The sequence below is a fragment of the Lygodium microphyllum genome, unplaced genomic scaffold, assembly GCF_053477565.2.
Source record: "Lygodium microphyllum isolate KBCC unplaced genomic scaffold, Lygodium_microphyllum_v1.1.10 scaffold_57, whole genome shotgun sequence".
NCBI lineage: Eukaryota > Viridiplantae > Streptophyta > Polypodiopsida > Schizaeales > Lygodiaceae > Lygodium > Lygodium microphyllum.
In genome coordinates this window covers 146,137-207,948 of record NW_028229540.1, presented here as the reverse complement: position 1 = coordinate 207,948, position 61,812 = coordinate 146,137, and the positions used below count along the sequence as shown (strand labels likewise).

The 61,812-nt window shown below is 41.0% G+C and overlaps 1 protein-coding gene across 1 annotated transcript; it reads left to right on the top strand.

Moving 5' to 3' along the window:
• Positions 1 to 14,801: 14,801 nt before the first annotated feature.
• LOC148008860 (ABC transporter I family member 11, chloroplastic-like) lies at positions 14,802 to 38,059 on the top strand. Its single transcript, XM_087673977.1, has 9 exons — positions 14,802 to 15,332; positions 15,412 to 15,491; positions 15,686 to 15,737; positions 15,874 to 15,995; positions 34,670 to 34,784; positions 35,504 to 35,590; positions 36,454 to 36,502; positions 36,608 to 36,692; positions 37,467 to 38,059. The coding sequence occupies exons 1-9, from the start codon at positions 15,189 to 15,191 to the stop codon at positions 37,546 to 37,548; spliced, it is 816 nt and encodes a 271-aa protein (XP_087530103.1). The 5' UTR covers positions 14,802 to 15,188; the 3' UTR covers positions 37,549 to 38,059.
• Positions 38,060 to 61,812: the final 23,753 nt, after the last annotated feature.

Sequence of the window (61,812 nt, the reverse complement as noted above, 5' to 3'; positions counted from 1 at the left end):
TCTCGATGAAATTTTCTTTCACAAGTCCTCTCTAAAAAAAAAACACTAAACATGGAGCTATCAACAACCTTCCTAGCCAAAAAAAAAAATCATAAGTCCTAGTCTTAGAGAGATGGAGGCAACTTCTGAATTTTTTTCATCAAGAAGGGATTGCCGGCAACCGTTGACTAGTGATAAAAAATTTCATGTCCCCTTAGAGAGATGTGTAGGGGAGTTGTGATTCAAAGCTCTCTCTCTCTCTCTCTCTCTCTCTCTCTCTCTCTCTCTCTCTCTCTCTAAGAAAGGATTACTAGCAACCCCTGTTCGGCAAAAAAAATTCACATTCCCTTAGAGAGATGATGATAAAGTCACATAATCTCTCTCTCTTTCTCAATGAGAAAACTACTACAACATTCAAGTGGACAAAGATTTGTTCTTCTAGTTCACATAGGAGATAAAGAGAATTTCAAACCAAATGATGATATTGAGTCTCAAAGTCATGCAAGTTAGTAGCATGGAGACTTCTCTACAAGCATAACTCTGTATCCTTCTATAGAAGTATATTTACAATGGTATCTTGTCAGTGTATTCTATATATGTAATACAATTATGAATGGTAGGTTCATGTATAAGCAATTGGAGAAGGGGATGTTGCAAACTTTGCCAAGGAAATTGGTTGTGTCTCCAACATATGAGGAGAGAGAGAGAGGACAATTGGTTGTGGCTCTAATGAGGAGGGGGAGAGTAAGATGTGGTGGTGGTTGCTAGCAACCCTTTCTCACACACACACACACAGAGACAGAGAGAGAGAGAGAGAGAGAGAGAGATAGCTTTGAATCACAACTTCCCTACATCATCTCTCTAAGGGGACATGAAATTTTTTGTCACCAGACAAAGGTTGCCGGCAACCCCTTCTCGGTGAAAAAATTCAAAAGTTGCCTCCATCTCTCTCAGGGAACTTATAAAAAAAATTGGCTAGGAAGGTTGTTGATAACTCCATGTTTAGTGAAAAAAAAATTTAGAGAGGACTTCTGAAAAAAAATTTCGCAAAGAAAGGGTTGTTGACAACCCCCTGTTCGGTGGAAAAAAATTTCACAAGTCCCCTCAAAGAAATGATGGAGGAGACTTGTGAAAAAAAAAATCATCTCAAAAAGGGGTTGCAAGCAATCCTCTTCTAAAACATGCTAGCAACCCCCTTCTTGACCCAAAAAAAGTCAAAGCAAGACTCTCTCTCTCTCTCTCTCTGATTGTCTTTATGAGCAGGTTTCCTTTGTTGGGACAGCCCTCGACTCCTTGAGCTCCATGGATGCTATGGATAGCCCTATTCATGATGACTTGGATTCCTTGTCATCTTGTACAGGTTCTTCAATTAGATGTTGTATGCTTCCATTGTGGAAAGCTTGGGCATGTTAAAAGAAAATGTTTTAGATGAATTAGAGAGCAACAGAAATAGAGACGGACTTGACATAAGCAGAGAGTCAATGATGCAATAGGTGTTACCACTCTTTCTAGTGGTGAGGTACATGTGATTACCCATGATGATGCATTAGAGCATGTACTCTTGTCATCTTGTTTCCCTACAACTTACTTGCTCTCAATGATCAAACCTATGCCTTTGATTGGCTTTTGGACTCTATGGCATCTTATCATGTTACCCCTCATAGAGCATGGTTCTCTTCTTACAGGGAGGTTGTGGATGTATTGATTTGGGCCTTGAGCAGACTTATGCTATTGTTGGTACAAGGGACATACACCTAGCTTTGCCTAATGGGACTTCCCTTATGCTCAGGGATGTTCGGTATGTTCCTAGGCTCAAGAAGAGCATGATTTCTATCAATCAGTTGCATGATGTAGGTTACTCTGTTTCTCTTTAGGATAGTTCATGGAAGATATGTCGTGGTTGCTTGGTTTTGGCCAAAGGTTCTAGAGTTGATTCTCATTACCCAGTGCATGTCTCCCATGTGGGAGATTCTATGGTTGCAATTATTTGGATACCACATGCATTGTTATGGCATTATTGCCTAGGCCATATGCACCACAGAGAGATGGAGATCTTGTCTCGTTTAGACTCCATACTGCCTCCTTTGTCACATGCAGATCTTGATGCTTGCCCTGATTGTACTTATGGTCCTTGCAGAGCCCCTTTGGCTCATGGAGATTGTGAGAGGCATGATCCTCTAGATCTTGTCCATTGTGTAGTATATGGACCTATGCCTTCCCAATCACTTGGTGGAGCATCATACTTTATGACCTTTATGGATCATGCTACCCATTGTGTTTGGGATTTTCCTTTGGTGTACAGATTGAAGCGCATCACAAAATCTTTATCCAAATCCCACAAAATCCTCTAAAAGAACCCTAGTGAAAAGCTCAGTTGATTAGAGGGAAAGCATGAGAAGAAGCAGAATCCGGCTCGCACTTTGAAACATTTGATGAGGAGGAGACAAGTGGGTAGAGATCTGTGATTAGGTTATAGGCTAGGAAGGATATGAAGAAGCTCGAGGAGAGAATAGTGCAATCCATCAAAGAGCTCCTAATTAGAAAATAACAAGAGAGAGCAAGGATAGAAAAGGACAAAGAAAAGATTGGTGAAGGCACACAAAATGTCAAAGTAACCACACTGCAGAACCTCATAACAACCATAGAAGGATTGCAATTTGAGGTTGTGGACTTGACCAAAAGCAAAGACCATGGAAGAAACTCCTAAAAATACCAAATACGGGCAAGCTCCCAAAGATGAGCTCACCAAACCTCAAGGTCAAATACAAAAATAGTGTGATTACGTATCAAGATAGCTAAAAGGATAGTAGAAAAATGGGCAGGGCAACTTAATATAGAAGCCTTTAAGAAATCTTGTCAAGCCATAGGAGGCAAAAGTAGATATCTTACCATGAAACCATGGGAAGCCTGGCTAGGAAAATTGGAATGAAGATACCCCATCCTAGAAAATGGCAATATGGCTTGGTAGGCCTTTGTCTACTAAAGTGACATCGCAAATGTAAACCCGCTCCAGCTTATAATAAGGTCTTGGAGACCCATCGCGGCACCATTCGTTGATGTCGGTAGTTTCATCTCGGCCTTCTAGGTTTCAACTGGGGTTCCTAGCCTTGTAGGGTCATATGAGTCTGCTCCTAGGGTGGTGGGCCTTGATGTTTAGGTATCCATGGAAGCTTTGGTTTATAGGCCTCATCTTTGGCTTTTTCTTGTCTTGAGGTTTGGTAGGTTGTGATGGGTCATGGCTCCCCTCCTTAGACTTGACAGTGGGTTTCTCTACCAGTGGCTTTGCGGACTTTGAAGGAGTCGTGCAGCCCTTGCTGAAAGCGGTGACTATATGTATGTTGCCTATGGCGTGGTGAATACGCTGAGTCTTGTAGTCAACATTGCAATGAGCTTGCTTTTTGAATGTGCATCCTAACAACGATTCCATACCTATATCTTTAGTGTTTGGAAACATATAGAATATCATTGGTATGCTCTCAGACTCGATAGAGATTGCTACTTTGTACTTTCCCAAAAGTGCATATGATTGACCCCCAAATGGGCTAAGTTTGGCATTAGTGGACTATAACTGCGGTTTGCCAATTTGGGTCCAATGATCATGAGTGAGGATGCTAAAGTCAGCTCTCTCATCGATCAGTGCATTGAGAGTGGACGCGTAATTGTTGGCAGTGACTGTTATGCTTAGGTAAGCTGGGTCTATTGCTTCCTTATCCTCATCTTCAATCTCCATAATTGTGGCCACTCCTACGTTGACATGGGACTCTAGCATTGGAGGCTTATGTAATGGGTGTAGGGGAGGGTAGTACTTCTTAATGCGAGTGCCATTGAGGAAGCATATGCCCTCTCCCTCTTGGGTTTCGAGTTCCACATTACCAGTTCTGTTGATGGTGTGGACTCTGAAAGGCCCTAGCCCTCTAAACTTCATATTCTATTTATGACCCTTGACTAAGTACAAGAGTACTAAGTCTCCCTATTCAAAATCTCCCTGCTTGACATGCTTGTCAAACCAGCTTTTGTGTCTTGCCTTCTCACATATCAATGTGTGGGTGGCTAGAAGTCGAGTTTCTCATAGGCATTCAAGCTCAATTAGGTTCTCTGTTCATGCTTCCTTTCCATTTCATCTCTCTTGAAGAACTTGGCAGTGGTCTTAGTGTCATGCTTCCAAGTTGCTCATGCTTCAACCCACTTCGTGAGATAATCCATGGTGACGATGATGTAACTGGCTCGTGGATACTATGCTGCACGATTAATTGGCCTAATGAAGTCAATTCCCCACTTCTCGAAAGGCCAACTTGCAATGATAAGGGTTAGCTCCATTTGATTTTTGCAAATCAAGACCTTGGTCCATTGGCACTCGTCGCAGTGTTTTACGAATCATGTTGCATCTTGGAAGAGAGTAGGCCACCACAGTTGAGACTATAGCACCTTGCGGGTTTGAGGTGTGTTGATCGTCTCATCATCTCTTGTAGTTTGGCTAGCTCCATCTTCATCTCCGCTAGCTCCTGACTTGGGTCAGCACCCTTTCCTTTGTCTTGAGTACTTGGGCCTGATCTTTTGCTTGACCTTGAAGCTCTCTCGGAGTTTTTAGGGTTAGGCTCTTCTCGGCTTGAGCTTCTGGAGCTTCTCTCCTTGAGATGGTCATCCACTCTGATAGCCTCTTCAAAGACCCTAGTTAGTGCATCTCGCTGCAAGCTTGAGTTTCCTGCCAAGGCCTTGTAGAGTTTTTCACTCCGTATCCCATTGATGAAGACTGTGGGGACACTACTCTCTCCGTGGGTCATTCGTTCATTGGGATTCTCTTAAAGAGACTCCTCACATGGGTCACATAATCCACGATGTCTTCCTTATCTCTCCATTTCACGTTCATGAGTCGTACGATCAGGTTGTCTGGGTACCCACCAGCCTCCGAGAATCTCTTAATGAAGAGATTCTTGAGGTTATTGAAGTCATTGCGCTCTGCGGCATCTAGGCTGGTGTACCAAGTCCTTCCCTTATCGCCTATTTTTAGGTTGAAAGCTTGTGATCGCTGAGCGAGATTGGTGAGGCCATTGGCTTCATAGACCTACTCGAATTGCTCTATGAAGTTGTAGGGATAATTGTCTAGCTGGTATTTATCTAGTTACTTCTCTACTACTCTGGGACTTTAGATTAGCTCTTGGAGCCTTGGGTAATTTTTTATCATGCAAAAGCAACGAGGTTGCCATTACAGCGGCACTTTGCTCAACAAAAGTGTTGTCTAGAAGTTGCTTCATGAGAAGCTCACTCAGCATAAGATCTCCTTTCAATGCTCTTTCCCTCTCTACATCAAGGCTTGTCCTATTTCTGTTTGCTAGGGCTAGCACTCCCTGAATCTCGCGCATTTCTATGCTCTGTTGCAAGCTCCTGACTTGCTGTTCCTAATTGTAGGTCACTAGGCCATGCAAAGCTTCCCGTACTAGTCTCCTTTCCTCTTCGAGGTCTACTATGATATCCTCGGATGTCCTACAGTGGTGGTCTATCTTGGTCTATAGATCATAATTGGCGACTAGCCTCTAGATTTCTGTCGAGAAACCCCCTAGGTCGAGCTCTTCATCCTATCCATGGTTAGTGCTTGTCTCTGCCATGTAAGCGGTCTCTCTCTCCACTAGGTTGTCGATGAGATTGATTAGATCGGTTAGATCCACTTCTCCAATTGTGTCTGTCCTTGCTGTGTCTAGCTTCTCTGTTGCGTCTTCCACTTGGTCCTACGCTTGGGGTTTCGATCACCCGACTATGTTTCAGGGTCTTCTCCTACTGGTGGGTTCGTTCTAGGGTTATGTTTGAGTGCATTCCTTGTTAATTACAAACAATCCTCAATTTACAATTGTAAGTTTGATTTTTGGCTTCCGTTCTCACCGGTCCTAGGGTCTATGCTGTGTCATTCAGCTGGATCGAGATCTTTTTGGGGATCTATGACTGAGTTTGGTGCTACTAGCGGCTTGGACTGCTAGCTAGTTGGCTAGAGTCGCTTTTAAGTCCGCGTTTCACTGATTTTCCTATTTCTTGCGCTAGAAATGTGTTTTAAGCATCTTATGGCCTTCGGGGGTTCGCACGGTAGTGGTCAGGGTAAGTCTCAGGGTCTATGTGTTAAAAATTTGAAAAAATCCAAATTCGGTCCAACAGCTTCGAACTGTAGGGGCCGAATGTCTGATTCGGCATGTCCAAATGGCTAAGGGCCGAGTGAGAAAGGGCTGAATGCAATTGGTTCAAATGTCAAACTCGGCCAATCCAAATGTGGTTGTTCGGGCCGAATGGCCCAATGGCCGAGGGCCAAGTTAGGTGGGCCAAATAGTTGATTTGACCGGGCCGAGTCCTAAGCATTCGAATGGTGGGTGACAAAATGGCTGTTCGATTGAATGGCCGAACACAAGAGAGCCGATGGCCGATTTTGGGGTTTAGCCCAGAATCGTGGTCACTTGAACGGGCCGAATGTGGCGCGATTTTGGTAGGTACGACGACGAATTGATCAAATCGCACGATTTAGGTCACGACATATAGCATGCACCTCCAAATCAAAGCTATGGATAGAGGGGAAGAGTTGTATATACCTACAATACGCAAAAGACTCCTGGGTGAAGCAATTGATCCAACATGGGCAATGGGTCTCTCTCTCTCTCTCTTTCAATGCCACAGCTACAAATGAGCTCTCCCTTGGCCTCTTGGGTTATAAACCCTTCCCTAGCTAAGGCTGTTGAGATATCGAGCTCCACTCGTGATACGCCAGGGTGACCGTTGTGTATTTATGTCACCGACTTGTCAGTTGCAGACGCGGTTGGTACACCGCCCATGAATAATAGCTACATGATAGCTATCCTTATCTACTCTAGTTCGTGGCTCAGTTAGTATGCCACCTTAGTTAGTTGAGTTTGGTTTGAGACCCATATATAGGGTTCTTCTATTTCTTTGTATGAGAGTTCTTTTTGGCTTACACAACTAAGAAGAGGAAAACTGTTTTTTTGGCCTCCACCCTTGTGTGTATTCCCCCATTGTGCAAGCAAGAAAGCTTCAAGTGAGACTCCTTCCTTCTCTCCCACAATCTTGACATGGTATCAGAGCCTTGTTCGTGGTAAGGAGCTCAAGAAAGCAAGCCAAGCTCACGGTGTTCTGGTAAGAGGAGCAGTGTTGCTTTCATTTTCTATTTTGGGAGCAGATCTCTGCAGGTAGCACAGCTGGAAATTGCAAGAGTGCATTGTCTCAGGTTGAGACGCCCTTCGTGGTGAAGCAAGAGGGCAGTATATGCTGCGGGTAAGGGCTTCAACCCTTGGTGACCTTGTTTTTTTTATTTGAGGCCATTTCGGGGCCTGTTTTGCAGACGGAAGTTTTCTGCGCGCACTCAGGAAAAGGCTCAGTTTTATGCTGTGCAGCCACTATTCTACAGGTCGGTGAAAAGTTATTGTAGAAATTGCATCGTATGCTTGTGCGCAGAGACATTGGGAGTTTCAGAATCATCCTTGGTTCCTGTTTATGCAAAATCGTCACTAGGAAGTGACTGTGTGGTCAAATACCACTTTCGCCAGTTTTGCAAATTTGCCCTTGTGAGGGTGAAGCTGAGTTTTTGCAGTGACAGAATTTTTCGCAGTGTTCTGTAATGGCGTCTGATTCTCTTTCACAGATTGTAACTGAAAAGCTTGACAAGAACAACTTCCAGGCATGGAAGTTTAGAATGACGAATTTCCTTATGGGAAAAGGATATTGGGAATTTGTTGCAGGAAATGAAGAAGAACCAGTTCTTCCTGATGTTCCCAATCAACAGCAAATGCAGGCATTCAAAGCATGGCATGAGAGAGCCAGGAAAGTTATGTACTGGCTGTCTATCAGCATTTCAGACTCTATGATTGTGCATATTCAGGATGCAAGTACGCCAAAGGAGGTATGGGATACTCTGTCAAAGATGTATAGCACAAATACGCAAGCCAGGAAAATGCAGCTCAAGCAAGAGTTGCACAATGTGCAAAGAGAAAATATGAGCATCAATGACTACCACATGAAGGTAAAGAAGATTGTAGATGCACTTGCTTCCATTGGGTCGCCAGTGGAAGATGATGATTTAGTTTCTGTGACCTTGAATGGTCTAGGAAAGGATTATGCACAGTTTCGGACATCCATTTCAGTTCGTGAAAGATTTCCTGATTTTGAGGAGTTGATTGCTCTTCTAATTTCTGAGGAGCAGAGAAATGGTGGTGCATCTTCTTCAGGAGGAACTTCAAAAGAAACTGTCTTCTACTCAAATGCTGGAAGAGGTAGAGGCAGAGGTAGAGGAGGCCGATTTGGAGGCCGTGGAAGAAATCAGAATATACAGCAAACTCAAGAAAACCAGTCCTATGGAGGAGGACGTGGTAATTCTAGAGGCAGGGGGAGCCAAAGAGGTCGTGGTGGATGGCAAAGAGGCCAAAATGCAAACAGTAATGTTGAATGCTACTATTGTGGTAAAATGGGTCATATGGCTAAAGACTGCTATAAAAAGCAGAATGACATCATGAATGGAAAACTGCAACAAGGAAATTATGCATCTTCTAGTAGACAGGGTGATGACAGAAATGAGCATTTGTTTATGGTGCAGCACATGAACAATTCTGTGACAAGTGCAGAAGAAAGCAACGATGTGTGGTATGTTGACTCAGGTGCATCAAACCACATGATAGGTCATGCAGAATGGAAGGAGGATGCAAAGAAAATGGAAAAACCAGGATTTGTGGAGACTGGTGATGATACTGCACATCCGATTGTGCAGATTGGAAAAATTCCTTTGTCTATGCAGGATGGGAAAAAGAAATACCTGTCCGATGTATTTCATGTCCCGAATATCACCAAGAATCTGGTTTCTGTTGGTCAAATGGTTGAACAGGGCTTGCAGGTCAGATTTAATCCTCATGGATGCTTTGTTGAGGATATGAAAAATAAAGGTCGCTTGATAGCAAAAGGAAAGAAGAAGGGCATAATGTTTACGTTGGATGCAGACATGTCTGAATTGATTGGAGCAATGTTTGCACATGGGACCAGTGTAGTTGCAGATATTGATATCTGGCATAAACGCATTGGTCATGTTAATGTACAGCGACTTAAATCAATGTAGGCCCAAAATATTGTTGCAGGATTGCCTAGATTCAAGGTTGCAGAAATGCATAAGGTATGTGAAGCCTGTCAGTTTGGAAAACAGGCAAGGAAACCATTTCCTAGACATGTTCAAGAGAGTAAGAAGCCATTGGAATTAATCCACTCTGATGTGTGGACTACTAAAGCTGCATCTCTTGGAGGCTGTCATTATTTTGTTACTTTTATTGATGACTATAGCAGAAAAGTTTGGGTGTATTTTATGAAAAAGAAAAGTGAAGTTTTTGGGCATTTTAAAACTCTTAAAGCTATGGTTGAAAAAGAAACAGGCCTGCAAATAAAATGCCTAAGGTCAGATGGAGGGGGAGAGTACCTCTCAAATGAGTTTGCAAGGTTCATGCAGGAGCATGGTATAAAGCAGCAATATTCATGCAGTCATACCCCACAACAAAATGGAATTGCAGAAAGGAAAAACAGGCATATTGGAGAGGTATCTCGTGCCATGCTCAATGAAAAAGACTTGCCAGATTTTTATTGGGCTGAAGCAGTTGCTACAGCAGTCTACATAATGAACATGACTCCCACTGCAGTAATACATGGAATGACTCCAGAGGAGAGGTATACTGGTAGGAAACCAGATATTTCTCATTTGAAAATTTTTGGTTGCATTGCCTATGTACATGTGCCAGATGAGTTGAGATCCAAGTTGGATCCAAAAGCTGAGAAGTGCATCTTTATTGGTTACTCTTTGCAGCAAAAAGGGTATAGATGCTATAACCCTTCTACTCGTAAGTTTACAGTGAGTAGAGATGTTGTTTTTGATGAGATGAGTAGCTGGTATAAACCAGTAAATGTGATTGATGATGTAGATGCACAAAATGGTAATGCTGCACAGAATTCACAGCAGCAGTCACAAAATATTAGTGGACCTGGAGCGTCCTCTAGCAGTGGTTCACATTCTTCGCCATGGACAGGCAGATTGAGATCAGGAGAATCTTCTCAAAGCAATGTAGATAGTGGTATGCATGTATCACGAAAAGGAAAAGAGAAGGTTGATCAGCCCATGTTTGATGTGAATGCAGGTCACTCTTATGTGGATGGTGAATCCAGTGGCTCAGAACAGAGCATTGATGATGAGTTAGGTATTCCTTCTATTGTTACACCTGGAGTAAGGAAGACCAGGGATGTTTTGAGAGCACCTGGGAGTGAACCTACTTTGCGCAGGTCTACCAGAGCTAGGTATCATGTGGATAGGCTGAAATATGATGGATTTATAGCCATTCACTATGCATATATGGTCAAAGTGATACAGGAACCAGAACCCACTTCTTTTGAGCAAGCCATGGGAAAAGAAAAATGGGAGAAAGCCATGGATGAAGAAATGGATGCCTTGGAAGCAAATGCTACATGGGAGTTAGTACCTTTGCCTAAAGGTAAGAATGCAATTGGTTGTAAGTGGGTTTATAAGGTGAAGCACAATGCAGATGGTTCTGTGAATAGATACAAGGCAAGATTAGTAGTCAAGGGGTATGCACAAACATATGGCATTGACTATGAAGAAACTTTCAGTCCGGTTGCAAGGATGGCAACCGTAAGAGCAGTCATTGCTATGGCTGCATCAAAGGGATGGTCTTTACATCAGATGGATGTAAAGAATGCCTTCTTGCATGGTGATTTGCAAGAAGAGGTCTATATGGAGCAGCCACCAGGTTATGTGCATACTGTTCATCCTGAGTTTGTTTGCATGTTGAAGAAAGCCTTGTATGGCTTGAAGCAAGCACCTAGAGCATGGTCTTACAAGATAGGATAGTATCTTGTCACTATTGGCTTTCAGATTTCCAAGGCAGATTTCTCACTTTATGTGAGAAAAACAGAGAAATGTATTATGCTACTTGTCATTTATGTTGATGATTTGATTATGACAGGTGACAGTGATGAAGATATCCATCATGTGAAAATGCTACTGAAGCAGAAGTTTGAGATGAAGGATTTGGGAGAGCTGCGTTATTTCTTGGGCATTGAGGTGATTAGATCACCAAGTGGGATACAGCTCTTGCAGAGGCAGTATGGATTGGACATGCTGTCCAAATATGGGATGACAGGCTGTAAGCCTATTTCAGTTCCTTTGGAGCAGAATGTGAAGCTGAGCACAGATGCAGGTGAGCTTCTAAAAGACCCTACTATGTACAGACGCATAGTAGGAAGTTTGATTTATATGACTATTACCAGGCCAGATTTGAGCTATGCTGTTGGATTGGTAAGTCAGTTTATGCAGGCTTCAAGGAAACCACATTTGGATGCGGCTAGACGCATACTCAGGTATGTGAAGTCCACATTGCAGTATGGACTATTTTATGAGACTAGGGTTCAGATACAGTTGCATGGATACACTGATGTTGATTGGGCTGGTAGTATTTCTGATAGACGATCTACCAGTGGATATGTGTTCTCTTTTGGGAGTGCTGCAGTCACTTGGAGCAGCAAGAAACAGCCTACAGTTGCCTTGTCGAGCATAGAGACTGAGTACAGGGGTGCAGCAATGGCTGCATGTGAGGTAGCTTGGTTGCATAAGCTACTTTATGATATGCATCAGTCTACAGATGGGCCAGTTGTCATTTATTGTGACAACATGAGTAGTATACACTTGGCAAATAACCCAGTCTATCATGCTAGAACAAAGCACATTGAGGTGCATTATCACTATGTGCGAGAGAGGGTTTTACTAGGTCTTATTGATCTAGTTTATGTCAGCACAGAGGATCAGGTAGCTGACATATTCACGAAGGCATTGGGCGCAGAGAAGCTGCGCAAGTTCAGAGACCTGCTTGGTGTGCAGGAATTGGGATTGAGCTCGAGGGGGAGTGTTGAGATATCGAGCTCCACTCGTGATACGCCAGGGTGACCGTTGTGTATTTATGTCACCGACCTGTTAGTTGCAGACGCGGTTGGTACACCGCCTATGAATAATAGCTACATGATAGCTATCCTTATCTACTCTAGTTCGTGGCTCAGTTAGTATGCCACCTTAGTTAGTTGAGTTTGGTTTGAGACCCATATATAGGGTTCTTCTATTTCTTTGTATGAGAGTTCTTTTTTACTTACACAACTAAGAAGAGGAAAACTATTTTTTTGGCCTCCACCCTTGTGTGTATTCCCCCATTGTGCAAGCAAGAAAGCTTCAAGTGAGACTCCTTCCTTCTCTCCCACAATCTTGACACTTGACCTCTCCAATCACTCTCTTAGAGACACAAATCCATTCAAGCACTCTTTTTTTCCCTTTTTTCTTGATTTGTGCCCTGTTTGGGCCTATTTTATAGCAGCAATCCTAAAGCTTTCCCACTTTGATTTCTCAATCCTACCTACTCTAAATGCAACAAGAATCAAAAAGTAAAGTATTGTAATGATTTCTCCTACTTCCCTAATCATCAAAACAAAAAATACTTACTTGTTGCAAGGATTAAAAACCCAAAACCTCCTATCTATCTCAAGCTTCGGTACGGGGATGAACCTTTATTTCAATGCTTGAGTTGAGGCACGCAAGCGCTCAAGCTTGAATCCATTGGTCCCAGTAATGGAACCAAAATGTAGAGGGGGCTCACCCCTTAACCGCCAAGACCCACTGGCCGCTTATCCCTTCAAGCGAGTACCTATGGCTATCTCTCGCCAAGCCGACACACCTTCGATCCTACCCGGGTGTAGTGAGCTTATCTCAATGCCTGAATGAGTTACCTCCTCCCTCAAGCACACTGGTAGCTCCATGATTCATGATGCAAGCTCAAGCATCCTCAAGCCTCCACCTCCACCTCCAAGCTCCATCCTCTATAGCCATGCATGAGACAAGACAAGAGAAGAGAAGAGAAAAAGAAGAGAGGAGAAGATGGAGAGCTTCACCTCCAAGATCCCTCGCCCTCACACACTCACTCCCTCACTCCCTCACTCTCTCACTCTCCCTCTCTCAAGCACACACAAGCAAGCAAAGAAAAGAGAGGAAGAGAAGAAGACGAGTCCACTTTTGCCCCACACCAAAGAATGAGCTTCTCCTTCACTTATTAGGTTTATATACAAGCCCTAAAACTTTTGGGCACCCATTCCCTTTTTACATAACCGAGCATCTTGCCAAGGTCCTCTTTTCCTATTCCCTTCTATTCCACCCTATCCCTTCACTTACGCCCGTTTAGATTTTACAATTTGCACAAGAGGGAGCATGGCGCTCTTATACAAAATTTCAGGGACACCTTGCATTTAAACATATGCCTTCCGCCTTTTGCACTTGCCTTGGATTTCTGGGGGTTATCCTTACACTTCTTCACCATTTCTTTTGTTGTGTTCGCATTTTTAGATTTTTCTTGTATTTTATCATGCCTTCTTTTTCTTTGCGTTGCGCTAGGTTTAACATCTAGAATAATTTACCAATTGAAGGTTTAGATAGTTGACTACCTAATTGTAGTACCACACATAGATCCTCACAAAGCTAGGGTAAAACAATAACCTCCAACGGACTCTGCGTCCACCATATGTTTTGAGGGCTATAAACATTTATATTATGACACATTGAGTTGGAGACCTGCATATCAAGAATTGTCCATGAAATCGATGCTTCCAAAAATGCCACTCAACCTATCTAACTATTTCAATGTCAAGTTTTTGGATTTTTGTATGCATTTTTCAGATGTAAGAAAAGCTATTTACTTTTTAGCATTGTTTTTTGGTCTACAACAATATGTCAATTTGGTTTCTAACGCAACACACCATACAACAAGAGCAAAATATTGTAACCATGGCCCTTACAATTTATTGATAATGATCTTATAACCATTAACTCCTACCATGAGGGACTAACTTATATAATATTAACAACTTTACTTATTTGAGGGGTGTAAGGCGACTTAAGTCTCTAAGTTTCAAGAGCACAATCTTAACACCCTAGAAGGAGAGTAGAGGGGTTTAAGTGACATATTGAAGAGTAAACTCAAACCTACACTTTTTTGGCTTATGGGAAGTTAGAATGTATTATCATTGAAGTAGAGATGCTAATCTTGTAATCTAGAGAACTTTGCTCTTGCTCTGAGTGAAAAGTACATTCAATGAATCTAGATCCAACAATTTTGTCATATAATATAATTGAAGGATATCCCAAGTCTAAATCGCATCATACACGACATGCTTAGAGCACTTCCAAAGCTTTACAAAATTGAAAGGTTAATGATAGTCTTTAAATCCAAGAACTTATAAAGTGCACCTCCTAAAAAGGAAGTATCGTGTTTCACCATTAGAGCTCACACTCAAGCTAGTTTTTGGATGGTGGAGGAGGATGCACATGGTGATCACACACACACACACACACACATGTTTTCATTAACCTTTCCTTCCAGATGTTCCTAGTGCTTGCCTTTTCAAATTGAGATATCCAAAGCATAGTTGACATTGCTAGGTAGATCCTTTGCTTCTTTTAGATCATTTGTCCCTTGAAATTTCTAGTTTCTTTTTAAATGTTTCCCTCAAACATTTCAATTTCTTTTCAAATGTTGCGCTCTAAATAAGGATACTTTGAAACCTTGGAGAAGAGAGGTAGGATGGGAGACGATGATTATACTCCGAAGGCATGACACCTATGTGCTTGAAAGCTCAGTTCTTGCAATCTCACATACTGTTAGCTTCACTAAAACGAGCTACCACCAGTCAAAGTGTCTAGCGATAGCTTGTGGGTATACACTTCTCTTATGAGCTAATGTCTACGATGGCCATGGCACTCCTTATGCAAGAACTCGTTGCAATAAAGTGTTTTATTGGGTGAGGGTTGGGGTGATCTTTTCTTAAGTCCCGTGTTCCCTGAGCTCCTAAATGGGGCGCATAGTGCCTATCCCTGCGAGCATAATGCTGGTCTCTTGGAGCCCTCGACGATCGAAGGGAGTGGAAATGGAGCCTAATCTGACGAAACCAGCAGCTTAAGAGCGAGCTTGCACAACCTGGTTGCCCATTCCGAACTCTCAGAGCGGTAGGATCTTCTACACTAACTTTGTAAGCTTGGAGAGGGAAGACGGAAACCAACCAAAGAGTGTAAGCAAGCTTGGACAGAAGAAGAGATAGCGATGTGATATGCTTCCAAGTAATGTTAGTATCTCTGGGCGCGGAGAGGAAAGATGGAAGCTGCATTGTTAACCCCTTCGGTCTCCCATCCCTGTGTTTTCCCTCACCGTGTTCCTGTGCCCCGCCCTTTCTGCCTCAAATTGGCCACCTCAAGAAGCTTGCTTCGCATCGTCAACAATTCCTCGGACTTCCTTCAGGTCTGATTGCCTTGCGACCCTCTGTTTTCTAATAAGCCACAATACGTTGGTTTCGTGCCATCATTCCATTGATTATCAGGTTGAAGGGGTCTGCTACCGTCCCCCAGGCACGACAGTGAATCTGCTTGACCGTGTCTCCTTTAGCCTTCCAGAGAAAAGGTTTGTAAATTTTACTTCTGATTTCACTCCTAGCCAATTGCAGTTTTTGTTTCTACAGAATCTTCCATTAGCACAAGACGTCGAAGGTTTTGGACAGCTTAATCTGGATGAGGTTTTTTACTTGTTAGGACTCGGGATAACAAACTGAATTTCCAAATCTCTGAATTCCATATATGTTTGCGTATGATGTGCAGCTTAGGCTTGATCTTTGGCCGTAGCGGGAGTGGAAAAACGACTCTGCTCCAGGTGTGCCTCTGTCCAGACTTGTTATGTGTTCGCGCACATGTGATTGTCCGCAATATATTTTTCCTAATTGGAATCTTGCACGCTTAAGCGATCATTCTAGTTAAATTCTGAACATGAAAACATTTGAATTGTTTAGGTTCTTGCGGGCTTAGCCAAGCCAAGTGAAGGGTCCATAATCATAAACAAACAAGAAGGATACATAAACAACATTGGATTGGCTCCTGGGAGCACTGGCATAGTGTTTCAATTTCCTGAAAGGTATGCTGCAGTTCTCAAATGTGCAACCTTGGCTCCTTTATCTTAAACGAGGGTACAATTCCCTTTCTTAATGAGTTTCTTTCGAAATTTTTGGTGACCTCTTAGAAGGGATGGTGTTGGGGTACTTGTATTGTGCTCTTGTAAGAGTGTTTGTAAGTTGCTGCTAGGCCTTAATCTTGTCATGAAATTAGTTTTCAATATGCCTCCTCTCTACAGCCAGCATACAACCGAATTCTCAGCCTGATAATGCGGGGGATGCCCATGCCTCTTAGAAGGGATGGTGCTGGGGTATTTGTATTGCACTCTTGTAAGAGTGTTCGTATAGTTGCTGCTAGGCCTTAATCTTGTCATGAAATTAGTTTGCAATATGCCTTCTGTCTACAGCCAGCATACAACCGAATTCTCAGCCTGATAATGCGGGGGATGGCAACATGGGAGCAAGGAAGTAGGATCGTTGGCATGCTTTTAAGCTGCCTCAGAATTAGTCTAAAGTGAATATCAGACTATGGGCTTTTCTTTTGGTGGGGGAGAACGGGGAGTTTCTCTTGTACAGCCAAAAAGAAGTGTAGATAAAACTTATTCCAAATGTGAAACTAGAAAGTTTTCTGACGGGAAAAGTGGCTTAAAAAGTTCTATAGAAAAGCATCTAGTGTGTGACCACTCTTTTCATCCTAAAGCATATCCTGCACCCTTGCATGTGCCATCAGAATCCATCTTGTTGCTAGAATAATGTGGAGCAATGGAATAAAGGAATAAGAACACATGAATTCAGAATTAAGGAACTCGAGAAATGGAATCTATATACCAAAGTACGAGAGTGTCTATAAAGGCACAAGCTGTGGTCAACTAGCAAAGTTCCCAATCTCCCTCTCTCCAGCAGGGTGTAGTGTGCATGTATCGCATGATTGTGAGACGGAGGAAAGGCAGCCTTTATATAGGCTGAAATATTATAGAGAACAATAAATAGATTGGCTAGCATTTAATGAGGCCATTAATGTAGGTTGGCCGTGTCAGAAGTGGAGCAGCGGTGGAAGCATAAACATGTGCTGAAATAAACTGCTGAAACACAAGACAAAAAGAGAAAAGAACACGATACAGATGAGAACTCAGATGTATGCACGGGAAATGGAATCCATATATCTGAACACGAGACAGTCGCATACAACAGTGAGTCACTGGCTGCGTGGGCACTGGCACTGGCACTGGTACTGGCTCCTCTCTCCACAGAGTCTGCAGATGGTGAAGATGATGATGATGATAATGACTGAGGAGGAGCACTGAGTATAAATAGGCTGAAAAAGTGGGGAGCAATAATGCTGGTCGGACAGCATTAATGCTGGCCGACTGGCGCATAAAAATGCTCCACTGGCATAAAATGCCACAACAGAAAATACCTAAAATACCTAATAAAAATGCCCAGCCCAGATCAAGCTCAGACTCACACATGAGCTGACAAATACTTTGCGAACAGGCCGACCATAATTATGGCACTTGCTCAGAAATGAAATGTACTTGAATAGTATGCCCATACAACCACATCGCCAACACCCTCTCTCAAATCATTTGTAATGAGTACAAGAAATCATACAATGACGAAAGACACACCATAGTAGTATAGTATAAACAAGAAGACCATCACTAGGGCCATAGATACCCAATTTGTGGTTGTTAAAGCCACACCAAGTTGCTTTAGAAAGACACTAATGTCGATGTCAATCATACCAATCCTTGATTATAGAGAGTAGGAATGGTTGAATCTTGATGCCTGTCATGAACTAGCTTTGGATTAAGCATATCACAACTAAGGCTTCCTTGCCTTTGGCCAAACTATCGAAGTGTCACCTCATGTGGAAAGTTGAAATAGATTGGGAGAAAAGATTACTCGTCATACCTTCTTTTTGAAGGAGGGGACAACTGCTCCTGTTCCTGGAGAAAGGAGGCTCTTGCCTCGTGCAAAAACAGCATATTCCACACAGCTGTACCTGAATCAGAAGAAAAGCCCTTGATTCTGCAGCATAACCGTACTGTCAGGGAGAGAGAGAGAGAGTAGGAAGCAAACTCAGCCCTCTGTGCATCATAGACAAGGTAGACCAGCTCTCAAGAGCTCTCCATCTGCAGCAATCCATTTCCCTTTTACAAAATGAGCCCCCCATGCATTGAAACTCGTTTTTGTGTTGTCCTCTCTCTCTCTTTTGGGAATTTATGCCCAAATTGTGACACATGGCATACATGTAACAATTTTCTTGTTTAAACATTTCGGTCTAAAATTCTCCATCCTCGGTTCAAAATTTGACCTCGGCACAGACCAGAGGATTAATCCTCGTACAAAAACGAAGTTAATGACGCGAACAGATTCTGAGGTCCAAAAATAGTAACTCCCTAAATTTTAGGAGTTGCTTCCATTGCATCCCCACTAGTCTTCTGACCATCTTTGGAGACTATGGCTACATCCAAATTTACAATGTAGCTCAACTGAAAGTGAATTTCCACTGATGACCCCACATGGACTAATCTCTTGGAGATTTGACCATCTTCACTTTGAACTAGTCTCTTCCAGGCTAGTTCTTCAACACACTTGTCCATATACACTTTCACAAGTCTCTTCCAGGCTTGTCAATCTACAGTGCCATCAGTCTCTTTCAGACTTGTACTGGACCTTAACTGTCCAGTCTTGACTCACTAGACATTCCCGTTTGTTTCACATGCTGGCCATGCAACTCAGGCGTTTAGATTTCAAAAGGGATCCTTCCAAAAAGAAAAACCAAATAAAGTATGTAATAAAGAAATCAACAAAAAGGTAATAGTTGTCACAGTCTTGTGATACTAAGAATGCCATGTTTTATGCATGTATCAAACACATAGATATTCAATACCACTTCATTCGACATGTCTTGGATAATGGTCTTGTCATACTGACTAAGGTCAAAACCCAAGATAACCCTGTAGATGTTTTCACTAAGAGTCTTGCAAAGACTCAGCATGAGCATTGCATCCGATTAGTGGGAGTTGGCTAGCTTAAATGTACCACTTCAGGCTTTAAGTGGGAGGTTGTTGGGTGTAAAGTTGCTTCGGGTGTAAAGTCCCTTAATCTCTGTGTATAAACTTACACAGATGTGAACACACTCTTATTTGTATCCCAACATATAAATACATTCTATTCTTTGTGTACCGAGATGAGTTGGTACACTCATCTTGGGATTCTCTCACTCACACTCAACACTGTTGTTGCTTCACTTCTGTCTTGCATTCTCATTGTGCACACATCCCAACACCTCTAGGTATGCAACGCATGATGCAAGGGGGGGCACATTTGGTTGATATTACAAAAGTAGATGACTGTGATGAGCATGCATTTATGAGTTGACTGTTGGATGATGATGCGCCTTCTTCCTTGGAAGAAGCTCAATAAGATGTACATTGGATGTATGCCATGCAGGATGAGTTAAACTCCATTGCCACTAACTCTACATGGGATCTTTTGGATTTACCACTTGGTAAGAAGGCCATTGGCACAAAATAGGTTTTGAAACTCAAACACAAAGCTGATTGTACTATTGATAGATACAAAGTATGATTTGTAGGAAACGCTATGTGCAAAAGAAGGGCATAGATTATGCGGAAACTTTTGCTCCTACATCTTGTATGAATACAGTGAGGTGTGATTACTATGGCTGCAAATTATGGTTGGAAAGTATATTAGTTGGACATTAAGACAACATTCTTGAATGGGGCTTTACATGAGGATGTTTATGTGTCACAACCTTCAAGGTTTGTGGTTAAAGGGAAAGAGCACATGGTATGCAAGTTGCATAAGGCTCTCTATGATCTCAAATAGGCTCCTCATGCATGGTACTCTAAAATTGATGCTTATTTGGCTAGCAAAGGGTTCAAAAATAATCCAACTGCTCCCACTCTATACATTAAGGATGAAGGGGGGGACTTGTTGATTATCATTCTTTATGTAGATGATATACTGCTATGGTAGCAAATGCTATGTGCAGAAGAAGGGCATAGATTATGAGGAAACTTTTGCTTCTACATCTTGTACGAGTACAGTGAGATGTGTGATTACTATGGCTGCAAATTATGGTTGGAAAGTATATCAGTTGGACATTAAGACATCATTCTTGAATGGGGCTTTACATGAGGATGTTTATGTGTTACAACCTCCAAGGTTTGTCGTTAAATGGAAAGAGCACATGGTATGCAAGCTGCATAAGGCTCTTTATGATCTCAAATAGGCTCCTCATGCATGATACTCTAAAATTGATGCTTATTTGGCTAGGAAAGGGTTTAAAAATAGTCCAATTGCTCCCACTCTATACATTAAGAATGAAGGGGGGGACTTGCTGATTATCATTCTTTATGTAGATATCATACTGCTCACTAGACCTATAGAGGGAGAAATTGTAGATTTTAAGGCTGAATTAAATTATGCATTTGCTGTGTCATGTAGGGGCTGTCTACACTATTATTTGGGGATTCAATTTATCCAAAATCAGCATGGTATCATCATGTCACAGTCACAGTAAGTGGATAAGCTATTACATAGGTTTAATATGCAAGATTGCAAACCTATGTGCACTCCTATGAAGCTAGGCTTAAAGTTGTCTATGCATGACGGTGAAGAGATGTTTGATGTTACAATATATAGCCAAGTTGTCGGTTGACTTATTTATCTTTGTAGCACACACCCTGACATTTAGTATGAAGTATCTTAGGTGATTAGGTATATGCACAGTCCACGGACTATATATTTGTAAGCTGTTAAGTGGATCTTCAAATATTTGAAAGGTACTTAATCACATGCATTATTATTTCTGAGGGGGAGAGGAGACTTGCATCTGCAAGCTTATAGTGATTCAAATTAGGTTGGTGATGCAGACACTAGGCAGTCTACCAGTGGATAGATATCTTTCTAGGCCATTCATGCATTTCATGGTTGAGCAAGAAAGGGCCTACAATGCCTACCTCATGTTGCGAGGTTGAGTACAAGGTAGCCTTTACCGCAATAGTGGAATGTGTATGGATATGTAGATTGTTGGCTAATCTATAGATTTCTTTGGAGAGTCCTACATCCATTCTTTTTGATATTCAGAGTGCTATTGTAGTGGCACGGAACCGTGTGTTTCCTGCTTGCACGAAACACATTGAAGTACATTACCATTATGTTAGAGAGAGAGGCTATGCAAGAGAGATCAATTTGATATATGCCCCTACATAAGAGAATGTTACAAACATTTTCATCAAAGCACTTTCTTGTGAGAAGTTTGAGGCTTTTTAAATGTCTTTGAACTTGCTACTCTTTGGTGATTGATATTCCTATACTTGTATCACATTGGCACTAAAGGGGGGTGTTAGAATTTGCCAATTCTATAGGCAGTGCCCAATGTTTTAGTTAGTTGGTTTGTAGTGTGAACGCAACCACTTCAATAAGTTGTGCCACCACTTCTAGAGTTAAATGAACTCTAGAAAAGTTAGGGATAGATCTAACTTAAGACCTATTGTACTTTCACTCTATCATTTCAGCACTTGCATCTTTTGAGTGTGGGACTGCTGAACACTCTTGCTCATTGTCTTGTGATCTACTCTCTTTCTCTCTTCCTCCATTTCCAATAAAAAGAATAGGTATTGTCAACATTGTTAAAAGGCTGGCCATTCGACGATGAGTGTCAATCAAAGGCAAGAGGCACATAGCCAAAATCAAAGGCTTGTGCCCAATGAACACTCTTGCTCATTGTCTTGTGCTCTACTCTCTTTCTCTCTTCCTCCATTTCCAATAAAAAGAATAGGTATTGTCTGTGAGAGTGCGCAACGGAAGAAGAACACGAACACACAGGAGAGGAGAGAGAAAGCAGAGAATGAAGGAAGAAAGTCTGCACTGACTGAGATGAATGTTGAATACACTGAAATGGACAGAGCAGTCCCTGCACGCAGCCCGGAGCGTCAGTGAGGGGACCAGGACAGACTGGAAGCAATGGCAGCACCAATGCCGGAGACGGAGATGACGGAGGCAGTGCTGAACCTGCAGAGCACAATGCTGGAATGACTGGGGGGGCTGCTATATATAGCCCCCAGGCCAGAAAACTGGCCGACCTGCCAAATCTGGCCGACCTGGCCAGATTTGGCATGGCCAGATTTGGCCGACCAGCCAGATCTGGCCGACTTCTGGCCGACCTGCCCAGAAAATGGGCCGACTGCAGAAAAACAGCCCAGTTTGGGCTGTATGACACCCACAGGCTGCTGGCTAACCAGGACAGCCACTAAAATGATTGATAGAGCTCCTCTGTCTCCTGTCAGACTCTGACAAGAGCTCACAACCAGGAGATGACAGGCTGAGAATGATAAAGAGCAGGCTAACACCCCCTCTCAACTCCTGGGAGAGTCTGAAGACCCAAGAACCGCATGTGATGAAGCAAAGAAGCCTGAGGCAAAGGCTTCGTAAAGAGATCAGCTGCATTGGCTGCCGTAGGACAATAGACCACCACCAGCTCCGAATCCACGATCCGCTCTCGAACATAGTGATACTGAACCTCAATGTGCTTCGTGCGAGCATGAAACACCGGGTTCTTGGCTAGAGCAAGAGCACTCTGGTTATCCACGCGCAGCTCCGTAGGTCCGGTCTGGGAAAAGCCAATCTCCGCGAGTAAGCGACGAAGCCAAACTGCCTCCATAGCGGTCGAACATAGGGCCCGATATTCGGCCTCTGTAGAAGAAAGTGCCACAGTAGGTTGCTTCTTGCTGCTCCAAGAGACAGCACCGGATCCAAGGGTGAAAGCATAACCGGTAGTGGATCGTCTCGAATCCACATCACCTGCCCAATCAGAATCACTCCATCCAGAAAGGGTAATCCCATCTCCATACATGATCCCGAAGGATCGAGTCCCCTGTAAATAGCGAAGAACCCGCAAGGCTGCCTGCCAGTGATTGTGGGTAGGAGTCTGCATAAAAGAAGACAATAAAGCCACCACAAAGGAGATATCCGGCCGAGTGTGAAGCCGCCAGATAAGAGAGCCGATAAGGCACCTGTAATGGGTGGGATCAGTAAGGGGAATTCCAGCTGTCAAAAGCTTGGACTCGGGGTCCATGGGGCATGAGATAGGCCGATACTCAGCCATATCAAACTCCAAAAGAAACTCGGAGATGTACCTGTGCTGCGAGATAAAAATGCCCTGTGCCATCTGATAGATCTCCAGGCCTAGAAAGAAGTGAAGGATCCCTAGATCCGTCATGTCAAACTCCTGCTGAAGAATGGACCGTGTATGCTCCACCTGCTGAGTGTCGCTCCCTGTAATGATAAGATCATCCACATACAAGATAAGGAACACTGAAAGAGAATCCACAACCCGTAAGTAGAGGTTGGGATCATAAGCGGAGCGCGCAAAGCCACTCTGTAGAAAGAAGCAGTCAATCCGCTGGTACCAAGCACGAGGAGCTTGCTTCAAGCCATAAAGAGCCTTCCACAGCCTGTAGACATGATCCTCCTTTCCTTGCACAAGAAAACCAGGAGGCTGTGAAACATAAATCTCCTCCTCAAGAACGCCATTCAGAAAAGCAGACTTGACGTCCATTTGATAGACAGGCCAACGGTGGTGAGCAGCAAGAGCCAAAAGAACTCGTATGGTGGACATCCTGGCTGTAGGAGCAAAAGTCTCGAAGTAGTCCAAGCCTGCACGCTGTGCAAAACCCTTGGGAACAAGCCTAGCCTTATGCTTGTCCAAGGAGTCATCTGTAAGATACTTGGTCTTAAAGACCCATTTCACACCAATCACCTTCCGTTTTGCGGGACGCGGAACAAGCTCCCACGCATGGTTTCGCTCGATGGAATCGAGCTCGGCCTCCACAGCCTGTCTCCAAATATCCTATGCAAGAGCCTCCTCCAGAGTGGAAGGCTCGGAATCCTGAAGAATCTGTGACATAAGAGCATAGTTCACACATAGTGAACTGTCCCGCTGGGTCTGTAAACGTGCTGATCGATGTGGACCTGTGGAAGAAGCAGGAAAGTGAGTAACACCTGAATCCTGCACGAGCCGGCGATACCATAAAGGAATCCTGAGAGACTCATGCTGCTGTGAGGGAGACCGGGGGGTCTCTGGAACCTGCAAAGCACCCAAATCGGAGAGGGACTCCCCCTCACCGAGTGAAGGTGAGATCCTCCGCATGTGAAGAAGGCTGTGTATCCCGTGAAGATCCCGAAGTGGCGGTAGTAGAGCTCGTAGAAGACGGAGTCACATCCACTAAAGGGGAAAGGGAAGCCGAAGGAGGAGGAATGGGGGGGTGCTAAGAGGCATCCTGGAAGGAAGTGAAGGGAGAGAAGGTGGGGGGGAGGGGGGTCAGTCGATGACGAAGAAACATCTGTAATGGAACCATCAATCGGATCCTCAGAGGCCGAAGCCTCATCAAAGATCACATCCCTGCTCACCTCAACCTTCCGCGTCGTCGGGTCGTAGAGCCGATATCCCTTCGTGGTCGTACTATAACCAACAAAGATAAGCTTTCTCGACTTAGAGTCGAACTTCGTCTTCCTCTTCTTCTTGTCCACATGGACAAAAGCATCGCACCCAAAGATGTGAAAATGGGACTCGGAAGGCTTCTTCCCAAAGAAAGCCTCATACGGAGTCATGTCATGTAACGCCGAAGTCGGAGAGCGGTTGCGAATATGCACCGCTGTAGCCACCGCCTCACCCCAAAGGAAATGAGGAAGACTCCTATGCTCCAGCATAGATCGGGCCATCTCAATCATGGTCCAATTCGCATGCTCCACCACACCATTCTCTGATGGTGTGTTCGGATGGGAATACTCCACCCGAATACCATGATCCCTGCAGAACTGAGAGAAAAGGTGAGAAGTGAACTTGCCACCGTGATTAGCTCGAACGCCACGAACCTTGGAAGTTGTTTGGGTCTCCACAAACACCTGCCACTCACAGAAACGGGAGTACGCCTCGCTCTTGTACTCCAAGAAATAAGGCCACACATAACGACTAAAGTCGTCCACAATCAGCATCAAATACTTGGCCTTCCCAAGGGAGGCCGTGCCCATAGGTCCGCAAAGGTCTGTGTGAACCAACTCAAGCGGAGAGGTAGCCCTCCTAGAAGCAACCTGCGGGTGAGGCTGCCGGTGCTGCTTGCCCCTCAAGCAGCTAGGGCACAAAGTGTGAAGAGGAGGGAAATCAGGAAGTCCCTCCGCCATCTTCCTCCTAGAAGCCCGGCGAAGAGAATCGAGGTTCAAATGACCATACCGAGCATGCCAAAGTAGCCCAAGCTCACGGGAAGTCCGCGCAGCCAAGGCTGTGAGCGTATAAAGCCCACCCTTCTGTGTACCTGTCCAAAGAGCATCACCTGTAGAAGCATCCTCCACTGTGACTGCATCTTGTGTAAAAATGACTCGGGTACCTAACTGAGTAAGGCCATGCACAGATAATAGGTTAAAACCCAAATCAGGGACATAGAGAACTTTGGCGGAGGAAGACCGCCTGTTAGAAAACATAGGTAAAGTCCCCACGCCTCGAACAGGAACTGTAGAATTGTCACCAATGGTGACTGTACCCCATCTGGAACGAAGATCCTGAAGCCAATCCTGACGGAAGGTCATATGTGAAGATGCTCCACTGTCGACGAGCCAAGGCTTCTCCTGTGTGGTAGAAGCTAGGGCAGTGTCCTCCTCAACAAAGACATGCACAAACGTAGATTCTGTTGTGGCTGGGGCCGCCTTCGAGTCCATCTCCTTAGGCTTCAAATGGGCTCTGCCAACACTTCTCCTCGGGATGAGTGCCCTTTCCACAATGGGGACACTTGGGCTTCTTCTCCTTCGCATCCTTCTTGTCCTTGGCCTTCTCCTTCTTTTGTTTCTTCTTCTTGCCGCCACCTGTGGCGGCCGTAAATGCCTTGGTGGAGCCACTGGCTCCCACCTCTTTGAGTCGCTCGTCATGCTCCAAGACAAGCGGGGAAAGCTCCTCCCATAGGAGTGTCTCACGGGTCCTCGAAGTGATGAGACTGGTGTAGAAGACATCATAACGGGGTGATGGCAGCTGAGTCAACAGAATCATGGCCATATCCTCAGACGATATCAGACGACCAAGAGAGGCTAGTTCGCCTCGCATATCCTCCATCTTCGTGATGTGCTCCTTCATGGAAGGAGAACCATCAAGACTGAGCATCCGCAACTTCTTCTCCAGGGAAATCTTGTGGGCAAATGTCTTGTGCTGATACAAAGACGCAAGCTTCGTCCACACTTCCGCCGCGGTCTGTAACCTGTGAACATGTACAAGAACAGAATCATGGAGACTCATAAAAAGAAAGGAACGGGCTCGAGAGTTGAGCCTATCCCATAAGGCTGCACGGTCCATAGAGGTGCCATCGGATGAATCCACGGGGGGATGGTCGATGGGTGAAGAAACAAGCTCCCAAAGGTCAAAGGTATCGAGGATGCAGGCCACCTTGTATGACCATAGGGAGTAGTTGGAACCATCCAACTTATCTTCCTTCGGAAAGGAAGGGAGAATTGGCACCTGAATAGAGGGAATCAAAGAAGGCATCCGCACATCTGAAGCAGTCTTCACGGAAGAAACCTTCGCGGTAGATGGAACCCTCTGAGATGCATGGACTGAAGAAGGACGAGTGCGAGGAGGTTCTTCCCAATGTCGAACCTCACGATAATCCCGCCTCCGCTCAGAGGAATGATGAGAAAGAAGTTCATCCTCTGAGTCTTCAAAGCCTGAAAACTGGTAAGACATCTTCCAATTTGCAAAATACCAAAGAAAGTTGTGCCGCTGTCGAAATAGGACCAGCAATGTGGTCACCAACCACCAAGACGCAGGCAGAGAGTGCCTACAAACACCTGGATCTGCAAAACACAAAGATAACTGATGTCGATCACCAGGAAAGAGACCACCAGCACCAGGAAAGAAGTCGCCAGCAGGAATGTGCCGCCTGGAGTGAAAGCGACCAGCAGGACAGCAAAACGCAGCCTGTAGGGAGGTCGCCCAGCAGAAAGAGGGACAGCCTGGTGGTAAACGCAGGATTTCTGCGTTGCTGGTTGACGTGGCAGCCTCTGCAGACAGCTTGGGCAGCAAAACGCAGGCTGAAAGGCCTCCTGTAGAAGTCGCCTGGCAGTTGATGATCAGTTGGCAGCAGCAGTAGGGTATCTCACTCCTGAGGGTATGTCCTCCGTGCTCTCAATCAGGCGATGATACCATGTGAGAGTGCGCAACGGAAGAAGAACACAAACACAGAGGAGAGGAGAGAGAAAGCAGAGAATGAAGGAAGAAAGTCTGCACTGACTGAGATGAATGCTGAATACACTGAAATGGACAGAGCAGTCCCTGCACGCAGCCCGGAGCGTCAGTGAGGGGACCAGGACAGACTGGAAGCAATGGCAGCACCAATGCCGGAGACGGAGATGACGGAGGCAGTGCTGAACCTGCAGAGCACAATGCTGGAATGACTGGGGGGGCTGCTATATATAGCCCCCAGGCCAGAAAACTGGCCGACCTGCCAAATCTGGCCAACCTGGCCAGATTTGGCCGACCAGCCAGATCTGGCCGACTTCTGGCCGACCTGCCCAGAAAATGGGCCAACTGCAGAAAAACAGCCCAGTTTGGGCTGTATGACACCCACAGGCTGCTGGCTAACCAGGACAGCCACTAAAATGACTAACAGAGCTCCTCTGTCTCCTGTCAGACTCTGATAGGAGCTCACAACCAGGAGATGACAGACTGAGAATGATAAAGAGCAGGCTAACATTGTCAACATTGTTAAAAGGCTGGCCATTCGACGATGAATGTCAATCAAAGGCAAGAGGCACATAGCCAAAATCAAAGGCTTAGACCCTCACCCCTTAGTTGGGCAATCCCTAGCAGGGGAGGTAAGGTGGTGGCAACCAAAATCAGGGTAGTGGCGTGGTTAGACCCACATTGCCAGTGGTCAGCCATCACAATTGACTTCATTCTCACCGTGTAAGGGCTTGTTTGATTGGTTTGTTGAGGTTTCCCTTGTCTCTTCATAAACATCCAAGGATTCAAGTCTCATTCACATCTGCGATTTCTCTCTTGATGAGGTGACTATAGAGACCAAGGCCTAGTCTTCATAAGCGAGTAGTTCCTCTCCAAGCTACACATCACATGACCCCCATCTAGGATATTTTTCATCTTTGCTTGGGTGCTGTTGGTACATAAGGACTCTCTTTATTAGTTATCTCACATACGGATGGTTGACATGTCAGAGATCATAGCCTGTCTTGGAGGGCAGTCGGACCAGCAGCAGCAGTCGGACCTGCAGCAGTCGGACTGCCACGTGGCAATCCGACTGCCTGCAGCGGATTTATTCCAGGCTGCGCCCTATTTCTGGCGCCCCATTCCAGGCAGTTTTTCGGCTATATATTGCCGACGTTTCCAGCAGCCTGGCGATTTTTCTCTGTCGCAGATTACAGACCGGTGCCGTGCAGATTTCTGTCTCTGTTCGCAGATTTTAGACAGCAGACAATGCAGACTGCAGCAGACTTCGAGGTGGACAGCAGGTCGCATCGTCGAGGTGGAGACACGCAGTCCAGCGCACTGCGCCCGTGTATATCTTTGTATTCAGCATTCTTTATACAGCAGATCTTCATTGTACACTGTCTCTTTCTCTCCCTTCTCTCTCTGCGTTCTCTCTCTCTCAGTCCTACGCTTCTGCACCGCTGCACTCTGACATGGTATCAGAGCAGTGTTTGAGGGCTGACTGAGCGCAGAATCAACCTGAAGAGGAGTTTCCATCGCGACACAAATTTGCGTTTTTTGCGTTTAAGGGCAGACAGGAGGGCTGCGCCTTGGAACAAGGCTGAAACGAGTGTGGGCGCACAGGAAAGGAGTACAGGTGGTGGATTTGCTGCTGTTTACTGCTGTTTGACGTGGAGAAAGTTTGAGTTTTCAACCTAAAAGTGCAGGTTTTGCTTTTTCATCGCCTCCGGCGGGTGAAGAAGCTTCGGAACGCGGAAGAGCCTTAGCAGGCTGAGTTTACTCAGTCAGAGGGGGCTGCTTTTGCGTTTGAGAAGGCATTATAGGTGAAGATGTCTACAGAGATGGACTTGGAGTTCCAGGCGATTATGGACCGGAAGGTGCCTGTCTTACCGGCTCCTCCTACAGATCAGAAGCTCGACGGCGACAACTACCGCATTTGGCGCGTTATGATGTTGGCCATTCTTGAGTCCTATGATTTGGCGGAGTTGGTACAAGAAGATATTGATCGGCCTTCGGTAAGAGATGAGTCCAAACTCTCTTCCGATGCTCGTGCGGAGTTGGCCAGGGCCCAGTCTCATTGGGACAAACTGAATGCCAGGATTCGATCCTTTCTCTTTCTATCATGCACTACAGCCGTGATCGCTCACATCGAGCACTTGACGGTGGCTCGTGAGATATGGCTGGAGCTTGATCAAATGTACAATCGGATGACCCTGATGAAGAGGGTTTCTTTGGAGGTACAGATGCGGATCTTGTCCATCAATAAGTCTTCTTCGCTAAGGGAACACATTAACAAGCTAAGGCAGCTACAGATGCAGGTTCAGAATGCGGGGAAGCCGATTCCTCCGAAGACATGGCGATTACACTATTGTCCCAGTTGCCGCCACGATTCGGTACATTTTACTCTGCCCTTATTGCTTCGGGGCGAGAGTCTACTCTTCGGTGGGAAGAGTTGGTTCCTATGGTCTTGGACCAAGAGGAACAGTTAAAGGGACAGAATGCTTCCAAGACGGAGGCGTTGACGGGTCAAGCCTCTCAGAAGAAGGGGAAGGACCAAAAGAAGAAGAAGGGGGATAACAAGTCCAAGAAGGACAAGGAGAAGGACAAGGACAAAGACTCCACATGTCATATTTGTGGAAAGACTGGCCATTGGAAGAAGGATTGCCCTGACAAAGACTCGAAGGACACCAAGAAGAAGGAAACCAAGGATTCTGGAGCGGTGGCCGCACCCTCATTAGCTGCATTTCTACATCTAGTTGTCATTGAGGACGCTTCACCGAATGCTTCTGATGCTGCGATGACGGCTCCCCAAGCTCGAGAGTGGATTGTTGATAGTGGTGCCTCACGGCACATGACTCCTTCATCAGATGGTGTTGCCCAGCTACGCCCTTCACGTGGGCAGGTTCTCATTGGAGATAGCTCTTCAGTTTCTATTGTAGGTCGGGGTAAGATGCAGCTTATTCCGGATGGACGAGGTGGCACCCATACCTCAGAGGTTTTGCATGTACCAGGATTAGGGTACCATCTCCTTTCAGTTCATAAGATTTGCTCCCTTGGTCTTTTGGTGGAGTTTGACAGTTTTACTGTGCGAGTCCTTGATCGTGAATCGAGGAAGGTTCTATCATCTGGATATGAGGAGAACGGCATTTACAAACTGAAGTCTTCCACTGCCCTCTCTACTCTTCTTCTTGCCTCACAGTCACAGTCTGAATTATGGCATGCTAGGTTTGGTCACCTGAACTATGACTATCTTTGGAAGGCGTCACGGGGACAGCTTGTTCGAGGGTTGCCGGATATAGTGGTGAGCCAGCAGCCTTGTGTCTCCTGCATACGGGGGAAGCAGCATAGAGATGCCATTCCCCACACAGCTTCGCGGCGGTCTACTTCACCGATGGAGTTAGTGTCTACGGATCTATGCGGCCCTATGAGGAATGAGTCCTTGCGTGGGAGCTCGTACTTCATGTTGATCGTGGATGACTATAGCAGGATGACATGGGCCTATTTTTTGGCACTAAAGTCAGAAGCTTTCTCGCACTTCAAGGATTGGCTTCTCTTTGAGGAGAACCGATCAGGCCGGAAGTTGAAGACCTTGCGATCCGACAAGGGAGGTGAATTTGTGTCTAATGAATTTGCTCGGTTTTGTGCAGATAGAGGAATTCACCAGGAGTTTGCCAATACCAATACTCCTCAAGAAAATGGTATTCTAGAACGGAAAAACCGCAGTGTGATCGAGATGGCGCGCACCATGATGGAGCACCAACAGACCCCTCAGGTTCTGTGGGCCGAGGCTGTGGCTACTGCAGTCCACATCCTTAATCGATCCCCTACTTCTGCCGTGGAAGGGATGACTCCATTTGAGGCTTATTTTGGGACGAAGCCAGATGTTTCTTACTTTCGGGTCTTTGGGTGTGATGCCTATGTTCACATTCCCAAGGCTCACCGTGACAAATTTGAAGCGGCTTCCCGCAAACAGGTATTTGTTGGCTACAGCTCCCAGTCCCAAGGCTACCGACTGTATGATCCCGTCAAGCGGGATGTATATACTAGCCGTGATGTGCGGTTTGTGGAGGTTCCGGTTACTTCAATGGGTAAGGAGCATCTCGTTCTTGGAGATCCAGGGGAGAGTTTGGCTCCTTCTACAGTTCCACTGGAGCCTGTGCCTTTTGATTATGATTCTGTTTCTGACACAGAGTCTACTGTTCCACCGGACCCTTCTGAGGAGTTATCCCCGGTGGACATTCCAGAGTCTTCTACTGATGGAGAACGACGAGGGGAGGTTCGGCCTCCTCCTCGCTGGGCCCGTGACACACTCCGTGATTCAGGGATCGAGGGGGTTCCTGAGGAGTGGGGACCGCAGGATGGTCCGCGGCGGTCCCGGCGGCACCAGGCGCATTCTTCCGAGCTTGTTTGCTCCAATTATTGTTTGATGTCCCGTGTTATGCAGGATCGAGAGCCCACCTCCGTGAAGGAGGCTTTACAGTCCGCCCCATGGAAGAAAGCTATGGAAGCTGAGTTGGAGGCTATTGAGAGGAATGACACTTGGTCGCTTGTGCCACGCCCCCCGAAGAAGAAGGTGATTGGAGTCAAGTGGGTCTTCAAGACCAAATATCTCAGTGATGGTACTTTGGATAAGCACAAGGCTCGCCTTGTTGCTAAGGGTTTTGCCCAGCGCCCAGGTATTGACTGTCATGACACCTTTGCCCCTACAGCTCGTATGGCAACCATTAGAGCTGTTCTTGCTCTGGCTGGCCATAGGAGATGGCCTGTTTATCAGCTGGATGTGAAGTCGGCCTTCCTGAATGGTGATTTGAAGGAGGAGATCTACGTTGAGCAGCCTCCTGGCTTTGGTTCTTCAGATGGGACAGTCTACAGGTTGAAGAAGGCCCTGTATGGCCTCAAGCAAGCCCCGCGAGCTTGGAATGAGAAGATTGATTCGTTCCTCCAGTCTCAGTTGGGATATCGGCGGTCCAAGGCCGATCCGCAGTTGTATGTTCACACTTCCGAGGATGGTTGTGTGCTGTTTGTATTATATGTTGATGATTTGATTGTCACAGGTGATGATGCACAGCAGGTCCAGGAGACAAAGTCAGCTTTACATCAGACGTTCGAGATGACGGATTTGGGGCTACTCCATTTCTTTTTAGGACATGAGATTTATCAGTCTCAGAGGGGGATTTTTCTCTCCCAACAGAGATATGTACAGGAGCTCTTGGTGTCTTTTGAGATGGAAGATTGCCGGGCCCTCTCTATTCCTATGGATCCGAACTGGAAGGCCACTTCCCATTCAGCTTCTCCTTTGGCGGATGCGTCCCGCTATCGACAGTTGATAGGGTCTTTGATTTGGCTTCTCAACACCAGGGTTGATCTATGTTTTGCTGTTGGGCTCTTGGCAGGGTTCATGAGTGAACCTAAGACGGTGCATTGGCAGGCTGCTCAGAGGATACTTCGGTATCTGAGGGGGACGTCTGATTTGGGGATTCATTACCCCGCAGGGACAGATGGGTCAGATCTTGTACTTGCAGGTTGGAGCGACTCGGATTGGGCCGGTGACGTGGACCACAGGCGGTCTACAACAGGTTACTGCTTTACTTTGGGTGCAGGTGTTATTTCATGGAGTAGCAAGAAGCAGCCCACGGTAGCCCTTTCGTCTACTGAGGCGGAGTATCGGGCCGCGTCTTCCACCACATGCGAGGTTGTGTGGCTTCGGAGATTGTTGGAGGAGCTTGGGTGCCCCCAGACTCGTCCTACATTGCTGCGATGTGACAATGAGAGTTGCATTGCCTTGGCGAGGAACCTTGTTTTTCATGCCCGGACGAAGCACATTGAGATTCAGTACCATTTCATCCGAGAAAAGCTTCTGGATGAGACCATCACTGTGGAGTATTGCAAGACGGAGGACAATCTTGCAGATTTGTTTACGAAGGCGCTTCCTCAGGCTCTACTTCGGCAACATTCCAGATCCCTCAGGCTTCTGCCCTGTCCAGGCTCTGAGAGGGGGTGTCAGAGATCATAGCCTGTCTTGGAGGGCAGTCGGACCAGCAGCAGCAGTCGGACCAGCAGCAGTCGGACTGTGCAGTCGGACTGCCACGTGGCGATCCGACTGCCTGCAGCGGATTTATTCCAGGCTGCGCCCTATTTCTGGCGCCCCATTCCAGGCAGTTTTTCGGCTATATATTGCCGACGTTTCCAGCAGTCTGGCGATTCTTCTCTGTCGCAGATTACAGACCGGTGCCGTGCAGATTTCTGTCTCTGTTCGCAGATTTCAGACAGCAGACAGTGCAGACTGCAGCAGACTTCGAGGTGGACAGCAGGTCGCATCGTCGAGGTGGAGACACGCAGTCCAGCGCACTGCGCCCGTGTATATCTTTGTATTCAGCATTCTTTATACAGCAGATCTTCATTGTACACTGTCTCTTTCTCTCCCTTCTCTCTCTGCGTTCTCTCTCTCTCAGTCCTACGCTTCCGCACCGCTGCACTCTGACATGACAGCCTTCCATGCCTGAAACTATCTAGGGATGTTCGTAAAGCTTGTTGACTAGAAAAATAGCACCGTACTCCATTCCCTCAGTAGTCTAGGATCCAATATGGACACAAGATACGGCACAAACTATATCCATGAACATATAGGGAATGGACATCAAACTCACCTCCCAACTAGAGGCAACAAGCTCACCCCAGAGCCTAGGAGCTAGTAGGTTGTAGCATATTGGGTCACGACCATGTTCCAAGAGCTGGTGTCCCATACTAGCAGCCCACACTATTCCAGTGTACAAATGTGTCGGCCTTTGGGCCAAGAGACCAAGAGTGGTGATCACACAATAATGTGCGCAATAGTGCCTTTGAGTCCTATAAATAGGACTCAGCTTCCCTAACTTTGAAAGTTAAAGTGCTTTCAATGCATTCACACTAAGTCACTTCATGACCATTGTGCCCAATGCTACTAGTGCTTTGATGAGAGAGAGAGAGAGAGAGAGAGAGGTTCAAGGCTAGTCTTTGGTCACACCATGGCAGCGAGCTCTCACGTTGTCAAACACATGTATGATCACCCTCTAGTCTTACTATAACATTCCTCTAGCTCATGTCCAGCAGAACCCAAACAGCCAGTAAGAGTTCTCACTGGTCAATACATCAGACCCACTACGTGTATGTCTTCTGTAATTACAGTAAGTTGTCTCGGTTCGCATGATCCTTGGATAGCAAAACTTGCAATGCTTTTAATGCAATAAATGATGAAGAGCAAACAGCTATACAATCTAAATACTGTTCCACTTTGTGAGTTAAGCTCGTTGAGGTGCAAGGTGAAGATAGCCAGCAATTCTTGTTACACACGATTTTTATCTTTTTTTTAGTGTGCAACCTTGTGATTGCACTTAATGGTACTTAAGATAAGGCATTTAGTTTGTGCTTTTAACTGAGTAAAGTTCTCTCTCTCACATTGTGCTTTGTGTGTGCATTTAGATATTTTTTAGGTGATTCCATCTTAGAGGAGTTAACATTTGGATGGCCTACACGATCTCAAGATCCTAGCATCTCACAACAGCTATTTCTGCAGCTGCACCAAGTCGTATTTGCGGTATGGTTGTGTTTCTTAAATATTTTCTCTCACATTACAATTAATTTGACTACCTGAGATATATATACATATATGTATATATAAATAGAAGTTTTGCTTTATGTTGTGCTCTAGGAGACTGTATAATGTTGTGTGGTTAATAGTTATTCACGACATGCCCAAGTGAAAGGAGCTGCATGGGCTGCTGCCACCATGATGTGCAGTAATTGGGAGCTAAGAAGGGGAGGGTGAGGGGAAAGAAGATGGGGACTCAGATCGGTTTCTCTCTATGTACATTCTGTTATGGCTTAGGATCCAAGATTCTGGCACTTTCAATTTGAGTCAGATGGTATGGCATGATAGACCTCCTGATTGGTTATTTGCTTAGGCCTTGTAATAGAATTTATTTTTGTGCTATATTTGCTATATCTTAGAAATCCTTTATAGGGCTAATCTTGTACTTTGCCTTCGGATAATTCATTCTGAGGGAGCTTTATATGTATAATTACTCTATTCTCTGAAGAAACAAAATCTCATCAGTAGGAGGGCGAATTGTCTTTTATGCCTTTTGATCCCTTGTGACACAAATTTGTCTTGAAAACCACTAAAGGCGTTATTCTCTATTTTTATGTGAGGTTGATACTGTGATTGCTTGCAAGTCTTTCATGTTACGAATTGTTGCTCTTGCTGGAACTTTTATTGCAGTTCTTTATTGAGTCTTTAATCTGTGGTGATTGCAGGTGGGTTTAACTGGAATACCATGGGATGCCAACCCTCGCTCTCTAAGTGATGGTTACAAGCGGCGCCTTGCTTTGGCAGTTCAGCTGGTAAGACTTCATGACAAGATGTTCTCAAACATCACCATAAGACTGCATGTTCTCATGTTTGCACTTTTTGGTCAGTTCTTAACTGTAAGGAAAGTGTGTGGGGTCAATAGCTTATAAACCAATTGGTAAAGGTCTTTCAGGTTGAAGGAAACATCCTGAGCTTGAAGTTTGCCTGTGTCATGATCAAGCTAATAGCTCAATTGCTTAAGATGTTTGATGCTTGAAGGAAAGGTCTTGAATGCAATTGCTGCTGATAAATGTCAAAATGTTAAAAACAATCGTATATTCAAGCCTTTGTGGAGCCCCTGAATCTCAATGAGGAACTAACCCAAGTGTCATTGATCTGGCGACTCCATGACTAGTCTAAGGGAGATGTCTTCTCTAAATAGTGTAAGGGTATTTTGACCAGACACTGCCATAGGCTCTGCATCTGCATATGTAGTGCTCCTCACTCTCCACCTCCTAGTACAGTCTACAAATCCTCTCTGCTCTAGGGATGTGGGCTGCTTGCCCTGTCTTGATCTCCAGCTGGTGAGAAGAGACCCTGAGCTGGCCAATGCCTCCTTGCTTCTCTCGTGGCAGAGAGAGAGAGAGAGAGAGAGAGAGAGAGAGAGTCTCTTAGCAGTCCATATGGCCCCTTGTATATCTGAACACTTTTTTAATCCAACACCCTGTGGGGAGGGAGGGAAGGGGGCCGTGGGGGGTGGGGGGGGGGGGGGGGAGACAGAGAGTGTGTGTGTGTACATCTGGATATTTTTTCATTCAACAACCTTCACAAGGAAAAGCAAGGAAGAGAGAGAGAGTTCCTGTTGATCTTGTGTATGTTCCAGGAGCAATAATTTGTGTTGGTTTTCTTTGAGTAGGTGCGAAAGCCAAACTTGCTGCTATTAGATGAGCCTCTTGCTGGATTAGGTGAATTGTTTCTTCAATGAGCCTACCTTTTGGGTACTTTGGTTCTGTTTGAAGAGATCTTTTATTTTATGTAAGATTCTTAACATAATCAAATTTTTGTTGCAGACTGGAAAGCCAGAATTGACGTTGTGAGGATACTTGCAACCTTAAAGAAGGAAATAACACTGCTGGTTGTTAGCCACGATTTGAAGTAAGTTGTTGTTGTGTGTGTGTGTGGTGTTTTTATATATATATATATATATATATATATATATATATATATATATATATATATATATATATATATATATATATATATATATATATATATTTGTATGTATGTATGTATGTATAGTGTTACGGATCCCCCTCCGTCCCGGTTACGCGTGTCACGCTGTGGACCATCTCAATACATCATGCCAACTCAATACGGCACTACAACACGACTCGGCATAGCACATCATGGCTCCCCCTTCAGGCCAGGAACCCAACTTGACACGGCATGATATCGCATCATGGCATAGCGCCGATGCGTCACGACAGTCCGCCTTTAGCGAAACCAACCCCCCCCCACAAAAAAAACAGGCAGGGAGTTCACCAGGTCACTTGAACTTTTCTGGTGCTCACGCAAGGAGGCACCCTCCAAACCCTTCACTGTAGCACAACACCCCACTCACTTCTCACCCCACAAAATGGCAATCCATCCCCCTCACAACTCGCTGTATGCACTCACCATCCCCACTCTGATAATCCGGGTGGAAGGCCTGAGCTATATATATATATTGGGGGTGGGGGGGGGGGGGGTTTGGTGCCACTAAATGTTTTTTGGTCTGTGTAGACCTTGTGTTTAATCTTTGTCGGCGAAGTTTTTTCTATGTAGGACTAACCATCAATCTTTGTTGTTAAAATTCGTTCTTCTGGCTGCTTTTATTTTATGATCTTTGTGTAGATATTCTGTTATTAAGGAGTTTTTTCGTTTGCACAGAGAACTATCACCTTTGGTGGATAGAGCTTGGCGTATGGAGCTTGGTGGTCGCTTGTGGCCAGACACCACCCCGTTACAGTAGCTAGAATTGCCAGCATTGATACTTATCCTTCAGTGCTGGAAGATTGTTGACACAAGCCATTGCTTGAAGGGTTAGCAACATAGAGGAACTTTACTTTCCAAAGAAAAACCAAATTATTCACAGAGTCAATCCAAGAGATCCCTAAAAGCAAAGCTTGTGACATGTGTGCAGTACTAACAATTGGTTCAAGAGTCAACGGAGTCAAGAGGTGCCCAATCCCATTTTCTTGGGTGAGAGGCAAATGGCCCAAAACCACATGGGGCCTCTTGACCTTTTCATTATGTGTGATACACTTGGTTAAATGATGTTTTGCAAGGCAAAACCATGTAAAAGGTTCAAGATTGCAGGGATTCAAGACAGTTATTACATAACTTGGTCAGTGTATGCAACTGACAAAATTATAGCAACATATGATTTGTTTGTGGTGTAATCATGTGTTGATGTTGTGCTTCTGATATTTCTAAGCACGATTTTTTCTCCTGAACAGACTAGATTTATTTTGCTACTGAAATAGATTTTGTGATAGTCTATTTGTTGTAAGTAAATGGGTTTTTTACAACAAATAGATTTTGTGGTCGTCTGTTAGTCTCAAGTAAATGGGTTATGAATGTATGCCTCAAGAGAAGGTAGCCCACAGTTTGATACTTTGTAGTCTTCAAAGGGAAAAATAAAGAGACTAGGGTTTTCAGCCAAAAGAGTACTTAGCAAAATCGTTGTGATGACATTTAATGCTTTGCAATTTGAGACCATTATTGTAGTTTTTTGATTTGAGTTATATGGAGAAAGAAGTCAAATCACAAAATTTGATAGCCGGGCTTGCAAGTAGATGAAGAGGCTAGCTCCTTCTGTAATTTGACGTTGCTAAAGTGCTTACAATGGTAAGACCTTGTGCCTTTGTTGGCTTAAAATCCATGATTCCATAATGGAGGATGTACAATAAAACATCCACTAGACAAAGTTGATATTATGTTGGTCTTCACAAATGGCATTTTGTACATTGTTACATAAATCTTACCATAAAATTATTTATAAGACTTTTCAAAGGCTATGATGTTAGTTCACAAAGAAGTGGCCTCTTATCTCTATTGATTTTTATAACGCTACACTAGTGTTCAGGGAATGAGTTTATGAAAACTAATATAGAAACTTTTAATTGAAATATTTGGTGGGTGCTTGAGGTGAGTGTTAAGGAGTTAAAAGAGTCATTGCTTTCGGAGCACATGCTTGGATTGTAGAGCCTTCATGCTTTGAACTACAATGTGGGAAGGTAGAACTGTAAGTCCACTACATCTTGCTACTAGTGTTATATTCTTTGTTTTTATGGGTTAGGAAAAAGGATACATGGTTAATTTAGAGCAAAGTGTGAGAAGGGTATGTGAGTAGTAGTCAACTCGGAGGTTGAAACTCTTGAAAGAATTGGAGTCCATTGAATTTGTCGATCATTATGCATTTAGCCTAACATCTAGGTTCCATAGACGTGGATGGAATCAATTGATGAGGTTTTGACACTCTTATCGTGTGGCATAATAGGAGGCTTGTCCATGATGCGCTTACTCTGAGACATGCACAACTGGATCAAGAATATTAAATTGATAAGAAAATGGTTTAATTGATTGAGGTAGGATGGAGTTTGTTTAGAGAGGTAGAAAACACAAGACCAAACTCAAAAAAGACTAAACGAACTCAAAAAATGCAAGCCTTTGATGTCTGTTTGCATCTCTACGAGCGGGTAGAGAGGCAAAGTGGGCACACAAGCAAATTGGATATATGGACACTCATCATACAGAAGTGCAATTAGACTTAATTAATTAGATTTATGTGACAACTCATTGAATACACTAGGTTTGATTGTGTAAGACCCAATCTTCGGGATTTAGAAGAGATTAAGGGGAAGAATGGAGCTTCTAAGGTGTGGCTTTTTAAATGCAAGCTTGATGGCTTTTGCTTTTTGCAAGTATTGCATTTGATAGTAGAAAGCTATTGGGTTGTATTAGCATCATGCTAAAGTATTTATATCAATCGTGGACATCAATAGCTTAAAGCAAGTGATTGTGTTCAGAATGAAAACATTGTGATTGTGTGGATTAGGAAGCTGGCATGATAGCAGAAGAGGAAGGAGAAGTGTGCTATTGATTTGGCAAGAGAGGAAAAAGGCATATGCATCATGGTACTTGGTCTCTACTACTACATTATTATGCTTTTATTGTTTGTGCTTTTAAGACACTATGATTACGATTTGTTTATTGAAGAACTATCCTTACAAGTAGTTTTAGACAGAATAAAAAATGCCTATGGAAGGTAGTTTTGGATAATGGTTGACATAAAATAAGTATCTATACAAGATAGTTCTAAATAATAAATACTTGACGAAAAACAAAGTATCTATTCATAGGAACAAAGTACCTAAACACAATAACAAAGTACCTATATAGGTACTTTTGTGTAGAGGGTATACTTTTGGACATAAAAATATCAAAACTTATAGATGGAGAGGAAATCATCACATAATGACATGGCATACAATGTTCCATCTCGATCTACCATTTGGCATATGAATGCTCAAAGAACTATATTCTTGGCCTAACTTTTCTCCATTATCTATTTTTCCTACATTCTAAGACTATATAATACACCTAGCTTTTGGATCAGATTTGAAATGATCTAACTATTGGAGCAAGTTGGCACCTTCTAGGAAGTTGTTCTCCTACTTTATATCCTCGCCACTCGAATTGATTAGATTTTACTCCACCTAGAACAGAATCAACATTTACCAATTTATAGATTGCAAATAGTAAAGTAGTTTGCCACATCACTATTATATATATTGAGCTAGTCTCAATTCATTGTATGGGGGGCGTTGTATAAGCATTGCAAGAGAGTAAGGATGTGTGCGCAGATTAGATTTATCTCTCTATTCATGCAATACTTATCTTGAATCAATATATTATCTTCTTGAGTGATCCAATCACTTCTATTGGTGTTATATTGTTTGCTTCCAACTATAAGACAAATCATAAACTCTTGCCCTTAGAGATGTATTTCTCAACATGTCTTTAGGTGAGGATTCAATAAGAAAGAGCATAATAATTTTCCTAGCAACATTTAAGTAACTTTTGAGACATTACTTAATAGCCTTTAATTGATTATCCATGATCCATCCTATCAAAGGAGATTTCATGTCACAGTTATGTTTTATAAGGTACAAAAACTTAAGAATCAAATCATCAAACATCCATTTTCTTCCTTTAAATTCTAACTATTCATAAAAAGAGAGTGACTTTGAGGCTTCTCTAACTAAGATGCAGTCTACTTGATTGTGAGCTCATTCCAATCAATTGTTTGTACGATCTCCTTATTATCTACTTTCAAGTGATTCAATTGAAGTGTCGAGCATCTCATTTCTTAGAATTTTATGATGGTATTAGAGTTATCATCTTAATTCTTCAACTTAGAATCAATGTTTACTCTATTTTATTCAAATATGGTAAGAAGCTAGAGGCATTCATCCTAACTCTTGGTTAGAGGTTATTCCTATCATATTTTCTCCATATCTCTTTAGAGATTATAGTCTTTTCAAATCTTCACCATTTAAAATGGGTCTTGGTAGTCTCTTCCTCATGTATATGCTCAGTTGTTGATATATACATACATTGTTCTTGTAGATACTGACTCATGCTTGACATGATTTTGTACATTTGGATACCCAATACCAATCATTGTTAGTGGTTGTCAATGGTGGATTCTTGACATGCATTGGTTGTATGCATCTATGTAATTGGCACTCCATATGCATTGGCAATTGTTGGTACTTGGTTGTTGCACTGCTAGTTACATTCTAAAGAACCCAGATTGCTATTTGAATATTCCTAGAAATGGAATCTTACTCTTTTGGTCATTCGCCTACTGATATATGCTCATTTACTACAATTTTATGAATGGCAAGTGACATCTCCTTGCTTGATGAGACAAGCAAGCTTGACAAAAACAACTTTAGTGCGTGGAAGTCCAAGGTGAAAATTCTATTAATGATTGAGAACATGGAAGATTGTTATAGGTGAAGAAGAAAGACCAACTCATGGAGGTAAACAAAGAAATGATTAGGATAGAAGAGTAGAACAAGCTCAAGGCTTTATCAACATTAATGTAAGTGATACCATGGTTGGCTACATTCAGAATGCAACAAGTGCGGCAAAAGTGACATGGCACATCTGAGCAAAGACGCAGGAGAGTAAAGCACCATTAGAGTAATGCATTTGAAGTATAAGTTAAATGAAACAATTAAAATTCAAATAAAATTTTACACAATTATTTGCTAAATCTTAAAGACATTGAGAATGAACTAATTGCATTGGGTGAGGATGTTAAAGAGGAAGACATCTCATAGGTTATTCTCAATGGTGTGAAGAAAGAGTATAAACACTTTGTCACTTGCATTTCCATGAGGGAAAAAGTTCCTTCACTTGAAGACCTCAATGGTCTTCTTATTCAAGAAAAAGAAAGGTTGAGACCCACTTCAACAACAATAACTCAAGATTTCAAAATTGGAAAAAAAAATTTCAGTAAAAATTAGCACACATCAATCACCAACTACCTACAAAGAGGAAAACAACAATATGTGAGTAAGAGAAGGATGATCCTCTCCAGTAAGACAAGGCCAATGCAACTATTGTGGTTATTAAGGCCATTGGGAAAGAGAGTGTAAAAAGAAGATGGTAAATCAACAGCAAGGAAAAAGGCCACTACTAAAAAATGGATCACCCAATGGAAGAGTTTCAAATACCAACACTGCATCCACCTCAAATCAACCCAATAATGGTGGAGAGAAAATATTAATATCCACTTGCATGAGCCACTCAAATAAATTAGCATGTGGATATCAATACTTATTGCAATTTTTGGGCTGATTTGGAATGAATGCCATGTGATTGGTATTTGAAACTCTTCCATTGGGTGGTACATCTTGAGCTGGGGACCTCCTTCCTTGTTTTTGATTAGCCATATTCTTTTCATTGTCTCTTTCCTTATGTCCTTCATAGCCACAATAGTTACATTGACCTTGTCTTCTTGGTGAGTATCCTCCTCCTGTTGTTCACATATAGTTGTTTCTTTCTCTTTGTAAGTAGTTGGTGGTTGACATGCGCTAATTTGTTGAATATTTTTATTTATTCATATCCACTTACAAAAGCCAGGTCAAACCAACAATTTGAACATGATTGGTACATGGACTTTAGAGCCTCTAATCACATGACTCATCATTCGAAATGGTTCAGTTTGGTTCAACCTCTCAATACAATAGTTAGCACAAGAGATGATTCATAGCATACTATTGAAGGAGAATATACTATGCCCATTCAACTCTCCTCATGTTAGGTAAAATGCTTGTCTAATGTTCTTTTAGTTCTTAGCATTACTAAGAATCTACTTTCAATTGGTCAGATTGTTGAGCAAGGACACAAAGTTAGATTTAATCAAAATGGATGTTTTGTATAAGAGTTCAAAGAGAATGGAAAACTATATACACAAGGAGAGAAGATTGGAAGGTTGTTCAAAATGAAGACAATTACATCTCATCAAGTAAACTACTCCAGTAAGACTCTCTCTACCTCAAATATATTATGGCATAAAAGATTGGGATACATGAATACCAGAAGTATCATGCATTTGAAGATAGAGAAGTTGGTTGAAGGGCAACATGTACTCCAATTCAATCAAGACAACCATACATGTTCCTTATGCTACTTTGGGAAGGAATAAAGAACCAAGTTTGAGAAGAGTACCTATAGAGAAAAGTAAAGATTTGTAATTTTCCATATGGACATATATGGGGACTATCCCAAACAACATCTTTAGGAGGCTATAGATATATCAACTATGTTGATGACTTATTAAGGAAGGCATGGATCTATCCCATAAAGTTGAAATCTGGAGCATTTTCTAAATTTCTAGAGTTGAAAGCAATGATAAAGAAGGAATGTAATGCATATCAAGGTTTTAAGATTCGATATGGGGAGGGAGTTTATCTCAAATAAATTTGAAGAATTTTATTTAAAAAATGACATAAGAAAGCATTACATTTGAAGGTATACACCTAAGCAAAATGGGGTTGCATAGAGGAAGAATTTAGTTATTGTTGAGCATCCTAGGTGTATGTTAAATGATGCTAATCTTCCAAATGCTTACTGGGATGGAGTTGTAAATACTTTAGTGTACATCATGAATAGAGCCTCACATAAGCACTTATTAATCTTACTCCAAAAGATGTATATACATGCAAAAAACCAAATGTGACTCAGAGTGTTTCATTGTGTTGCATACATGCATACTGATGATGAGTTGAGAAGAAAGCTTGACCCTAAATATCTAAGATGCATCTTTATAGGTTACTCAATCCAATATAATGGTTATAGATTGCATGACGAGTTGAGAAGAAAGCTTGATTCTGAATCTTAAAGATGCATATTTAATGGTTAGTCAATCCAATCCAAAGGTTATAGATTGTATGATCCAAACTCTAGGAAGTTTTTGTCTCAAGAGATGTTGCTTTTGATGAAGATGACATCTAATCTTCAGCCCCTCCAAGTTTTTAAAAAAGATGAGCCACGTGGTGGTAGAGATATTGTAGAAAATGCAACTTCTACTTTAGTTCATGTAAATGTTGATGTCTAGTTGAGAGTATAGTTGGAAATTCAACACAACTAGCCCTTAAAAGATCTACAATAGTCTCTTATAATCTTAGAGGCTTACCTACACTACCGATCTTTCTACTACACATGTAGCATTTATGTCAAAAATCTCTTACTCATTCATATAGTATCTACCAAATAGATGGTCAATATTATGATGAAACCTTTTCTCCAATTGTAAAGATGACAAGTGCTAGACTTGGGAATGCCCTTATTAGTCACTATAGATGGCCTATACACCGAATAGATATTAAAAATACTTTCTTGAATGGATATTTTCAAAAAGAAGTTTATGCATAACAATCACCAGGATATATAGATGCCAAGTATCCACACGAGTTGTGCAAGTTAAAGAAGTCACTATATCGGATGAAGCAAGCCCCTAGAACTTGGTACACCAAGATAAATACTACTTGCAAGCTCATGTATTTTGGGATAGCAATGTTGATCCTAATCTCTACATAAACTAGGAAGATAAGGATACCACATTGATCATTCTCTATGCTAACAATATTATAGTTACATATAGTAGACTTGCAAGCATGGATGCTATCAAACATCAATTGAAAATGGAATATGATATGAAAAGTCATACTAAATTATAATATTCTCTTGGGTTTGAAGCCTTAAGGGATGTAAATCCAAGTTTTCTTTTGTCAACACAAGTATGCTAATGAGATCCATTTAACATGTAGTCTTGTAAACCGACCTTTACTCTAATGAAAGTCAATCTTCAACTTGTAAAAGATGATGGATCTAAACTTGTAGGTGCAAATATATATAGGTAATTAGTTGGTTGGCTAATCTAATTAAACATTACATGGACAACTTTCATTGAATTCATGCATAAACCAAAGCAAACTTGCTATATTGTAGCCAAGTGAATACTTAGATATGTTAAAGATACTTCAGAATTTGGATTGCATTATGATGCTCCTTCATCCTTGAAGTTATTTGGACACATGGATGCTAATTGGGATGTGAATATTGAGGATAGAAAGTCTATTTTTGGATATTGGTGTTCGTTGGAAAGTACTAACTAGTTAGGGTTAGGCCTCTTATGTAGGATGCTCAATTTTTGTTTTAGGGTTTTCATAACTATGAATTAGGGTTTGTTCTTTCTTTTGGGCATCTTGACCACTTTATGGAATCTAAGATAGTCATTGCTTGATGCATGCTTCTACCTTAGCCTAGATTTTTTTGATTACAAAGTCATGTGAGTAACCCATACAATAGTTGTAGGTGCAACAAATACAACTATGGGTGTGGGTGATAGTACAATGTGCATGGGAGTAGGCCTGGTCTCACAAAATAATACAAGTATAATAAGGTGATGCTGTTGAAGTTTCACTAATAATACAAGTGTCCCCAAAATAATACAAAGAATCTTTTAAAAATAATATCTACCAAAAAATAATGTTGGCACGTGCTTTCATTGTCTTTGACCTTCTTTGATTGTAGACTTCCACATTTCCTTTTAAAATTACCCCCTTCAAGATGAGTGCTAGTCATGTGAAACTCATGTAAAAGGTAACATGTTGTAGCTTGCACCAAAGATGCAGAATGCTAGGACAATCTATGAGGAACTAGTCTTAATGGAGGAGTAATGAACATTAAAGATGGAGAAATTGGCACTGATGAAGATGATGTTCCTAATGGTGTTGTAGATAGCAAATGGTACTTTGATAGGTGATATCTACAAAGATGTGGCTCAATGATGAAAATATGAGAGCTACAAAAAGGATCACTAGTAGCACTGCAAAAGAAGAGTAATAGATCATGGAATGATGGTGACACAAATGCCATTGCTATTAATGGATCTTTAGATGCTCTTTCTCAAAAAAACATGAGAGCCAACATGTGCTCTCCCTAAAGGACATGTCTTACTTACTTGTGTAGTGAGTTATGTACGTGTGGGTGTAATTGGGAGATGGGTTGAACTCTAGGCAAAAGTTACAACTATCGTCCCATACTTGAGGACCATGTTAGTGAAAAGTTCTTGTGCGGTGTAAAGCTCTTAGGGTGATAGATCATCCGAGCAAGCTCAAGATGTCTTGTCCTTTATGTATCTTGAGATTGTGTAGCGAGGGAAGGGGAAGGGGTGAGAGACAAAACCAACCGACAAAAGCTACTAGACATAGCTTGAGGACCCCTAGATGTAGTGAAATGTGAGTGGACCTAGCTAGCTTGAAGCTTTTGCACTATTTTTCTTCTTTTTTTCCATTTCTTTTCTTATTTTTCTTTTTTTGAATTAATAAATGAATGATACAAGTGATTCACTCCTCAAGGAGTGGTCGCAAGGTGCATGAAAGACACCCTTTAATAAGAAGATATGGCTCGAGCAATTTAATTGAATGGATGAATTTGGGTAGAAAGGATGAGTATACCATGCAATTCTATTGTCCACCATGTCCTCCAACAAAGTTAACACAATAAGATGAAGATAGCAGAGCTCACACAAATGAAGTCTCACGATAGCAACACAATCAATCCCAATGTTAATATCAAAGAACATAGATAATAGGCCATCCTTATAGGGAGTCGATGGCTATTGTAGGAGCTTGACTATTAGATGGAGATAGTTGTAAAAAATAATGAAATTAGGATCTGGATACTTTGTGCATCATTTAAGGAAACTGTTGAAGGATGGTTGTAAATCATGCAATTAGAAGATATAAATTTTGCTTCCTTATGGAGCATTGACATTAGGAATTTTTGGAAGATTATACCTTCCATGCAATTCAACATCATAGTCACTCCCATGCCTTCTTGGATATGGATAATAAAGCATATCTATTGTTTGAATTGAGTAGCAAAAGGCAAAACAAGCTAGTTCATCTAGTTTGAGGATATAGGATATCTCCAATCTAGTTGAAGCTTCCATACCTCTCTTGAGGATAGGATATCTCCATTCTAGTTGAAGCTTCCATACCTCTTGTGGTTTCTTAGTGAGATATTCTTTTTGGCTCTTCTCCTTGGGAATCTTACAAATAGCCTTAAATGCTGATCTGTCCTCTTTCTCCAACCATTTCCTTGCTATATTCTCTCCCATATGGATGAGTTTCTATTTCTCTCCCATATTCTTCTATTTCTCATGACACTTCTTGATAGGCTCATATAGGTCTTCCCTTAGCCGTTTCTCCTTGCATGTCAACTAGATAATCTAGAACTTTTTGTATGGAAGCCCAAAGTACATGCAACATTCTTTCATAGAGCTCTTGGGTGTCAGGTTTGCCACGTTAGTTTACAGATGGTAAGTCTTATGATTCTACCTTAGCTCTATCCTCAAGTTTATCAAAATCTTGAGGATCCATATGGTTAGAAGGAGGTGCTATGATTTCAAGTGGCTCTAATGCAATAGGTGCTTCCCACCATAGGAGATTGAAGTTGCATGTCACTTGGTTCAAAGGAATTTGGTTGCACTATTCATGTGTCTCTCATCTCTTGATCACTATAGCCAATGTCATGCAAGTGATCAATCATTTGGGATTAGTTTGTATTTGAGGTCAACAATGTGAGTTTTCTATTAAGGGCAAGATTGGCCAAGGTGCATGTAGCAAGTCCCAAATGAGATTTTAGTGCTTCAACATCCTCTGTGCTTCTGTAGAAGCTATTGTGAATATGGCAGTGCTAGAGCTTTTATTGTAATGAAAGCCACTGCATGAAGTTTAACGTAGCTTTCTTTTTGAAGAGTGCATGCAATTAATTGTTGCAACATAGAATCATATTTCAGAGATAGAGTGTATAAGATGCTAATTACTACAAATGCCACGAATGAAGAGGGGTTCTTTCAGTTGCTTTTCTCATACAATTGGACAAAGAAGGGTGTGGTACCAATAATGAAGGAAAAGCTTTATATTCTTGCAATGTCCAAGCTCTGTCTTGGAGGGTATACTATTTGATTACACATGATTAATATTTTCATGGCAATGTGCTTGGGAACTGTATCTAACTCTCTAATGTTTGTAGAAAAAAGGAGACCTTGCACATGCTAATTAGTAGCTAAATCCATTAGGGGAGTTTTGAGGTCTTGAAAATGCCATGTAAGAGATCCTAGAGAGAAAATATTTTAGAAAATAAATTCAATTTTTAGACTTAAAATGTTTTAATATTTGGATAAGTAAATATATAAGAAATCATTAATAAGTCATTGTCATGATATTCTCGTGGTCATATCAAACCTAGAAGTCTTGGCTACCATAAAGGTGATAAAGGTTGTCATAATGAAGATCTTACTCATACTCATTAAATTGAAAACTAATATTCAATTTGAATTTTGTTCGATGTTTGATTACCTCCCTCCATTGTCACTCTCTTCTTTCTTTCCCCTCCTTACTAGTTTCTTCTTCATTTTCCTTCTTGTTTCTAATTCACATAGTTTTTCAATCCAATCTTCTAATCATATCCTTAGCTATGGATTAGTCATTCAATGATCTTTGTAGCTCTAGTAAAAGATCTCTCTATCATCTCCATATTGAGTTGGATAGTGAGTGTGAACCAATAAGAAAGAAAACAAAACCCATTACTATTATAGAGTCTATGAAACAAATACTCATATTTGAAGGAAAGAAGAATCTTTATCTTTGGTTAGATGGTAGGCTATATCCCGAATATCCTAGTAAAAATAGCACTTTGTCTTTCTATAATAGCTCTTCATTGATGAGGTTCGTTAGTGATGGTTATAATGGGTTTCTAGGTTATACACTTAACTTGGTTTGCAGAAAAGGATGCCCTTAGATTGGAGAACCATATTTTATCAAAGCATAACAACGAGTTATTGCAGAAGCTAGAGGATTGTCACTAGAGGATTCATTCATTGAGAAACACATCAAATCTTGTCAATGAAAGCAAACTATTTTAGGCATTCAAAATCGATAAAGGGCTCTTAAAAATATTGAGTCTCAAACAAAGAGGAGGTGGTTGTAGTAAAAGAATCCAAGCAACAATGTACATTTTTTTAACTTTAAAAATATTAAATATGATTTTTTAATAATTAATTGTATTGATTTGTGATGTTAATTTTTCAAAGGTCCTTTCTTCAATCGAATGCAAGTGAAAGAGATTCTTTAAAAGCATCTCAGTTTTATTATTATCTTCTTTCTTCAGTAGTTTCAAAAGATGTTTTGGAGAAGAAGAAATTTAAAAAGGCAAATAAATAATAATTGGAGTCATTTACAAAGGATTATTCTTTGGATACTGAGTTTGTGCATAAGACACTAGATAGTCTTGGTGTTAGTTGAGATGCTTATATGTAACTTTTTCTGCTTTTACAATCAAATAGAAAGCAAGGACAACTATGCAATTGCATACTTCCAAGGCCATTTGTGGTTAGAACTATTAGATGACAGAGAGTGAATAACGAAGTGATGGAGGTTCTGGGTGAACCTTTCCATATCAAGGCTAGCTTTAAGGGCAGAAAAAAGGAAGTTGTATTCAATGAATTTAACAATATTTTCCTTGACTTGCCCACCCTACAATGTTTAATGATCAGGTTTGATGACTTGCCATTAGAAGAGGCACAAGGAGTGGTTAGATTTGTGGTTAAACTCAATGAAAGTGAGATTCTAAAATGCACAAAATTAGAGAGAGTCTCTGTAACCTTGATGAATAGAGCACTTTCATTAGGTCATTGTTGCAGTCACTCAATGTCATTTAGTGTTCAATCTGAACACAACATTTGGTGGCTAGGAGCATTCGAAGAAGATATAGAGGATTTTGATATATTGTATTGGGTTTTTTTTTATCAAACATCAATACTTGATGTTATTAAGAGACAACATGCAAGAGAAGAGCTATTTATTGAAGGATTTGGAAACTATAAGACGGAGTGGCACATAGCTGGTGACTTAAAGACACTGAAATGCATGTACAATGTGTCAAAGGGAGCCAACTCTAGATCTCCTTGACTATATTGCATGTCCCCAGCCATAGAGTTTAGCAAATGCCCATATTTGTACGCTTTATACGCTTTGTAGGATAATTAAAAAGCTTGTTCATCTTTATATAGGGTTTGCATAGAAGCTGAAGCCATTATAAGCTAGAACATATGCTATAACAAAAATTGAAAAAGTCTTATCTGCGCAATTGGTTTGAATGGTGGTAATATTGTTATTGAACTAGATCTTCAAAAGTTTAACGATGGCAATTGTGTTTCCAAAAAACTATCTATTGGTGGAGTGAAGGCCATAAGGTTCCTAGGCTTTCATGTGAAACCTGGTAAGATAAACTCTAGGAATGGTCACTCAACTATTAAATACAATAAGTGGAAGTCCCAACATAATGTAGTTAAGGATCATGCTAATAATGGACAAGCTCGGAATAGAAAAGTCAATGTTTGGGAAACACTAGACAAACTATTCTTTTATTGTGATTGATGATGATCTCAAAGACTTCAAAAACCAATTGAACCTTTAAAAAAAGGCAATGACAAAAGCTTGGGGTGATTAACACTTCACTTGACACTATGTGGTAAGAAGTTTGCATATGTATATCTCTTCATTATCTAACTCATATAACGTTTTTAAATTAATTTTCATTATTTATTAACTATGAAACATACTTTATATAATCATGCTCCATATTTTATCAAGAAATATGGATCTCTATCTATTTGGTCAACCCAAGGTATGGAAAAATCATATTATCAAACAAGAACAAAATACTTTAGACACACAAGACATGGAGGTGGAAGATAAGACAAATTTGGCACAAATTCAAGCTCAAAGACACAACCACATCATGTAATACATCATCTTTGCCAAGGACTATACAAACTCTCACCCAAATAAGAAATAGGGATATTTAAACTCTTGTGCAAAGCAAAGATTTTCAGAATGGTTACAAACTAGACAAAGAGATGGAAAAAGATGGGTTTCAAGAAACCCTTGACATCTTTAGTTTGACTCTATTACAGAAGAGTCTCTAGTTTCAAGAAACTCACTAGGGAGGAATTTTTTGTTTCATCCGACTCAATAAGACCTTTACATTTTAAGAGATGTTGCTTCCTATAGCCTGAAAGGAGTTTCAAATTCTTGGCATCTCCTACATGGGAAAGCAAATAAGAGCCAAGAACTCCAAAGTATCATGCCCTAGATCCACTATATCCGTGCATGAAGCCAAAAACTCTTATAGCTTTTTCCTTCTCTACCAAAATTATTTTATATGATCCTCTATTGAAAACTTAGGATCCAATCACCTTGGAGATAGCTTTCAAAGATACCATTGGTAGGCTTGGAGACCTTGACAACCTGCTATGTAAATTACAACTGTTTAATTATTTAAGCTTCCAATATAATGACCAAGGCCTTGACTTTTTTCGAGCTTCAATGGCCTTGAGCCCTTGGCTCTTCCATGAAAGTTATTTGGATCTTAAATTTCTATTTGCACAATAAACCACAATAGTCTAAGATGTTAATGGATAAATATCTTATAGTATTTGTCTATAATGCATAACAAATTCTAATATAAACCTCAATGGATATCTTAAAATTATCTTTCATACCTTAGGGTTTTTTTCTTCTTCGAGAAGACTATCATCATAAAGATTTATTGAACTTTTTGGTTTCTCCTTTGATGGAGACCTTAGTTTCTCTTCATATCCCATGTCTTGTTGAACTTGTGAGAACCCTTTTTCTGTAGCTAGCCCCTCCTTTTCATATTCCACGATCTGATTAATACATGAATGCAAGGCTATAGAGTTGTCTTGGAAATTTCTCCCTTAACATCAAAACTTGCTAGAAATTCTTGTTTATAGCCTATAAAATTCTTCTAAATTTGCCCCATGCTGTAGGGATTGCTAAACAGTAATCTTCTCTGAGATAAAAAATGTATTGAATATCATTTAGCAATACATATCTCTTTTTGTGGATGAGGTAAGTGGCAAATGTTGGGACACTTTTAAGAGGACCTTTTTTCAATCTCTGCACTCAACTCTATCTCCTTTTCTTCCACTTTTGAAATATTCTTACTTTTCAAATCACTACACTAGTTGGTTCTCAACATCCTCCTGAAACATTTCTTCCTTCTCTTCAACCTCTTTGTCTTTACTTGCAATGTCCTCTTTTTTCTCTTGTAAAGAAGAATTTTCCATATACTAAAGATATACAAGAAATCCAACATCCTTGTGGACAAGAAGCCATTGATGTTGATCCTGATGAAAAGGGCAATCCGCTTCCCACTTCTTGAATTCCCATCAATGAGGCTAAACCTTGTTTGCAAAATTCATCTAGCTGCATTTGTAGCTTCCACTACATCATTGTAATGGACAAATCCTTCACTCTCTAAGTCATGCACATGTCTATCATAACACTCCCTATAATCCTTCAGTTTGTCTTCAAGATCCTTCAAGAGCTCTTACAAATCAAAGGGAACATTGAGCATATATTTGATGTAGTTGAATCTGGATAAATTTCTAGTTGCATGGAGGAAATCAAAGAGATTCTCATCACATGTATCCTCTAGATTCTCTTTCTCCATTCGCTCTAAAGAAAGCTTTCTTTTAGTCATCTTGATTCAAAATGAAATTCTAAAACAACAAGACAAGTTTAAGAATACAAATAACCTTGACTTATGAAACACGATTATAGAAGTCTCAGAAGAGCTTTCCAGAGTCTTATCATGTTTGATCAAACAAAATATACCGTACAACAATAAAAAAAAACTAACACAAAGTAAAGATCAACTCCTTGTAATTCAATCATTTCTATTGCTTCCAACGGAATTAAGAATAAATCACAATGCCTGTACATAAGAGAAGTAACCGATAGAAGTTTTTAACCTTAGAAATGCATTGCTTTGTGAGCATGAACTAGTTTCTTCAAGAGCACATATATTCTTGGCTTATGATGATGCACAAGGTGTATGGTTGTGGGAGAGAGAAAAATTTGCGTAGAAGAAAAGTTTGTGTATACAATAGCCTGAATTGGCTTCACAACATGTATTTATTTGCAAATGGTTACCTAGTAACTCACTCAAAAAGTACCATGCACTAATTAGAAAAGGCTATATTTAAACTAAAAAAATAAGGCTAAAAAATCTTCCCTTTCACCCAAAAAATAATGCCATAAAAGTGCCATAATGTTCAGAAAGGTCAATGATACTTGGCATAAGTTTTGAGGTGATATACCTGTCACATATGTGGAGTAAAGTGCTCATTATACTTCTAAAAAAGGTCATTTTAAAAAGAATTTTCGAACCACTAAGAAGATTTTTCTAAAAATGGCTCCTTTCTTACTTTGACTTCACTAGCACCATGCAATTTCATCATAAGTCAAAATTTTCCAATACCCAAAACACAAGGTAAGATTTCATTGCACACATGATGCAAAAAATTCTTTTATTTATTTCTTATAGTTGTCTATAATCTACTGTTGATCAAAACATGATATATTTGTCCCATAGCTTTTCTTCTCCCATTAATTCTTGCTAGTCAAACTTGTGAAATGTGAGAATGGCACTTGGGAAGTCTTTGACAGATTATATTTTGTGTTCCATAGAACTCTTCGCTCTATAATAATTGTGACATATGAAATGTGAAAGGGGAGATTCTCTGCCATATGAATAGGTCTTCATTTTGCATTTCATATGTCAGTTATTTCACAATCTTCTAATTTTGAGTTTTGTTGTTATTTTTGGAGATTTTAGATTGCTAGAACTAAGTCCTACTACAAGAAAGCAAAAAGTTGATCCTAGAGAGGCCTTGCTTCAAAGATCAATCAATCCTCCAAGCCTTCTTAACTTCCAAGGAAATCAAAGCCAAGGAGAAAGTTTTCAGAGCATGTTAGATGTCCGAAAGAGATTAAAATTACAATGAAGGCTCTCAATAATGTAATTCCAAAACTGGCCTTTCAAAGGCTTGTCAGAGAAATTTGTGATAACCACAGTCTCAATAGTTTTAGATGGACAAGGACATCTCTCAATTGCATCCAAGAGGCTTTAGAAGATTTTTTGATTGAGTTTTTTCAAGATTCCTATATATGTGCTGCTCATGTACAGAAGCTTACACTTTTGGACGATAATTCTTAGAAGGTTGAGATACAGTTTTTCAAAGGTCCTTGAGCCAGTCCCCTTTATTGATGAGAAGACTTTCAATATTTTTAGTGTTCCTCCATATAGAAAAAAGAAAGAAGATCCAAGGCCTAAGGTTGAAGATGTTACCATGAAAAAGACACAAGACAACATAAGAAAGAGGAAAATGCCACAAAAGAGCAGGCACATAAATGGAGTATCTTTTGAAAAAGAGCTATCTACCCTTCTTGAAAGGGCTGATCCTAAGGGCTTCAATGTGTCTTGGTTTTTACCTGGTGATATTAACAAAAGATCTGATATGACATTTTTAACTCTGACTATGTTTAGATCCTCAATAATAAAATGAGAGAAGTAAATGACTCTATTCTTCTTGCTGGGATGATGTATAATATACCCTTTTTTTTTTTTACTTACTATATTTTTCTAGCAATAGGTTTTTCATGTTTATGCTAACTATCTCCATTCCTTTGCTAGGTGTGTAATATATGAGATCCCCTTTGATATACAACAAAAAATTGAGGTTCTTGATCGATCCATCTCACATTATATGAGGAGTGATCTTGATACAAGTGCATTTGATCATTGGTTCAATCCAATCGACTTTGACACTTTGGAGCTCCTTCTAATTCCATAAAATGAAAGTAAGTAATTTGATATTCTATTAAATTTTATGAGAATTTTTTTTGCTAAATTATTGAAATATGATTGTTTTCACTTCTCATTTGAGACTAATTGGAATAGTCTGTGTGGACAAGCAATGTTTTCTCATCAATTCTTTGAAAGGAAGCCATGTAAATGCTAAGTTGTAAGTTATATAATCCATGGTCTCCTTGATATTTTGATCCTTTTTGCAAGTACTTTGAATTTTATTATATTTTTGATACAAAGTTGTAAAAAAAAAAATTGAAGTGTTAGAGAAAATGTTTTCCATACTTGATGATTTACTTGCAACAATGCAATATAGACAAGTTGTGGTAAGGTCTTGATTAATATGGCTGGAATATAATTAAAAAATTATTCTATAAACTACCATAAACAAGTTTCATAGTTTTACTTTGTAATGTTAGTTGTAGTGTCCTTACCAGGATGATAATCATTATTGTGGCTAGAGAGTAATTACAAATTCTAGAAGATTAGTTAAGTTTATTTATCTCAATGATGATAAGCTTGTAAAGGTAATGCGAAAGATACTAAACTTTAAGATTGAGGTTCGTTGTCCATTGTAAAAAGTAACAATGAACTAAAAATCAATGAACTCAAAATCTTTTCTTATAAATGTATGACTGTTTTCAAGGGATTGCTATACAAGTGAGCATGTTTTGTATGTAAGAGCAAAGGTTATGAAGTAGATAATGGTCAATTATATGAAACCAAGAACGGAAAGTCCCACAGGGCTTGGATAGTGAAGGAGAGGAGGACACCTAAGCTAACCAAAGCATCAAAGAAAGGAAAAGGGGCTCCTAAAAAGGATATCCCTTCTCTTAAGAAAAGTCCTCGAAAAATAAAGTAGGTTTGCCATATTGCTTGTAAGCCCTTGTGTAATATTGTTGCATTGCATATTCTTCTATCTCCTCATTGATATTTGCAAAAAACATATTACAAATGTTTGTTAATCAAGAAGTGGAATTAGATATGCACCTAAGTGGATATAATATGATATAATAACTTACTTGTTTGTTATTAAGTTGGAACATGAATGAGCATGTTAGTTCAATATCTTCATTCTATAAATCCATACTCAATGTAGCGTACATGATGATCTAACCTTTAGGATTGCAATAATATCCTCATTGAACCAAACATTAAGATCTACTATAGAATCTTTACTAAAATTATTAAGATTTTGGCCTCAAGCAACCAGACTACCTCCCAACATAATGCCATCTACCATAATAAAAGCTAAGGATGAAATTTTGAGTAGCAACCATATATTTACAAGCTATAGAGTCTTGATCTATCTTATATATAAATTTTCCTTCTATCCCAGTGTCCCATCCTTCATCAACAAATTGTATGACATGATCACATGCTAGTCTCTTCACGAAAAGCATGACCTTTGATATTCTTATCTCAGCATTAGAAAAGAAATCAATAAATATATTAGTAGGCATAAACAAAGTAACTTTGCTTAGCTTACTTGAGATAATAGGTTTCACTGCTCTCTGTATCTTAGAAAACATTTTACATCTATGGCCCTCACTAGTAGCTAGACTTGGCTACTCAAAGCTTGAAAATCTGGAAAAGGAAGTAGGGATATTAATCCCCATTGAATGTGCTGCACGAGGCAATATAAGAACGGTCATAAAAGAATATTCCATTATCTGCAAGCTCTGTCTTCTTTCTACCTTTGTACATTTCTTCTCCAATCAAACCATGCATAACATCAGTAATAGACGCAACCAATTACCATTTCTCAAGATTAGATGGATAGACATCTACACGACAAACAAATGTTACAATGGAAAACCTTAAACCAAGTTCAAGAAAAGAAAGACTTTAAAAATCAAATTCTTACAATTTGGTCTATGCATTAGAAGATTTGAAGTTCGAGGTTCTAAATATAGCTTTCTATGAATAATACATATTGCACTAGGCTACCTCTTCTATGCTATTCTTATTTACTCCAAGCTTGAAATCTCAGATTCTATCCTTCCAAGTAGAGATGAACGAGCTCTCATATCTTCATCCTTTCCCATATTTTGCCTACTATATGGTGATCCAACTACCTTTGCTAATGATAGTAGGAATCCATCTTTCATCTATTTGGAATGAGTTAAACAATGATATGGATGTGATTTGGAAGCTTGGATGCCTTGTTGAAGGTCAAATTTCTGTATCCATGGCGCGCGCACGCGCGCGCGCGCACACACACACACACACACACACACACACACACACACACACACACACACACACACACACACACACACACACACACACACACACACACACACACACACACACACACACACAGAGAGAGAGGACTAGGCTACCACAAAGGAGAGAAAAACACGAGACGGATAAAAGAAAGGAGAGAAAAAAATGAGTGCCAAGCTTTTTACTAATTTGAATTTAGATTAAATCGATCATCATCATTGATCTAGATATGTCATTAAATAAAAGTGATCGAGTCTATATGCCATTGATCCAAAGAATGTCATAATCACGAATATAGAAGGCTAAAAATAGATATTGATAATGTAAATTTATAATATTATTATTTATATATCTTTTTATAAAATAATTTTTTATATGTTTTAAAATAGAAGTTTTGTTATGGAGGCTTTGCTCCTATTAGTCTAGAGCACTCTCTCTCTATCTCCTAAAAGGCATTTTCAAGACCTCAAAGCTCCCTAATGCCAAGATACCATAGCTCAAGCTAAGTTTGGTGATAACAAGAGGATGCTTACTTATATTCGTAATGAATTGTATTGGGAGTATATATTGTAGACATGTGAAGGTTTTATTGAGATGTTGCAAGTAGCTACTACCGAGTTACCTTTAGACTTTTGCAAGCACTAAAGGTATGGTCAAAGTGAACATGTAGATGAAGTATTTTATAGTCTATGGAAAGATTTGAGAATAAGTAAGGAAGCAAAGAAACAACCACAACTAGAAGAATCCTCAAGGAGAGTGGTGTACAAGTAGGACTTTGTTTGAGCAATGTATTGTTTGCCCTTGGATATACTAGAGTCCATGTTGGTTTAGGCAAATATAGAGGTGCTAGAGGAATGTATTTGGACTCGTGAAAGGAATGAGAAATCATTGATAGGGAGTGTCCACGATGGTTAGGGTATCTACATGGACATATCCATTCCTCAAAGCAAGCCCTTTGGAAAGGTAAATAATGAAAATGACTATTTGATTATAAGCTAGTGTATCATTTTTTCTCAATAGATAACATGATGTGGTAATGTGTGGAGTAGATTTTCAAGTACCTCAACACAGGAGAGGGGAGGAGAATGTGGATAGTGAAGAAGAGCAAGGGATTGAAGATGTAAGCACACCAAATAGGCTCATACAAATGAAGACTAAGTTAGATTCCACTAGTAGTAAGAGGATGGGGTCCACCTTATATTCCTCAAGATAAGAGTCTTGCACAAAGAGGTGCTTGGATGAGAGAGTGGCCAACTAAGGAAAAAATTAGAGAGGTCTTTAATACTATCGCAAAAGTCCTTGTAGAGGATATAGTAACCATTGTGAAGTGGCCTACCATATGAGTATTTTTAAATTATTTTGATGCTTTCATAACTTTTTTCTATGTCTATATTGAGTGGGTTACATTGTGCAATATTAAGAGAAATGTGGACTCTCTTTTTGGTCCCTTAATAAGGAGTGAATAAACAAAAATAAGCCTAACCAATGAGAGAGTCGGGATTCCAAATTCATGTAACATGAATCTTTTAGCTATACCTTGGCCCAAATCTTCCCTCAACAATAGTAAAATAAGGAAAAATGTGGGGAATACAAGACTATCACTTCCTGAAAGTTTGTGACTCAAATTTTCATTTTCTCATTTTTTAATGTTTGACTTTTCATATCTCCCCTTTTTAGTTTTCCCCTCTTTCTTAGGTAGAACTCAAATTTATCATTTCTCTTTCTTTGCTTCTTCTTTCCTGATGAAATTTTATAACCTCGTTATTGCTTGCCATGTCTGTAACCTTGTGAAATTTCATTGTCTCTATACAAACACAAAGTGAGTTTCACATGTTTTATCAAAGTGGAGCTTATTCTATGAAAGCCTTGAGATTTTTCTAATAAAAAGTTACATGTATATTGTTCTCTTCCATGGATGTTTTATGGTAAAATTTTATCTCGTTTGGAAAAAACCTATGTAAGTTATGTGCACGCTCTGACATAAACTTTCTTTTGTTTTGGTACTCTAGGAGTCTCTCACAGTTAAGAACAATGATATTTTAAACACTCAACTCCTTCTTCAACATATGGAGAAAACATTTACAAATTATACATATTGTAAGTTAAACTACCTTTTGCTATTGTGTCCTAGGTCTCCATCTCAGCGAGATACACCTATTGTCCAAAAATGGACTTCTTTTCTAACATAGGGTTGAGGGCTACAAAGTTTCTTAGGCATATTGGTCTCTATAGTGATTAAATGTAAATTTTTATTTAAGCTATAAGTATTTTTTATGAATTATTATTGTTGATATCTAGTTAGGATCGATGGAAAGAAATATCTAATATAGATTTGAACATTAAATTTGTAACGTTAATCATTTTTGTATCTAGAAATCCACAATTAAAATACTATGAATAAGAAAATGTTTTGTTAGTTTTTGATCTCGTTAGGATAATTTTATTTAGATTATAAAACCATGGAATAGCATGAGATAGCATTAGTGCTGCAGCCTCACAACATTGCATAATATTAGAAATGCATATGTGAAATGACAAAGGGATGCTTGTGCATGAAAATATTGTTAATCTAATGATTCTATATATGGATAAATTCACTTACATGTAATAATAAAAGCACATAGAAACTTGCTAATAGATAAATTTTGTATTTGGTTAATATAGATGTCTTCACAAAGAAAAAACATAAGTAGCATACTTACAATGGAGGTCTTCAAGGAAAGATAGTAGCGGTAATTGGATTTGTGATAGATATTATAAGTTGGATTGGATTTTGATGCATCCAAGTACTCGAGGGAGTTTCAAGGTCAAGCATAAGGGTATTGTAGACCCTAGCAAACATTGGAAAGGTAGAATTTTAGAGTCCAAAAAAGTGTTTAATGGGACAAGTATAGTAATAGAGAAAAGTTAGGTCTCCAAACTCATTTTCACTTTCATTCTCTACTCCTTTATACCTATGCTCTCCTTTGTTCTCTCTCTTTGTGCCATGGATACTACTTTCGCCTTGTTGCATGGATTAGCTCCACATGCTATGTGCCTATAAGAGGTAAGATTTACCCAAGGTTTTGCATGACCTTGAATCTAGAGAGTTCACTTTCCACAATAGATCCTAGCTCTAACATAGTGGCATCATTTTGTGATGAGGTGAACCCTCTCACTTGCTCCATTCTGAACTCTACTCTTAGGTGGATTCAAATAGATTTTTTGTATAGTTTACGTGTTGGATTGAGCCATGCAAAGGTAATAAATTGAGCTCTAGTGTATGTGGGGCAACAACTCTATGCTAGAGATGTACCCACCTCATCCCAGAATCACATCACAATGGATCTCGTTGAGCATGATGCAACCTTTGCCATCTATGTTTTGTGTGCACTGATGTGCAAGAGGATAGTGAGGAAGATATTGATGTACCCTCTTAGCTACACCTACAATATTTTGAGAGGAAGCCCGAGGAAATCACTCTCGATCCAAGCAAAGAGGCAACACAGAGCTTAGCTATTGTACACCCACCTCCTTGCCCTACTGAGATGCTAAGAAATGAGCCACCCCCCTTGCTTCTCTCCATGATGTCACCATCAAGGGGGTTGAATACCTATTCATGCAAGATGTGTTGGAGATTTTGAGTATAAGAGAAGAAGAACCATACTATATTATGGTGCATGATGTACAAGATGATTTTATAGATTTTGATGTATAGGGTGCTCCACCACATGTGGATGAGCTAGCTCAATATGATGGCATGAGCATTGATGATATCTTTGCCCTTGTGATCATCCAAAAGAAAATTGAGGATACAATGCTAGAGTACGACATCTCCAACCAAGACTTTGAGTGCTTGTAGGAAAGCCTTTTTGGTCCTTGATCCAACTACATGATACCTTCCCCTAGGAGAGAGATGAGGGCGGCCCAATTTTATAGGAGAAGACTTGGATGGTCCATTATATGAGGGCGGCCTGATTTTAGGAGCAGACTTGGATGCTCCATTATAGTGGTGAAAAATAGATGACACGGAGAAGATAATGTTTTTTATTTTTAGTGCAAATTCACACAAGTCTTCAACTAGGGCTCTTGCAGGGGTCCGATCCTGGTCAAATTTCATGTTGTAGGTCCACAAGCCCTGGAGACTCTATGGGTGAAGTTGCACACAAGAATGAATTATATATCTTTAACACTCCATCCATAGTGAGTCTAAGACTGAACTTGTGTGATGCAGGATATTATCTATATAGATGAGTTTTCATCTAGGCAAGGTGGGCAATCTGGTGGCTAAGGAAGGGTGCAAGAGTCAGCATTGAAAGAGCATATTGGCCAACTTGTCAGCGACATAGTAGTATTTCATAAGACATGTTCTCTTGCTTTCATTGAGAACTTCCTGAAGCTGAGGACACTAATGAAGACTTGCCCTTCAAGACCATCCCTTCCAACTCTAGTAGCTTGAGAAAATAGTGTTGCTTTGATGTTCGAAGCTGCTCTACTTGCTCACAAGTACTAGGTCTAGTCCACTTTTCTCCATAGTGGTCCGTGGTATGGTTGTTGAAGTTGAAGATTTCACTACTATTGGGCAGAAACTTCTAGGACAAAATGTATTTTTTCCTATGATAAAGAGCAGCTCTAACCATGGGGAGCCTAGCTCTAAGAAGCTTAGGATAGATTAGATATACTTATTACCTAAATGATG

Bases quoted from the DNA above. Each gene is read 5' to 3' on its own strand.
- LOC148008860 (XM_087673977.1), top strand. From the start codon at position 15,189: ATGGAAGCTGCATTGTTAACCCCTTCGGTCTCCCATCCCTGTGTTTTC. The intron at 15,333-15,411 runs GTCTGATTGCCT...ATTGATTATCAG, and splicing joins ATTCCTCGGACTTCCTTCAG to GTTGAAGGGGTCTGCTACCG. The intron at 34,785-35,503 runs GTATGGTTGTGT...TGGTGATTGCAG, and splicing joins TGCACCAAGTCGTATTTGCG to GTGGGTTTAACTGGAATACC.